Source organism: Hyaena hyaena, unplaced genomic scaffold (genome assembly GCF_003009895.1).
Source record: "Hyaena hyaena isolate Hyena2069 unplaced genomic scaffold, ASM300989v1 scaffold_395, whole genome shotgun sequence".
In the NCBI taxonomy this organism is placed as follows: Eukaryota; Metazoa; Chordata; class Mammalia; order Carnivora; family Hyaenidae; genus Hyaena; species Hyaena hyaena.
The window spans coordinates 691305-763393 of record NW_024081029.1 but is presented as its reverse complement, the minus strand read 5'-3'; the positions used below and the strand labels follow the sequence as shown (position 1 = coordinate 763393).

Genomic DNA, 72089 nt, shown 5'->3' with positions numbered 1-72089 from the left:
ACCTAATCTGACAAAATCTCCTCACCTACCAGTGGGGGAGGCAGTCAATAAACAAGGTGGATAGATAACATGTGTAGTCTGATAAGTGCCAAAGAGAAAGAATTAAGCAGGAAAGGGGCATAGAAATTAGGAGTGTGTGTGTTGAAGTTTAGGTAGGGCGGCCATGGAAGGTCTCAATGTGAAGAGACCATGTGGAAAAGAAATGAGGGGGATGTCCATTCCAGGCAGAGAAACAGCTTGTGCACAGAGAGAATGTTCCAGGTGTGTTTAAAGACTGGTGATGGAGCCCAGTGTGGGTTGGAGAGGACTGAATGAGAAAGAATTGTAAGAGAGGAAATTAGGTAGGATCTCCTAGGTCACTGTAATTGCTCTGACTTTTACTCTGAGTGAAACAGGAAACCAGGGGGAGGTTTTGAGCAGAGGAGGGGTGTGATCCGATGTTGTAATGGGACAATTCTGGCCAGGTTCAATAGACTGAAAGGGGCCAAACGCAGAAGCACAGAGACAGGTTGGAGAGACTGCAACCATCCAGACAAGAGACGGTGGTGGTTTGGGTCAACAATGGTAGCTGTGGAAGTGATGAAACATGGCTAGACTCTGGGTATTTTTCAAGGTAAACCTTATAGAACTTGCTGATAGAGTGTATGTAGGGTATGAGAGCCTTAAAGGGATCAAGCAAAGGGTAGCATAATATTTATCCAGTGGATTTATACCTCACTAGTTCGTGTCACTTATCTTTATTTATTAAAAACATTTATTAATGTTTATTTATTTTTGAGAGACAGAGAGAGAGAGTGCGAATGGGGGGGGGGGCGCGGGGATACAGAATCTGAAGCAGGCTCCAGGCTCTGGGCTGTCAGTGCAAGGTCCATGTGGGGCTCAAACTCACGAGCTGTGAGATCATAACTTCAGCCGAAGCCGGATGCTTAACTGACTGAGCCACCCAGGTACTTCAAGTGTCATTTATCTTTTAATGCAGCTATTTATAGCATATTCAGGAACTCAGAAATAAGCAAAAAAATTCTTCAAAGCCACCCAAACAGAGAGCACATAGGGCTAATGCCCATGTCCTTCCAGAGATTTTTTTTAGTTCCCTTTTTTATTCTAATTTGAGTTACAGTTCAGATATACATCATCATTTTACATTTCCAGATCATAAGAAATTCAGAAGGAATGGAGAGATTATTTCCAGTTTTAGAAACACTTACAGTGACCAGAAATAATAGCTGAGACCAAAAAAGAAAAGAAAATACAAACAAAACAAAAACATAATACACATAGCCTGAGGGCACTTAGTATCATAAATAAACATAAACATAATATATATAAATATATAAATTATATATAATTTAAATTTTAAAATAATATAAATTATATAAATATATAAATATAATAAATAAACAACAACTTGAGGACACAGAATGTAATGTTTCTTAGTGATTGAGAAGCTGCTGTTAAAATAGGATGCACATTTGTAATGAGCATTGTGCCCTTACAATTAGGTCAGGTAAGGTCTAGAGAGGTCAAATTATAGGTGTTTTGCCTCTAAAATAATGGAATGTGTTGAAGTTCTTTATCCTTATCAGTTTTGAGGGCAAGCACAGCAATATTCTGGTAGATAAAAAGAGTTCTGGCCTTGAATTATGATCTCCTTTCCTTCCCTGGAGACCTGGCTTAACAAACCAGAAGAAAATGACGTGACCTTTTTTTACTCTCCCTTCCATTAAAATTGGAACCTAGAGCAAGCATATCGGTGAATTCCCTGTTTTCTTTGTTTTGAGTCCTTTATTGACACATTCTATTTTTTATTTTATTTTATTTTATTTTATTTTATTTTATTTTATTTTATTTTATATTTTGAGAGAGAGAGGGATCACAAGCAGAGGAGAGGGGCAGAAGGAGAGAGAGGGAGAGAGAGAACCTTAAGCAGGCTCTATGCTCAGCTCAGAGACCGATGTGGGGCTCAATCCCACGACTCTGAGATCGTGACCTGAGCCAAAATCATCTGTTGAGTTGGACACTCATCAGACTGAGTCACCGAGGTGCACCCTCTTACTAGCACATTCTGAAGGTTCACACGTGCCCGAGAGATTCCTAAGACCAAATTCTTTAAAATCTTTCAGTTTTAAGTCAATAACTATAGACTAGTAAGCCATAGAAATTTCTAGCTCAAAATACCTCTGATTTCAGCCTGTCCATACTGCTTTGAATTTGAAATGTGGGACTTTGCCCCTTCTTCACATTTCTCCATTTTCTTCTCCATTTTCTAGAACTCATTTATGAATTAGTTGAGGTTAGTAGAGCAGGAAGTGGATTCACTTGCGAATTCACTTATATGGAGTAGTTCATTCTCTGATAAGCCCACGGAATGGAGCATTATGGCTTATATAATGGATATGAAGACTTAGGTTTCACATAATTACTCATTTCAGATTTAATTTTACTTTGAATTACACAGAAGTAAATTTCTGAGAAATGATTTCAAATATTTCTAGGCAGACTTGGCTTATGGTAGCAATTGAGGAATCTTACTGTGATTCTGTATTTCACAGAGTGTATGAAATGTTGGGTCACATCATTAAAATTTTTTCAAAAATTTCCCGACCATAGGAGTCTCAGAGATGAAGAGTTTGGAGAATTTTGCTGAATTTTAGATAGATCGAGGTAATGTTTGGTTGATGTTGGTGAAACTGTAGGCCTCTAAACCACTGACCTGCAAGTGTAAGAACTACTTTTTCCAGAAAGCAGCCAAGATTTCTTATTCAGACAAGACAAAGATCCTGTTGCTCTCCTTCTGTTGTTTCAGCATTTGTGGCTCAAACACAGAAGTGCAGAGGGATACAAAATTGCAAGCAAAAATAATAGAGGAACACACATGATGAATCACAGGCCATTGGCTCCTCAAACCAGCAGGATGTATTTATCCTTGACTGATCATGCTGTGCTTTCCAGGATGTAATAAAATCTAGCACAGAATGAGGGGGGCAGGGGACAACTATCTATTAGATTCTACTTTTACTCTAAGCTTTGTACGTTCCCATATTACTATATTTATTCTTCGCAGGAACCCCAGAAAGCAGGTATTGTTATGATCCTTGCTGTTTGGATATAGAAATAAGCATCAAAGAGCTCATGGCCATGTAGGTAAATTGTAGAATCAAATTTCCAATTTAGTCTGGGTCCAAAGCCCACAGCTCCCCCATTGTAGACATGTAGCTTGACTTAATAGGGTTTGCCTTGATATTTGTTTTTTTTATTTTTTTTAATGTTTTATTTATTTCTAGGAGAGAGAGAGAGAGACAGCATGAGCAGGGGAGGGTCAGAGAGAGAGGGACTCACAGACTGAAACAGGCTCCAGGCTCCGAGCTGGCAGTCAGCACAGAGCCCGACGCAGGGCTCGAACCCACGAACCGCGAGATCATGACCTAAGCGAAAGTCGGACGCTTAACCGACTAAGCCACCCAGGCGCCCTTGATATTTGTTTTTAAAAAAATGACTTAGTGAATAAGTGAACAAATATCCAGCCACTCTGGCCACTGCAGACAGATCTGCCTGAGATGAAGGGATGGGACAAACTTGCATTTACTCAAGGCATACGGGCAAAGATCCGTCACCCTCAGTATTGTGTCTAACTACCTTCAAGTCACCTCTCCTTATATCTTCTCATATCTGTGTGAAACCAGATTGATCCTTGCATCCCCCTGGGAGAAGATGGAGTTGAAACAAGAAAGGAGCATTTTATTAAATGTCTGCTAAGGACAGACAGTGGACAGACACTTTTCTATGTTATTTCATGTAATATTCATATCAACTTTATGAAGTAAGTATTATTGTCCCCATCTTTAGAGATGATAACACAGGCTCGGAGAGGCTAAGGAACTTTCCAAAGATACATATCTGATAAGCATGTCAGAATTTAAACCCTGGTCAGTCTGACTCCCAAATTCATACATGCTATTATTACACTGCTCTTCCATAGGAAACTGGGCATGACGGGTTACATTAATAGAGCTTTAGTTACTTTGAGACTTTAATGTGCTTTGAATGTTGATTCATAATATTAATTCACAATATTAATTCATAGTAGTTGTTAAAACAGGCCTAGACACCTGTCTGAATTATTTTGATTTTGGTAATGGGCTCCTCTACAATTTTTTGAGAAAACAAAACAAAACAAGACAGTTTCTACTGCAATAAGGTGTGGAGTTGTAAGTATTGGTGTAAATGTTCTGCAATGTGTGTGTGTTGTGTTGCCAAACTGCTTTTTTAGGTATTATCTCCTCACTCATTTCTTAGCTGAACTTTGTTATTTTTCCAATCCTTCAAAGGCAAGAAAACTTACTGATTTGCTTTGGAAGGGCGGGTTAGACCGGCAATCTCTGATTAAAGACTTGGAGAAATTCACGCTATGTTCAATCCACATTTATGTCTGATAGGCAATGTCTGAAGGTGTCTCTGGGTGTAATTACCCAGGGAAAATATAGTCTAGGAAAACCAAGAAATGGGTAGGCCATCTTTCCCCAAAAAACCAAAGAAATGAGCATTAACAGAAAGTAAAGCAGTAGAATCAGCGTACCTTAAATTTTAGGGTTTCTTGTGATTTAATGAAAACTGGCGCAGCCTTTTGAAGAGGATGCCCTAAAAATATTTGTGAGATAAATACATATTAAGGAATTAGAAGATGTGAAGTTGCCACGTAGTTTCATTTCTCCAGATGATGCCTATGGAAGTGTGACTGCTGATAATGATTTTAAGTGATTTAAGACAATAATAATGAATATTAATGGGCTTTTGCAATGAGCTAGGTGAGCATGCATTGTTGGAAGTTCTGGCAAATAGGAACTATCCTTATGAATGGTAACTATGACCACAACTGGGGTGCAACAGAGCAAGCATCTCCTTATCTGTCTTACACCTGGCTGGCTTCACTATGTATGTTACCTGCTTGCCTGGGTAGGCCTTGTGGGTTTTGATGTCTGCTCTACATCTTAAGAGCATTTCACTACAGCATGCAGACTAACTGGCTAAGTTGTCTTACTGCTCTCTCACAGAGCTTACAGTGTAAAGTCTGTGGCCTACACTGTTAGAAACCGTAAGGACAAAATATGCTTCTTAATCAATGAAAGCAAAAGAGGAACAGATGCATTTTCAGGGCTCACGGAGATGGGATGTTGTCCTATACCTTGTAATTGCTCTGGTATTGGCTGGCAGCTTCAGGACTTGGAGGGCACTCTAGCCTTCTCTTCTGGTGGCAGTCACCCGTAGGGAGACACAGCTATTGTCTGTGCTGCTGTGAATGAAGCAGCTGTTACTAACTGCTTCTCCTGAGTCTCCAGGGTCAATTTCCTGGGAGGACCTGATCCATCTAGTCCTCTCTCCATATAGGAGGTCTTCACTGGGCAGAGCTTTTGACTCAAGTCACCTTCATAGATTGCTGGTCAGAAAAAGTCCCCATCCCTAGTCCAATAAGTGGTGTCCAAGGAAGCAAGATGAAAGACGTAAAGCATGATTAAGGATGCTTTTAGAAGGGGATATAGGACTGGCAGGGATTTTGAAGCTCCCAGAAGGGGTTATGACTGTCAAAATTAACTTGTGCAGACATTTAGGATTATTTTAAACACTACATAATTTAGTCCCACCAAAACTCTACAAAATACAGTTCCTCTCATATTCAAATAGGTATAAAAATTTTCTAATCTGGGGGTGGATTTTAATCCTTTTCTTTACTTCTATTTTCTTTTAGATTTCTTTCAAAAAATTCTCTTGTAGAGAAAACTTCTGCAGAAGAAAAGATCGAAAATGATGCATGATATCACGACAAAATGGTACTGTGACTCTGAAGGTAAAATTCTGGGAAGCTCCATTCTAGGATTTCCTATATGTCAGTCACCTTAACTGCATTCATTCCCATTCAGTTGTTTCCACATAATCTACAGTTAGTTACACCAGAAACTAACTGTTTCAATTCATGGATTCAATTAAAGCATCATCTGGTCATTCGCAAACACTCACTGGGTGGTTTCTATGAACTAGTCAGTGTGTTCTGATGCTGAGATTACGAAGCTGACTAATCACAGTCCTTTTCTGCAAGGAGCTAACAGTTTGTAAGAGAGTCAAACATAAAAAACCAAATTAGGTTTGATAAGTATTATAGCAGGGGGATGTGCCAAGAGCTATGCTGCCATGTACAGTTTAGAAGTTGGTTTATTTACTCTACCAGAGTTTCAACTTTGTGCTAAATATAGTGCTAGGGGTGTGTAGCACATGGCAAATAATTTTGCCTTCTAGAAGCTAAAAGTCTAGGAGAGATAATAATACACATATGTACACACATCAATGATCAGCAGTGGTAGTTCAAGGCAGTGTGAGATAAAAATCCAATTATTTATAGTAAATAGAGTCATAGTATTTCAGAGAAGAGATCTTCACAGGCAAGAGAAGTTTCAAAAACCTAATTTCAAAGCCTCTTGAATGAGCCCTGATGAGCAGATAGGACCACAGGACAGAGAGGAAGGGATAAGGCATCTAATAAGAGTCGGCGGTGGTAACTAGCATAAATGTGTTGTTCTCTCCAGACTTGAAGCCCTCTTCTTAGAATAAGTATTTCCTTTTCTGAAGTTAAATTCATTCCATAGCCTCATGTACAGGCAATATAAAAATGAAATTACATTAAATATAAATATGATGTTCTTACTGTAATTTAAAGGAGAAAGAAACGTATAATAAGTAGTGTGCATTTCAACACATAATCCTTCAGCACGACTACACAAGTAGCCAAAATGAAGTAGTCAGATGTTTAACCACTTGTAATGACAAAGATACAAGTTCAAGGAAGTACGATTAGAAGCCATGCTGAACAAGAAGTAGAGGAAAATGAAAGAGCAGAGATACAGCGAACATAGAATAAAAACTAGTACCAGGGTGAGTAATGACAGACCCAGACCTGTCTATATGTGATGACAGAAAAAGGGAAATCATCTTAATTCCAGTGCAGATAACAGGTCAGACAAATTATAGATTGTTGGTGTGAGAAAATGAGGAAGTTGGTATTCTTGCAAATGAGCCAGATCTTATTTATAAGTGTGCATCATGATAATTTGCTGCCTTGCATGGGACGGAGACGAGACAGAGTACTGCAGTGAATAAATTGAAAACACGTGTTGAGGGGTACATTCTGTCTTGAATATCCAATGGGACCACAGAGACCATCTGCTTTGATAGCCAACAGGAAATTAGAGATCTACTGAAAAAAGAAATAGCAACTCAAGGGACAATACAGAAGTTTTGTGGCAAATCTCCGGGGGATGAAAGTTGAAAAGAAGGCGAGATTGAAGAATAGCAAGCAATTTCAAGAAAAAGTTTCAAGTTTAATTTTCATCACATATGTAACAAGAAACCATTATTATATATATACATATATATAGATAATTTATACCTCAAATTAAAGTAATATAATTATCAATACAATGTAGTGAGACGTTTACATTTCATGTATCTCAATTAACACTAATATTTGTCACTGTAAAATATTTATAAAGACCAAATAGAGATGGTACAAGCGTGGACCATGGGTTCACATGTTTGCATTTTGGGACAAGATTTTCTACAATGGTTAGCAACTTCTGAAAAAATTTGAACAAAAACAAAATATATTGTTTTTTAAAGCATACTATTTTCATGATTAAGAGGAAGGTGCTGGCCTAAAATGTTCTGTGTATATTAACATTGTGCACAAAATACATTGTGTTATGTATCAAAAAGAGTTGAATCCTAGGCTCAGATATACAAATTATTTCATTTACTTATATGAAAATCGGGTGGGATGTTTGGAAGTTGTGTAGAATGTGAGCGCAATCTTCCTTGTTTGGCACATGCTCATGTATTGTACAACATTTAGCAGGGCTGTCCCCTGACACTGCACATCAATAGTAGTTTCAATCATATGACAGTGAAAAATGCCCGAAAAAATTGCCGAAATACCCCCAGAGTGTTTTCCCTTTTCCATTACCAGATACTGTTACTATACAACAACAAAAGGCTTAGGCCAAGTTAAGTTATACTTAAAACTAAGGCGGTACCATGGGTTTGAAGGAGAATGAGTCCTTCTGTTGGGCAAAGCCAATTGGTAGAGTCTTTTTTTTTTTTTTTTTAATATGTATTTGTTTCTGGGAGAGCACAAGCAGAGAGAGGGGGTCAGAGGATCCGAAGCCGGCTCTGTGCTGACAGACTGACAGCAGCGAGCCTGATGCGGGGCTAGAATTCATGAACCATGAAATCATGACCTGAGCTGAAGTCAGAGGCTTTCAAGCTCAATTGACTGAGCCACCCAGGCGTCCTGGTAGAGACTTTTAAATCCAAAGTGGAAGATTTTGTTCAAAACGTCTTGAGAAGTTACTGGAATTTCTTAAAAATAAAAACATTAGATATTTTTTTCTCACAGTCTTGGAGGCTGGAATGTCTGGATCATGGGGCCAGCATGGTTGCCTTCTCTGACTGACAAGGGTCCTCTTTCTGGTTCATAGCTGGTGCTTTCTCATTGTGTCCTGACAGGTGGGAGAGGCTAGGGAGCTCTCTGGGCCACTCATCCCATTCATAAGGTCACCCTTCTCTTTTATTTATTTTTTATTTTATTTAAATCCAAGTTAGTTAACATATAGTGGAATCATGGTTTCAGGAATAGAACTTAGTAAGTCATCACATATAGCACACAGTGCTGTTGTTATTGAAATGTTTTAATGTCTTCAGTTAATCTAAAATTCATTCATCTATAGTTTTTCATGTTTTTGTAATTGTTATATTATCACAGCTCAAAAGGGTCAAACTCCTTGGATAAAAATAGTGAGTTTACAACTTGTATTAACTCACTAGTAAGTGTTTAAGCAGAGTCTGCCATGGGCATTTGTAGCTAAAACATCAATTGTAAGGAATGCTCATTTCAGGAATCTCGTTCCTGGAATATCATGTCTTCTCACCACATCAAATCAATAACTAGTGGTCATGTAATGAAGGGGGTAAGAATTTTCATTCTGTGAAATTTTTTAGTATTGCAATGATGCAGATCTTTATGTCTAAGTTAGGAAAAAAAGAATGTAGTTTTTCTTGGGACAACTGGCCACATTTTTTGTGAAAAAATTTTTTAATTTTTATTTATTTTTGAGAGAGAAACAGACTGCAAGCTGGGGAGGGGCAGAGAGAGAGGGAAACACAGAATCTGAAGCAGGCTCCAGGCTCTGAGCTGTCAGCCCACAGCCTGATGAAGGGCTTGAACTCATGAACTGTGAGATCATGACCTGAGACAAAGTCAGACACTTAACTAACTCAGCCACCCAGGGGCCCCAGAACTGACCACATTTTTACCCCAAACTTTTTATGGCTTTGTTTCACTTTTTTCCTCTAGTGTCTAGGTCTCTAACTTCATGCTGACTGCTATTATTTAGGGAAATTGAAGTGTAAGTATTTCAGTGTCTTCTAGAGGGTATTGTGGAAGGATTTCCCTTAGTTTTGCAAGATTATAAGTTATTTTCATAGCTCAGCATGAAAATAGGCAGAGAGTGGATGCTTTTTCTTGAGCCTTGACCAAGAAATCTTCTGGGATGGTAATTTCCTAAAGAAAAGTATAGGAAGATTTCAAGGACAGGGATAGTATCTTATTTCTTTGTTTTCCATGCACCTATTCAGTACATAATAAGCATTCAGTAAGTGTGTTTAAAATGAGTGGATGAGGGAGAAATGTGTAGACGTTACTGTACTTTGTGATTTTCCAGGTTTGTTCTCCATTCAGTCTTCTCTGATGCTGTCTGGCCAGCAGAGGGAGTCCAAGATCCATGTCAGCATCAGAATAAAATTGGGAAATGAGAAAATTTCTAGACATAGAAAAGCAATTATCAAAAAAGAGAAAAATGAGTTTGAAATTGTCAAGAAGACTTAATTTAAGTCTTTCAATAAAATAGCACTCTTATAATGCTAAATAATCTTGATCTCAAGCGGATAATATATTAGAGGAAAATGTCTATTTTTGTCTGATTTGAAACATGAAGCTACCAGAACATTTAAAGGAGAAAAAGATTGCTTACAACTAATTTTTACTCACATTTCGCCGTCTCTACTTTTATCTTTATGTACATAATACATAGAATGTAGGATTCTTAAGGAAAAGGATTTTTGTATTATTTACCAAATTATTCCAAGTACCTATTATGGGGCACCTGGGTGGCTTGGTCAGTTAAGCATCTGGGTAATGATTTCAGCTCCAGTCATTATCTTGCAGTTCATGGTTTTAGTCCCCTCGACTGAGTCTCTGTTCTGACAGTGAGGATCCTGCTTGGGATTCTCTCTCTTCCTCTCTCTCTGTCCCTTACCCCCTCACTCTTCCATTCTCTCTCTCTCTCTCTCTCTCTCAAAATAAATAAACAAACATTTAAAAAACCCTTAATTAAAAAAAAATAATAGTGCCTGGCACATATAGTTATTAAATAATGAAGTTATTGAATTAGTTAATAATTAAAAGTATACTATCATACAGTTTGTGTCATTTTTATTTAGCATTATATTGTCCATCAATAAATGGGTGAATAAAGAATATGTGAGATACACACACACACACACTTATATACACAGGTGCGAATATTATTCAGCTATGAGAAATAAGGAGATCCTTCTTTCCTTCTATTGGCAACATAGATGCAAAGGAAGGCATTATGCTAAGTGAAATAAGCCAGACAGAGAAAGACAAATACTGCATGGTATCACTTACATGTGGAGTTTAAAAAAAGTCAAACTCATACAAACAGAGAGTCTAAAAGTAGTTGCCAGGGGCTGGGGATTGGGGAAAATAAGACAGCTTAGTGAAAGTGTTCAAATTTTCAGCTATAAGATGGATAAGACCTGATGATCTAATGTAAAACATGGTGATTATAGTTAATAACACTACATTATATAGTTGAAATTTGCTAAAAGAGTAAAACTTAACCATTCTCAACAAAGAAAGAAAGAAAGAAAGAAAGAAAGAAAGAAAGAAAGAAAGAAAGAAAGAAAGAAAGAAAGAAAAAGAAAGAAAGAAAAAGAAATATGTGAGGTAATGGATGTGTTAATTAACTAGATAGGGGGAATTCTTTCACAATGTATATGTCTAGTAAATCACCACAGTGTACGCTTTAAATATCTTACAATTGTATAGGTTAATTAATCTCCATAAAGATGAAAAAAATCAGCATTATATTGTAAGCATTTTGCTACATTATATTTTAAACACTTCCATATATTTCATTAAATATCCACATAATCACAATTTTGTCTATTCAGTAAAGTATTCATTTTCCTTTGAAAATACTCACTACTAGGCCCCACTCCCAGAGTGCTGATTTAATTAGGCTGGAGTGGGATCTGGACATGGATAGTTTGTAAACTTCACCAAGAAATTTTAATATAGAGCCAGGGCCGGGAAGCATTGCTGTAAGTTTACGCAGCCAAACTACTTTCCAAAAAGGTTGCACTGATTTACAACAGAATCAGTTACAGGTAGCACCAGATATTTTCACCAATACTTATTCTGGTTGGAGAGTGCCTGAGTGTTGGAAGGGTGGTCCCACAGCTTCAGCAACACTGGCGTCACTCGGAGATGATGAGAAATGTAGCCTCTCTGGCTCGTTTTATGCCCTAGTGACTCAGGACCTAAGCTTTAACAAGATCCTCTGGTGATTTGAGCACACATTGAAGTTTGAGATGCATTGATGTAATACCTTTTCTTAATATGATAAGGCAAAAACAGTAGCTTGTTTTTATTTGAACCTGCCGAAGTTCAAGTTTTGAGGTTACACTTTCTTTTATACGTTTATTGTTCATTTCTAGCTTATCTTTTTAAGTTGTCCATTTGTATCCTTCACCTGTTTTAAAATTAGGGCTATTTTCTCAGATGTTTGGGTATATGAAAAAGCTGATAGCTTAATGAGGGACATGAATGAATTATGAAGTAGAAATCTATTGGCATGGAAATTTAAATCTATCCAGAGGAAAAAGACACAAGAGAGAGATAGGGAAGAATGTCGAGCAAGAGAAGAATTCTTACAACTTATTTAAACTTAAAAACTGATTCTTTAAACTGATAAAACTTAAAGAATTCTTTAAACTGATTCTTATTTAAGGCCCTGAAGGTTTGTATCTTTCCTCTTAGCATTCATCAAATAATCATCCATTCATTTAATACATGCTTAGATTGTCTTTATACAGTACACTGGTCCTAGTGCTGTGAGTCTCTGTGGCCCTATGGAAATCTATTTGCTCATCATGGGGCCTTACAGTCTATTTGGTTTGGTTACGTGTGTGAAGTTAATTAACGATAAAAAGTTTTGTTTATTATGGCTGATTGAGTGCCATCTGGATGGCTAAGACATTGGAGTCATCTAGGAATTAAGCAATGGGTAGTGGAAGAGAAGTAACTCATATCCACTGAGTGTTATCCTCTGTTTGTTCTATCTCACTCAGTTCTCATGATAACTCTGTAACATGGTCAGGATATTTGGATCACAAACCATGTGAAGAGTTGAATAATGATTGCTATTGGTGACAAAGCAAATAAAGTTTATTTGGAGGAGAAAAGGAACAACATTCCCTTATGTAAGAATTCCAATTTAAAAATGGAGAAGAAATGAGGGAAATAAAAATTCTCCACTAGAATTCCACAGTGGAATATTACTTGGCCACAAAAAAGAATGAAATCTTACCATTTGCAAAGATAATGGATGAAACTAGACGGTATAATGCCAAGTGAAATAAGTGATTCAGAGAAAGACAAATACCATATGATTTCAGTCATGTGGAGTTTAAGAAACAAAATAAATGAAGAAAAAAAAAGGGCAAACAGAACAACAGACTTAAATTTAGAGAACAAACTGGTGCTTACAAAAGGCGAGGTGGTTTGGAGGGGAGTAAAATAGGTGGAGCGGACTAAGGGTACATTTATAATGATGAGCACTGAGTGTATAGAATTGTTGAATCACTGTATTGTATATCTAAAACTAATATAACACAATATGTTAATTATACTGTAATTTAAAAAATAAATTTAAAAAATTATAGCCTCAATCTAATCACAAGAAAACATCAGAAAAACCCAGCTGAAGGATAGTCTACAAAATACCCACCAATACAGTTCAAGAGGTCATTAAAGATTCCTAAGGAAAGCCTAAGGAATCGCCCCCTATAGGAAGAAGCTAAGGAAATATGACAACTAAATGAAATGTGGGATTTGATTTGGATCCTGAAACAGAAGAATGGTGGTGGAAAAACTGGTAAAACCCAAGTAAAGTCCGTAGCTTAGTTAGTAATATTGTACTAATGTTAATTTCTTAGTTTTTATAAATGGACCATAGGTATGTAAAATGTTATATGAACCTGGTTTTAGAGTCTATGGAAACTCACTCTGTGATTCTTCTATGTCTAAAATCTTTTCCAAAAAAATTTAAAACATAAAAAAACAACTGTTTATAGTGCAAAAGAAAAAGTTTACCTCTGTCTCTTCATCTTGATTCAGTTCTCAACATACGGCTGCAACTGTAACCTTCTTTATAAAAAGGAGGAAATGAAAAAAATAAACGTGATTAGCTTTTCCTTTTGTAAAGAGTAATCTTTCCTACTACAGACAGAGGCCTTGGCTGTTTACTGCCCCTCCTTCATGGTCAGGTCTGTAAAGCATTGCTCCTGCGAAATGAAAATTACACAATATACTGAATTTCTCTTGGCGTAAGCATTTCTGGAACGTCTCTTCACAATCGATAGAGTTTCATCTTGGACATCAGATAGGCCAGCCTGCTTATTTTCATTTTTAGGATGGAAATAATAGTACATGTTTATATATTACTTTATACTTTTAAAAACAATTTTATATTTATATCTAGCTTTATATGCACCACGTATAGTGACAGGGCAATCATAACTGGCATCTCTGTTCTATAGATTTCAAAATATAGGCTCTAGGATGTTCACCAAGTTTTAAGGCCACAGTTAGTTATTGGCTGGCACTCGAATTTCCACCTTCTTGAAACTTTCCTATGCTCTCTGAAAGTGAATGTGGACAGTCAAATTCTCTTTCCCTTGCAGGTCAGGAAACAGGGTAATCCTTATGTAATAATAATAATTAATAATAATAACATCCAGCATTTACTGCATTCCTACAATATGCTAGAGGGTTTGCTGAATGCTTTTAAGTAGACAATCTCATGTAACCTTCTTTATGATTTTACAAGCAGTTGGAAGCAGACATGGAGGTGATTGGCATCTGATTGGATATAATTAGCAAGAGAAGAGGGAAATATAAAGGGTCCTGATGGTAATAAGTTTTGGCAATATGGAATATGGTGGTACCATTAAAAAAAATAGAGAGTGAAGAAAGAATAATATGAAGTAAGATGATTTCTTTTTTTGTATCTGTCATGTGCGTACTCTGAACTTACAGTGTGCCCCTTATTTGACTCCTTTAAAGTACTTAGAATAATTTGTTATGATTTAAAAAATTAACCTGTGCATGCTGTTGTCATGGCTCAGAGACTGAGATTTGATGAGACAAGAGAATGTAAACTCATAACTTCCAGCAGACCCATCTAATAGCCACTTGCCTGGTATGGTGTGAAAGCTTCTCTAAGCATGTTTCTGAGGATCGCATTGGAGAAACTAGCTTCAATTAACATGGGGAGACATTCCTTTGAAAAGCAAATCAGATTGCAATTATAGTGTGTGGGGCAGACGGGGTGTGGAGGGGGTAAATGATTGATAATTAACTAGGAGAAGCTTGCTGACACAAAGTGTGATTTGAGCAATGATAAAGAAACGTGTCTATAGTTATTATAGAATATGAATTTTCTCTCTCTGTAACCCCACAACTACATCCCTCAGAGTGGGAGAGGGTGGGAAGAGACAGTATATTACTGAGCAAACATACATCAGCTGATGAAGCACACACACAGTACCCACAAGGATGCACGGAACAGTCCTTCAGGTCAGAGTCAAGTCCTACAACAAGGGCCCTGGGTACAGTCACTCTATCTGTTACTCACAGATAAGGGTCCCTCCATCTCTCATGGAAATAACTGTTAATGATTTCATATTGCTTTATACTTCGTAGGAGAAAAAAACAAACCTCCCATTTGGACTTACATATTTGCTAAGGCCTCCATGTTCCTTTAGTCTAGGGCTCCACCTTGTTTTGTCTCAAGTTTCCAGAACCAGTTGTTAGTTCCACCTGATTCCTCACTAGATGAGGCTAATTGAGGAGGGTCTCATCCCATGGTGAGGGTCTATGAGCCAGTCAGACCTTTCTTTTTTTTTTTTTTTTTTTTTTTTTTTTTTTTTTNCTTTTTTTTTTTTTTTTTTTTTTTTTTTTTTTTTTTAGTCAGACCTTTCATACTGCCAGAAAGGCCCACATGTTAGTTTGTCTTTCAGTTGATAATATTCCTAAAAACCCTCTCCTCTGTTCCCTTCCTTCTCTTACCAGATCTCCCCTTGTTACCGTTGGTATATATCATGGCACAGCCATGGGGAGGGAAGAAGGAAAAAAATGCCAAATATCATCCCACTGATACCAGTTGTCAGGTGGGGAGAAGGAGGAAAAATGGTCACAGTGATAGGGAATTCCATTTTCACTGTTTATATAGGTAACAGAGAAAATTAAAGCTTTCCTTAAGATGCAAAATCCCTTTAAGAATGTTACCTTTAACATTGATTGCATAAATATGGTTAATTGATAAGGTGAATACAATTTAGACATTAAAAATATGGGAGTTTTTTTGCAAAATACTGACAAGGGAAATATTTATGATATATAGTTAAGGGGAAAGAGCATGTTACATCATAGAATATGTTACTGTGGTGATAACTCAACTTTGTGGGAAAAATACACAAAATATCCACAGAAAAAAGTGACTAGAAAATATTCATGAAAGTCTTAATGGTAGTATTACATGAATGGTAAAATTTGGGTGACTAATTTTCCTGAATTTTCTGCATTTAGAAAATTTTCTGTCTGCTTCTGCTCTAAGGAAAGAAAGTCACAATAATCAGTTGGTGACTGGCTGAAAGTCTCTTTATTGGAAAGTGTACAAGCTCCAAATTATAGTGGATATTTTGACAGTTGTGGTATAATTTTGTTTATTTTTAAAATGAAAATTCATCTACATATTCAAAGTATGCAGAATAACTACTGTAATATTTAGAGTTCGGTTTGTACATATACAAATATACACACCCTCCCTATCAAAGTCTTGTTAGCTTTTTTTTAAATTTAGGATCAGAAGGGACCATTAATGCTTAATATTTGAGATCCCAGATGTATCGTGTTTCTAATGAATAATCACTTCTCATTTGATATCAGATGAAGTACCACGTGGAGTTGTTCCTACTTGATCAGAATTAGCAACTAAACCTCAGATTAGAGCAACAGGGGCTGTGCATAGACATTCTTCCTTTCAGGCTACCATCAGGGATTGGGACCAGCCCCTTCCTTGAGGTGCATACACCTTTTGATTGTTAGTAGATCTCTTCCCGCTCCCTGCCCCCGCCCCCCAGCTCCTCCTGCCAAAGACACTGTGGCGTGGGTTAGGAATAAACACCAGACATGGATTTCTGGTTTCCATAATGATAGATTAAGTCATTTGGACAGATTCTGTCTGTTGGAGAAAACTGAAATGTAAATGATATATTGAAAAAAATTTAAACCATCGATGAGTTAATCTCCTAGTGAAAAAATTACTAGGCTAAGATCCAGGAAGGGAATGGAAACTTAGAGAGGAGAGTCCAGCATTTGGAACCATTTTTGCGCTGGAGCTGGTGGCTAATCGATGTGGCCAACCTGCACCTTCGATAGGTCTCCTAGGCTAGAGGGGCAATAGTCAGAGTCTAGGGCCCACCAAAAGGGGGGGGCTCTAGAGCACCATCTGCTGTTGATAGGGCCCAGTAGAGGTTAGCCAGAAGGAAGTCAGTTCTGGACAGATTGCAGCCCAGGTTTCTATTATCTGAGTAGACCAGAAAAATCTCAAACTCTAAAATTGGATTAAGATGATCCACGTTGATGTTCCCCTGAACTCTTGGCAGAAACAAACAAAAATACTCTCTGGCCTTAATTGTTTTTGCACAGATTTTTAGAAACCACATTTGATATGCTATCAAAGATAACTTCATTCAATAGGGGGCAAGATCTCATGAGTAAGAAAGAGAAGAAAAACAATATATGAGAGACAAAGTAGAATCAAGATAATTAGGTTTATACTTTGGAAAAAACCAAAGCTTGAAAACCCTGTCAGGGAACCAGAAACTATAAATATGATATAGCAGATTTCAAAAGAGCCAAACAGAAATTCTAGAATTGAAAATGTCAGTAAACAAAATTATAAAACAATAGATGGGTTTAACTACAGATTAGATACAGCTGGAAAAAAAAAAAACCCTAAGACGTGAAACATAGGTTAGAAGGTTAGAATGTAGGGTGACGGTAAAAGTTTTTAGAAATACATATTAACAGGGACGGTTGGGTGGCCCAGTCGGTTAAGCATCTGACTTCAGCTCAGGTCATGATCTCGTGGTCCATGAGTTTGAGCCCCACAACAGGCTTTGTGCTGACAGCTCAGAGCCTGGCGTATGCTTCCGATTCTGTGTCTCCCTCTCTCTCTGCCCTTCCCCCACTCACACTCATCTCTTATCTCAAAAATAAATAAACATTAAAAAATGTTTTTTAATAATTAAAATAAAAGAAATACATATTGCCATTCAGAGGTTACCCCCAGGGTACTGAGGGTACAATTTGCAACATGAATGTGTCCACCCAAACCAGTGGTGACTATCCACCTGGATTGGTAGTGGGGAGGGAGCAAGATTATCTGTGCAAGAGGTGATGTGTGTTAGCACACAGAGAGTGTGCTAACTTCCTTCCATGATTGCCTTCTATGCCTTTTCAGATTGTTCTATTCTCCAATGCATAAGGATCCTAAAATAGAATGGTAGGCTCTTTAGGTTGTAAAAATGTTTAGTAGATTCCAGAAAGGATATAAGTACACTACTTGTTGAGATATTCTTATATGTGATGTTTTCTTGTGGTTATAAATTTAACTACTTTTTTTTTTTTAATGTTTTGTTTATTCCTAGGAGAGAGAGAGAGAGACAGCGTGAGCAGGGGAGGGTCAGAGAGAGAGGGAGTCACAGACTGAAACAGGCTCCAGGCTCTGAGCTGGCAGTCAGCACATAGCCCGACGCGGGGCTCGAACCCACGAACCGCGAGATCATGACCTAAGCGAAAGTCGGACGCTTAACCGACTAAGCCACCCAGGCGCCCCTCTTGTGGTTATAAATTTAAAGCAAGTTTAATTCAAACTAGTTGTTCTTTTCTTTTTAAAATAAAAAAAATTTAAGTTTTTATTTCAATTCCAGTTAGTTACCATCCAGGTGATAATAATTAGTGTACAAAATAGTGATTCAACACTTCCATACAATACCCAGTGCTCATCACAAGTGCACCCCTCATCCTTACCACCCATTTAACTCATGCCCCCACCTACCTCCCCTCTGGTAACCATTAGTTTGTTCCTTATAGGTAAGAGTCTGTTTCTTGGTTTGCTTGTCTCAAACTTTACTCTGAAGTGATTAATTGTTGCAATTATATGTCTAATGTGTTGGTCTAAAATCTGTCACATGTTCGTTTCATGCTAGATGTATGGTTTTAGTTTTACAAATTTAAAGTTTTAAGTATGTTAATAATTAAAAGTTCAACTTAATGTTTGCTTAGTTCCACTGAACGTCTTGATTGTGGCTTCTAACGTCTTGGATTAGACGTTTGCTGATGAGGTCTGCCAATATCTCACTGGGAGAATGAGCCTGCATTTTTATGGCTCTTTTAGTGTGATTCCTTTTCCTGACCTGCAGAGGTCTTCCTACCCAAGGGATACTTTGACCGTTGGAGGAGTTACGGAATTTTGCTTCCTCCTTTCCAAATCATTCCCATTGTAGAAGGCATCCATCACTTATTTTGCTCATATGCTCTCTGATTTTCCTTAAATGTTGTCCTTCCTCAAGCTTCTTCCTGGATACACGAGTTCTAAATTGGATTTTATGAATAACTATCAGATTTGAGACTAAATTTATTTCTGAAACTGTTCTGTTCCCCTAAAAGGGTTATTGCTCTCTTTACCTTGGCTTAAGTTGGTTCATTACACTTTTAGTTTTTCTGTCTCTGGACCACCAGGGGAGTTACTTTCTATCTTTTGGTCTGATCATTTCTAGCAAACCATATCAATTACAAATATTGTGGGCTTATATATTTTTTTATTTTGAGAGAGAGAGAGAAAGAGTGCAAGTGAGGCAGAAAGGCAGAGGGAGAGAGAGAATCTAAAGCAGGCTCCATGCCCAGTGAGGAGCCTTATATGGGGCTTGATTTCATGACCCTGGGATCATGACCTAAGGCAAAACCAATTCAGAAGCTTAACCATCTGAACCACCCAGGCACCTCTGGGCTAACATTTTAAAATACCAACAAATGTTTAGGTATCTTTAAAAAAAATTGATAGACCTTTTTTAAAAGAAGTTTTAGATTTACAGAAAATTGAGCAGAATGTATGGAAAGTTCCCATTTATCCTTTTTCCCTATCCCCAACCATTAATCTTATTACTAATATCATACATTGGTGTGGTGCATTTGTTACAATTGATGATCCAATACTGATACATTTTTGTTAACTATTCTTCCATAATGTACATTAGAGTTCACTTTTTATGTTGTAGATTCCATGGGTTTTGATGAACGGATGTCTAAGGACATGTATCTATCATCTCAGTATGATACAGAATAGTTTCATTGTCCTAAAACCCCTCTCTCCCTCTGAATAATCTCTGGCCGCCCCAATCTTTCACTATCATGGTTTTGCCCATTTCAAAATGTCATCTGGAAGGAATCATCTGCGCAGTATGTATTCTGTGCAGATAAGCTTCTTTCACTTAGCAATAGGCACTTAAGTTTCCTTCAAAAGGTGGATTTTTCATGGCTTGATAACTGAATAATATTTCATTGTCTGGTTGTCCCATAGTTTGTTAATTGGTCGTGTACTGAAGGACATCTTAGTTGCTTCCAAGTTTGGCAATTATGAATAAAGTTGCTGTAAACATTTGTATGACAATACTTAAGTTTTCAACTCATTTAGGTAAATGCCAAGGAGTGCAATTGATGGATCTTTGTTTAAGAGTATGTTATGTTTTGGAAGAAACCACTAACGTGTCTTCCAAAGTGGCTATACCATTTTTAACTCCTACCAGCAACAAATAAGAGTTCCTGTTGCTTCACATACTCCCCAGCATTTGGTAGTATCAGTGTTATGGACTTTACCCTTTCTAGCCCGCAAGTAGTGGTATCTAATTGTTTCTTAAATTTGTAATTTCATGCATATGATGTTGAACTTTTTTTCTTTTTCATATATTTATTTGCCATCGATAGATCTTCTTTGGAGAGATATATGTTCAGATTTTTCCAAAAAAATTGGATTGTTGTCTTATTGTTGAATTTTATAAGTAGTTTGTTTATTTTGGATACTAGTCTTTTATCAATTTTGCTACTATTTTCTCTCAGTCTGTGGCTTTTTTTCCCAATCCTCCTAACATTGCCTTTTGCAGAGCAGAAAACTTTAATTTTAATTAAAGGATTATTAATGTTTATTTATTTTTGAGAGGGAGAGTGGGAGCTGGGGAGGGACAGAGAGAGAAGGAGACACAGAATCCGAAGCAGGCATCAGGCTCTGAGCTGTCAGCACAGAGCCCGATGTGGGCCTTGAACCTATGAACCATGAGATCATGACTTGAGCTGAAGTCAGATGCTTAACGGACTGAGTCACCCAAGGGCCCCTTTAATTTAAATTTTAATGGACTTTGAGTTTTCTTTGTGTGTGTGTGTGTGTATTGTATCTAAAAAGTCATCACTATACCCAAGGTCACCTAGATTTTCTGCTTTGTGTATTCTGCAAATTTTATAGTTTTGCATTTTAAATTTAGGTATATGAGTAATTTTGAGTTGACTTTCATGAAAGCTGTAAGATTAGGGTCTAGATTTGTTTTTCTTTTCTATTTTGCTTTCTATTTTTTTTTATTTTTTGCATATGAATATCTAGTTTTTCCAGCACCATTTGTTGAGAGGATCGTCCTTACTTATTTCTGACATTTTTTCGGAGTCTTATATGACAATAATTTTATAGTATATATATATTTTTTTAGAGAGAGAATAGAAAGAAAGAATAGAATAGAAAGATGATTTGGTCTTTCCTTTAGATTATTGATTAAATTTCATTTTTGGAAATTTAAAAAGTTTTCTTTCAACATTATAACTTATTATGCAAACCCAAGTTCAAATGCTAGCTTCTCTGTGACCTTGGACATGTGACTTATACCAAGCTTTAGATTCCCCACAGGTTAAAAAGGAATTTTACTTTTAAAACCCATGGCTCTTCTTAAATCTAGACTTGCATTGTCCAATGTGGTATCCACTCACCATATGAGGCTATTGAGCCATTGAAGCATAACTAGTTTAAATTGCAATATAAATATAAATACTCATCTGATTCCAAAGATTTAGAAACCAAAAAACAAACAAACAAACAAAATGAAAACCAAACCAAAACAAAACAAAAAACCCAAGAGTTTTTTGAGTTTAAAATAGACTATTAATTTTTTTATGTTGCAGGTATGTCAAAATATACTATCATATATATATATTGTGTTAAATGAAATGCATTATCAAAATTAATTTCATCTACTTTTTTTTACCTTTTTGTGTGGTTACTAGAAAGTTTTAAATGACATATATGGCTCATTTTTTATTTTTATTGGATGGCATTTCTTTAGACTTTGGTATCCATTACCATGTCAAGAGTAAATTAGAATTCAGTTTTCTAAAAATATTCTGTACTTCCCAAATAGAATGCCCTAAGTATATATTATTTCCCTTTTCTTTGTGCTCCAAGAAGAATTTGTCACCTAGAATAAAGTAGATATTATTACATTTTGTCTTTTAATAAGGACATAAATATGATTAATGTAAACATAACATAAAACACAGAGAAAGGAAGGGCAAAGTACATGTCTAGATCTGGGTAAAGGTGGGGAGGCAGAGATGGGTTTATAATGGAGATAATCAAGTTCAAGTTCACACTCCAATGCTCTTCACTTGTATGGGTTCCTTCCCAGGCCCTGAGATGAGAGGAGGCTAATAATGTGCTCACGGAATCTTATGTTTTGCAGCTCTTGAAATAGTAAGATATTTCAATCACAACCAGTGAAAACATTTGGCTCTTTCCACCTTGGCTCTCTCTTTTCCTTTCCTCTTACTCCATCTTGTGTCATGGCATTGGGGTGATCACAGGCATTTTGGGCATCTGCCTAAGGAAGGCTGATTTAGGGACACGTTGAACTTGGATTTAGTGGGTATATTTATATGGTTTGTGACTAATTAAGTTGCTCTGGTTGCTTCATTACAGAAATGGCTCTTGGAAGTACTCCACTGCCTCTCCCTCCGCCATGACTCAACTCACCAAATTTTGGGAAACCAAAGTGAAGGCAGTATGAACTTGTCTTATGGTGCTTGGAGGCAGAAGTATGTGGTGACCGAAGAGAAAAAAAAAGTTCTATATGATGTTTAAAGACAAAAACTGGTCTGTGAAAAATGTTACCAATCAGACAGTAAAGTTGCAAGCAGGTTTCAGCTTTCATTGGTGCTTTGTTGAATGGAAAGATCTCAACTGCCGGGAGTAGATTTGATACTGCAGCACATACAATTACATATTTACTAGAGTTTTTTTTTCTTCTTTGATGGGTTTTAATGAAATTGATTATATCAAAATTACTGTGTTCATAGAATAAAAATGAGAAGACCTGTGTGTGAAGTCACACACATGTGACAGATCACCATGTATTTTCAGTATATTCCCAGGGAGAAGGTTAAAAAAGAATTGGTGCTACATTTCTCAAAGGTGTTCTCAAAGTTTGGTGGTGATCCTTGAGGGTCCCTGGTATCTTTTTGGTATATCAGTGAGTTAAACTACTTTTATAGTAATACAAAGATTATATTTTGCCTTTCCATTCTCATTTTCTCAAGAGTATACAGTGGAATTTTGAGCAGCTACATATGTGATATTATGACATATACAGATTGAATGCCGAAGTAGATATGAGAATCCTATCTTTCTTTCCTTCTTTCTTTTAAGTAGGCTCCACACCCAGCATGGGACTTGAACTCTCAACCCCTGGGATTAAGAGTCAGATGCTCTACCGACTGAACCAGCCAGGTGCTCCAAGAATCCTATTTTTTATTAAGCCAGACATGAGAGAAATTTCAAAGATAAATCCACTCTTCTCATTAATTTTTCTCAATTAAATTAGGCTTTCTCATTAAATTTTGTAAAACAGTATTTTTATTATTTTTATTTTTTTAGTTTATTTATTTTAAGAGAGAGAGAGAGGCAAAGAGATGGGGGAAGAGAGAGAATCCCATCTTCACTGTCAGTGTAGAGCCTGATGTGGGGCTCAAACCCACAAACTGTGAGATCATGACCTGAACAAAAGTCAGGTGTTTTGGGCACCCCCAAAACAGTATTTTTAATGTAAAAATATGTTCTCTGTACCTACATGTAATTTATTTATTATTGCTATCTTTAAGTGAATGAATAACTAAACACTTTTAATTTTATACATTCTTAATTTCTACCATCAAGAGCACACTATACTTACTGTATGTTAGCTAACTTGACAATACATTATAAAAAAAGAAAAGATGTAGAGAAATATTGGTAGGAGTATATCCACATGACCATTTTAGAGAATAATCTGCCAATATCTATAAAAATTTTAAACATTAAAAAACATATTCTTTTATCCAATAGTTCACTTTCAGGAATCCATCCTCTAGAAATTCCAGCTTTGGGCACCTGGGTGGCTCAGTTGGTTAAGCATCTGACTCTTGATTTTGGCTCAGGTCATAATCTCACAGTTTGTAAGTTCAAGCCCCATGTTACTCTCTGTGGGGACAGGGTGGAGCCTGCTTGAGATTCTTTCTCTCTCCCTCTCTCTCTGCCTCTCCCCTGCTTGTACACTCTTTCTGCCTCTCATTCTCTCAAAATAAATTTAAAAACTTAAAAAAATGTTTACAATGATCAATTACATGATAACTCCATTGGGAATTTTGTTGAGAGCTAAGAACAAAAAACTACTGAGTTGCCAAAGTTTACTTTCATTCTCAACTCCAGCACCAATATTTGAAATTCTTCATTCGCTTTGTGTCTTGGAGGTGTTCTATGACAGAACAATTTTCCACACTGAGATTGGTGGTAGGTGAGGCATAGGCCTTTTTTTGGGTAATGTGGGAAAAGAGACTACATAAGGAGAGATAGAGAGAAGGAAGAGGAGACATGTTCTTGATCACAGTCAGTCTTTGCAAAACACACATGTGGGAGGTAAGAACGGAGATGGCACCCTCAAAACCATCTGTTTGCCTGTAGCCCTTTGAGAAGTCTTCATGTTTCCGCAGGAGTAGCATGCTCCAGGAAGACACGAGGTCTAGACGGTCTAACTGGTACTGATACAACTAAACTAATAATTAAAGCACAGCCAGGTATAGTATAGGGACAAAGTGTGGGTCTTGAAGGACAGATAGTTTCAGTTGGTTAGAAGGCTACTGAAAGTCAATAAAATGACTTTTTATAGTGGTGTGGAGTTTTCAGAGCACTTTTTTGCACTATCTATTTGTGTGAACCTTGTGGGATACTTATAGCAGGATTTTTTGCTCCCATTTTACAGATGAGAAACATGAGGTTCAGAGAGAACACATGTGTGTATATGTGTGTGTCTGTGTGTGTGTGTGTGTGTGTGAGTTTGATAATGGGTCATCCAGGAAACCATTTGATAGCTCTTTTAATTAGTATCACATGACACTAATGGACAAATATTTTTGGAAAATTCAGTCTTGATTTACTCAATTTGGCCATGAAAACTTTGACAATTTCTAAGTATGTTATTCAGACTCTGCAAATCTGACACTTTGTGGCTAATAAATGGTTAACCCTTAGTAAATCTTTAACCACTCGAAAAGCTTACCATGGCATTCGTTTTGTGGGTGTATATCTGGATTTGTTCCATACTGATGGGGCTGAGTCAAACATAGTGAGAGATGTTATGAAATCTATCCAGGTCTTTCCTTCATGGGGGCTCTACTGTGGTGTCTGTGAATCCTTTCTATTCCCTCCCACTCGGAATGAACTGCAGTGGTCTGAGTTATAAACTTATTCAGACTAAATCCTACCTTTTAGATGCGTGGAGCAAAAGAATCACTTTTAGTGATTACTTCATGTCATTTCTCACTTTTAGATATACCAAAATAAAGCATTAAATGCCAAAATCACTAACTCTGTATGTAAGCAACTTGAGGACAGGCAGTGTGATTTATAATTCTTTGTGTCCACTTCATATTTTAGGAGTGCTTGAAGAAAGTTAAAGCTCTGGCTCTTATGGGAGAGTTGTGAGGAAATCAGAAATTATCCTTACATTGCCGAATATCCACTCCGTGACTATAGTGAGTGCTTCCTACTCCAAAGAAATTCCTCCATTGGGAGCATTATCTAAGTCCTGACGTAATGCAGTTTCTGAAAGGGTCCCACTTTCTTCTCTCCCCAAAGAAGAAAGAGTCAGTTTCAAAATAGGTTTAATATGTATGCTTTCCAAGTCCAAGGTGGCATAACGTTACATTTCAAAGACAAATGTATCCATTTAGTTTTTTTTCAGAAGTCATTGTTTTCCAGGAAGCATATATTTTCTGAAATTTCAAGAAAGTTTGATAAACTAAGAGTTTCTTCTGATATTCTAGTGTGTCTCAGTATCGATTCCAGGATATGATCAGTGAAAAAGACTCGCATGCATCACCACATTTGAGGCGGCTTAGTTGAAAAAAATTGAACCAGCTTACTGATTTCCTGGAAGAAAATAAAACACTTTTTAAATGTAGGTAAAAGCATATTGGATTTAAACATTTTTACTTGAGATTAAAATTTCTTTTCTAGGAGTAGCCAAGCTCAAATCATTCTTTTGTTGTTTCCGAGGACCTTTGGTTCCAGAGATCTGTACGTGTTAAGTGATTATCTCTGCTCGTTGGTACTTAAAGAGCTGAGTTTTGCAATGTTTCTTAAGTCCCATCTCAAGAGAATGGCACATGTGTTCACCTACCGTGCTAAATCTTGTCTATTCCTATAGTAATTACTATAGGAATTCTAAGTAATAGAAATAGTAATTACTATTTCTATAGACGGGAAGTATTACTGCTTACAACACTAGGTTAAGAAGCTTCTGTGGCTCACTCATGATCGATGAGTGGACAAAAGTATCATGATTCATAAACTGTGTCTGCTGTGGGGCTGTGAATGTTTGGGGGTCAGAGGGAGATGAGAAAGGAAGAGCACTGTCTATTTCCAAATACTCCCGGACCTAAGATAGGAAGTATGTTACGCCAGGAACTAAATGTCTCCTTTCTGAGTTGATATTGGTAGGCCAATAAAATAATTCCCTCACAATGTTGAAATCAACTGTGAGTGTTAGGTATAGGGGATCCCTGATTTTATCAGGATCTGTATTTTGTTGAGGCAAGACAGCTCTGTTCCCACTCTGCAGGTGACTTTCATGAGGCATTTTCCTGGCTCGGAGAATTTACCATTTGGCGGCCCTGTGGTGGTTTCCTGGGTAGTGTGCAAGCCTCTTCGGATGCCCGCAGGGGCTGTCACTTCAAAGTCATCATCCTTGTCACTAGGAGTTGGAGAGAAGCCCTCTGGGGTTCCCTGGATGTCAGGGTTCACTCCTGCTTGCCCTGCAGGAAGGATTCCATTCTGCGCATCTGGATTAGCTGGACTGTTCGGCAGGATGGATCCAGGGAAGAGGGGCTGGAAAATGAGGCCTGTGAAGATTTGTGGGGCCATTGGCTGGAACGAGGAAGGGAAAATGTAAAGAAAGTCAAAGGACACATTTTAATGCTGGTCAACCAGCCTTTTCTTTGAGGACTGCAAGGTGGGGCGGAAAAGGCAGAATGGAAAGAGTGGAGTCCGACAAAATAATAAAGACTGGGCATTCCTTAGAGGAAATGCCTCCTTCTTCCGAGCAAGCCTGATGCTGGTTTCTTGACTTCAGTCCCATTTGCCTCAGAAAGGACACATCAGAATCAAGCCAGTCATGGGAAAAGTAATAATGAAAAATGTGTTCATCTCAGGTGTATGTGGAGGTAGAACTAAGGCAGAAAATCATTTATGCTGGGCTCTGTCTCTGCTTTTAACCTAAATTTATAGTCTCTCTTTTGCCCAAACATTTTTAAAGTAATCTAAGGGGAGCCTGGGTGGCTCAGTCGGTTAAGCATCCGACTTCAGCTCCGGTCACGATCGCGGTTCTTGGGTTCGAGCCCCCTGTCGGGCTCTGTGCTGACTGCTAGCTCAGAGCCTGGAGCCTGCTTCAGATTCTGTATCTCCCTCTCTCTCTGACCCTCCCCTGCTCACGCTCTCTCTCTCTCTCTCAGAAATAAATAAAACATTGAAAAAATTAAAAAATAATGTAAGATACTAAACATTAATGGAAATATTAATTCAAGTTGTCAATCAATCTTCATCTCATGGTTTGCATCTCTTCAGGTTTCTTTTGATGAGCTTTTCAGAGACATTACAATATTCAGTCAGAAATACTTCTCTTTTCAATTCAGCCATTTCTTTATGCCTTGAGGTTACTTAATGGAATTCCTCTGAATAGGTCTGTCAATGATTTGCACGCTGAAAATAAATGTTGCTGTCGCCTATATTTATTTATTTTCCCATGGAAAAAAATTACTGTAAGAAATTCCTCTTAAGAAGAAATAATTTAGTATAAACTGGATTTTGAGAGAATTCTGGTAGAGACTTTTTCTCTGAAATCCCTCAGCTCTGATAATGTTGACAGTGAATGAGAAGGGCTGAGGGCTTGAGCTTAATTCTTAATTGTAAATTTGTGTAAGAATGGCCTGAGGGGGCGTTTGGGTGGCTCAATAGGTTAAGCATTCGTCTTTGGCTCAGGTCATGATCTCACAGTTCATGGGTTTTAGCCCTATATTGGTCTCTGTGCTGACAGCTCAGAGCCTAGAGCCTGCTTTGGATTCTGTGTCTCCCTCTCTCTCTGCCCCTCCCCCACTTGTGTTCTACCTCTCTCAAAAATAAACATTAAAAAAAATTTTGAAAAGGACTGGCCTGAGAAATTTATTTAAAAGATAATTCCTAGGCCCCATTGTTAGAGACATTCTGATTGAGCTGTTCTAGGGCACAATCCAGAAATCTGCATATCTTATGAACACCTTGAGTTGTTTGATTTGTAATCCAACGTTAAAGCTTGGGAAACACTGTCTTAGATTTACCAGGTTTTGAAACCAGAATTAGACTTATGCCAGATGAGAGACAGGAATGTAATACAGATGTTTTCAAGCTGGGGGTCATGGCGTCTATAGGTTTGAAATAAAGAAGGCAGTAATGTCCATCATTAGAAAATAAGACAAAAAGAATAGACTATAAATTACCAAGTGCATTCTCTACAGTAAGGGTAAAAATATTATTTCATGAAGAATGTTTGTGTGTGTGCATGTGTGTATGTGTGTGTGTGTTAGCTGCATGAAAAACATAGCTGTTTACCATGAATTTTACTGAAAAAAAGTTTGAAAACCACTGGTATAGTGAATAGAAAAATGGCTTTCGATCCAAATCTACTGTTTCTTGACATTGGAGCCTAAGTTGCTTGAGTTCTCTGAGCCTCAGTTTCTTTACCTATAAAATTGGGTTAAAAAAATCTGTTCTTTGTGGAGCTTCTGGTTGGCTCAGTCCATAGAGCATTCAACTCTTGATCTTGGGGTTGTGAGTTCAAGCTCTGTGTTGGCATAGAGTTTACTTTAAAAACCTGTACTTTGTCACTTGGTGAGGATTAAAGGCAATATATGTAAAAGATCTACCAAGGTGCCTGTTACACAGAATTGGCGTAATAACTGATAGATGTGGATGTTCATATACCATTATTGCAGAACAGCCCCGTTGATTTTATTTGTGAACATTCTAGAAAATCTCTACCTTTTTCATAATAGAAAGATTTAAAAGAAAACCTGTCTTCACAAATACTGCCTCAACTCTTAACTTCAGTGTCATGTTTTTTTTTTCTAAAGTGACTTATCGGGAAATGTATGTATAGAAGTGTCTAATAGTGGTAAGATGAGTTTTATTTAGGTTCAACCCTCTAGTTACTTATGTGTATAGTGAAGAGTTTATCCATCACTATAAGATGCTAGAAAAAGAACATATTTTCATAAAGTTAAAAATTTAAGCCAAGAGAATGAATCTTGCCTGGAATAAATACTAGTATGTATATTATTCTACATTGCATGCCTTTTAATAATTTAGAATCCTAGATTTTAATCTATAAAGTTTAAAAATAGGCATTGGGTTTCCAGGTAAAATTGAATAGATATCAATATAGGGAAAACAGAAGCTAAGTCAAATGAATGGGAAAGTAGCTGGAAAAGGATAGTGAAATCTTCAGGAAGACAAAGGGTAACTTAATGCAAGGACCTATAAAAACGTTCAGTTTACAGCAGCATGCACGAGGGATAGGGGGTGTGGTCAACAGAGACTGTGTAGGGACAGAAGGCAGGATTGTGATAGCAGGGAAAGTAATTTGAAAAGCTAGTAATTTAATAATTATATATTATATATATTTATAATTATATATATTTATTACCAATTCCTCTGAGCTTAAGACAGCACCCTAAAAGGAAATAATAACACAAGTTACTAGACAAATTTTAATATATTTGAAGCAAAATATGTATAACATAACTTAAAAGCTTAAAATGCTTATAAAATTTGTAAAGAGACAATATTTTAGCTGCCTCTATGACTTGTGTCACATAATTCAAGCTGGCATATGATATTGGACTGCTGACACTTATTATCTGAATGATGTGAAGTCTTCTGCATTTAAAAAATTATAAAAGTTTCTATTATTACTTAATAAGTAATACATGCACATTGGAGAAAACTTGGAGAATGCAGAAAGTAACAAAGAAAAAAAGTATTAACAGCCATCGTACAGAGTTGGATGGATTTTATTCCAGATGTTTTTCACGCAAGTCTTTTTTACATAATAGAAGTTATGTCATTTATATAATTTGGGTCTTAATTTATTTTAATACTACACCAATAATCATTTAACCCTACTAGTGACAAAATCAAAAAAATATACTTTTTGAATGGTCACAAAAAATTTTTTTATGTTGCACCATTTACTCAAACATTTCCGTTTTGTTTAAATTGAAATTGCATCCAATGTTTTTCTCTACTACAAATATTATTATTTTGATTAATATGTTTGTAAATAAACCTTTGCTGTATTTCAGATTATTTCATTTGAATGTGTTCCCAGATGTGGAATTAAGAATTGATATGAACCAGGGACTCAGTTAAGCATCTGACTTCAACTCACATCATGATCTCACTGTTCATGAGTTCAAGCCCTACATAGGGCTTTGTGCTGACAGCTCAGAGCTTGGAGCCTGCTTCAGATTCTGTTTCTCCCTCTCTCTCTGGACTTCCCCTGATCCTAGTCTGTCTCTCTCTCTCTCAAAAATAAATAAACATTAAAAAATATTGTCTTTAAAGGTTGTTTTGAATACTGAGATAGTATATAACAAATAACCAGATGCCTAGAACAGTGCCTGGTACATAGTAAATGCTCAATAAGTATTAGCTAATTACTAACAGTGTTACACAGCACAAAGTAAATCGGAAACTTGGTAACTATCTGGTGAATTGAGTCAGGGTGGCATATTTCACACTAAACTGATTTAAAATAAAAATCACATTGCAAAATAATCTTACGTGGGCTCCAAGGTGTGCTACAATAACTGGCAACATCTGAAAAAGAGTGAAAAATTCAATAAAAAATATGTTCAAAGCAAATGATATAAATCTAGAGACTTCCTTAAAAGTATACAATATTCCTTGAACAAATGTTTGTTACCAATGTATGAGCTATAATCATAGAGACCCATAGAGTTGGATGGGAATGGGAACTCATCCAATTTGTAAAAAGCAGATTAGACCCAGAGGGATTTAGAAACTCATCCAAGGCAGTACATTAAGGGGGTAGAAGTTACTAAATTGGATGAGCAAAAAATAATTTTGGTCTTCAAACTGAAAGTTATTACAAGTAAAATAATGATGATAAAATGCCTGTGTTTCTTTTATAGGGCACCTCAGAAGATACATTAAAAATAGGATTCTAAAATGCAAAGATTGACTGAAGAAAATATATTTTGTCTCATAATGGTTACCTGGAAATTTTGCTGCTAAAATAGAGCACTGGTAGAAAATGATGGATGGTAGTGTTCTATCATCTTGATACTGGCAGTTCTTAGAAATGAGTGAGAAATACTTTACTGGTCACTGATAATCACATACATGTTATTGACACGGAAAACAAAGGCAAAAGAAAAGTAGATAAAATTAAGTTTCCTTATAATCTGCAGTCCATTGACAAATACTTGAAGCTGGCAGAGCTTCACACACCTATAGGAACTCCTTGTCTTTTTTTTTTTTTTAATTTTTTTTAATGTTTTATTTATTTCTAGGAGAGAGAGAGAAAGACAGCATGAGCAGGGGAGGGTCAGCAAGAGAGTCACAGACTCTGAAACAGGCTCCAGGCTCTGAGCTGTCAGTCAGCACAGAGTCCGACCCAGGGCTCGAACCCACGAATCGTGAGATCATGACCTAAGCAAAAGTCGGACGCTTAACCGACTAAGCCACCCAGTCGCCCCAGGAGCTCCTTGTCTTAATGTTAATGCTTTGCTAGAGGAAAAAACAACCTTAGCGTGACAATAGCTAGGCCTCCAGGGTCTTGTAAGTCTTTTTTAACATAGGAAAACCTTTTGGAAACTTGCTTCTCTCTGCCCCTCACAACTTAAAAGTTTACAACCAATAGCTACTTAGAGTCCCCAGAACAGCCCTTTCTGCCCTCAGTCCTGTCCCTGTGCTTTAATAAAACCACTTTTTTGTACCGAAAATATCTCAGGAATTCTTTCTTGACCATTCACTCTCCATCAAATCACCCACTTCAAATCACATCATTATGAAGTTTTGGTTGAAAACATTTGGGTGAGGTGTTGGCATTCTCTGGTACTCTAAGAGTTAACCTAGAGTTTGCCCAAGAGACCTAGCATTTTAGGTTTATTTTTATTTCTGTAGATATTCACATAGTGTCATCAAAGTCATCAAAATGGGGATTTTAATACTAACCACACCAAAAGATGTGGAAAATCTTATGAAACAAACTCTTAACTTTGTTTTTCCCAAGATAGTTGGCACAGTAATACCCATAATGCCAAAAGGTACATGCATTTAAGTATATACATTTAGGAAAAAGTTTTCTGTCAATCAGTTTCTTGGTTACTGACTGAAAACCAAACTAATATCCAGAATGGAGATGGGAAAGTGGGTTGAGGGGAGGGGACACTCAGGATTGGAAAAATAGCATAATTAAATTTCTTCTTTAAAGGTCAATTTGAAGGAACAAAAAGATACAAACAGGAAACCAAAGATGTGTAAAAAAAAAAGTTTAATAAAAAGTAACTTTGTTATTAACCAGTGTAAAATAAGGAGAAAAATTTTTTATTAGTTTTTGGTAGAGAAATTGTTTGAAATAAAAATAGCTAACAGTGTTTACTGTGTGGTAGGCACTGTTCTAAGTGTTTTATGTTTGTTTGCTAATTGAATTCTTATAACAGCCCTAGAAGTCGGTTCAACTTTAATTCCTATTTTAAATCATGAGGATTGGGTGCCTGGGTGACTCAGTCGGCTAAATGTCCGACTTCAGCTCAGGTCATGATCTCACATTCATTGGTTCAAGCCCCGCGTTGGGCTCTGTGCTGACAGCTAGCTCAGAGCCTGGAGCCTGCGTTCCATTCTGTGTCTCCCTCTCTCTCTGACCCTACCCTGCTCATGCTGCCTCTCTCTCTCACTCTCTCTCTCAGAAATCAATAAAACATTAAAAAAATTTAAATCATGAGGAAAGTGAGCCACAGAGTGGTGAAGTAACTTGACCACATATGTTGTAACTAGGGCGCTGGAATTTGACCCATATTTTGTGGTTCAGAAGATCACTGTGGTTTTTTTTTTTAATGTTTACTTATTTATTTTGAAAGAGAGAGTGTGCATGCAAGCAGGGAAGGGAAAGAGAGAATCCCAAGCAGGCTCTGCACTGTCAGCATGAAGCCCGATATGGAGCTAGAACCCATGAACCCTAGATCATGACTTGAGCCAAAATCAAGAGTCGGATGTTTAACTGACTGAGCCACCCAGGTGCTCCTTGGAGTTCTTAACCATGTTGGCCTTGGGTTGATAAATGAGAGCTGTGGACATGTGCCCACATGTTTCTGGCAGAGGATATAAGCTACTCTGCATAGGGAGAGGCAAGCTCCAAGGGGCTGGGGCAGCACAGAGTCAGGTATGAGGACCCTTGGTGGTGGCATATCCTGGAGACACTGAAGAATCCCTGTGGAGAATGGGAATCGATTTATATTATTGCATGTTGGGGAGCATGCAATGTCCAACTCACTCTACTGAACCTTCAGTAACATCTGTAGTGCTGACTAATCCTTTTGACTCCAGTGGATGTTCTTTGGTGAATTTGAAGATGTACTAAATTGACTTCAGGGTTGGAGCAGGGCAACGATTAAAACTGAAGCTGGGGAGTTAGCATATGGATTATATCAGGGTCATGTGTTAAAGAGATTCTCATTTAATTTGCCTGTGTCTCTAGTCTTTTCAGTCTTTTTCTAATATATCTGTAGGAAATAAGCACTTACTGATAGACAAGATACATCTAAATATTAAGAAATGTAAAAATTAGTTATGTCACAGAATATGACAAATATGATTAAATGAAGCAGTATAGAGTTTCTTGTGTTATTTTGGACAAATGAAAGTACAGAGAAAGTACTCAGTTGCCTATGATATAAAACTTAAATTGAGCAGCTTAAAATTGTTTTGTCAGTTAAACCTGGCTTTGATTATAATTACTAATTAATTTAAGCTCATTCTTATTAAGACCTGGAGGGGTCCATAGTGGTAGGAAGATGGTTAGAATGTATTGGCCCATTGCTTTATTCATGTTTCATAATTTGGGAATGTGTATTAAAGTCTTACTTATTGGTATGCCTTTGGACCCACAAATTCTATTCCTAAGAATTGGTCCTAAGAAAAGAAACATTGACATGATCAAAGTTAAAAGATATTCACTGTAATATTGTTTATAAAAGCGTTATATTGTTTTTGGGCAAAAAACCACAATTTTTGCAAATGATGGAATGCTAAGCAATCATTAAAAACCATTTTATTAGTGAATATTTCAAAATACAAAGGCTAGTCAAAATATATTAAGTGAAGGAGGCCTAGGTGGCTAGTTGGTTAAGTGTCTGACTCTTGATTTCGGCTCAGGTCACGATATTATGGGTTTGTGGGACTGAGCCCCCTGTCAGGCTCTGCACTGTGTGTGGAGCCTGCTTAAGATTCTCTCTCATCCTCTCTCTCTGTCCCTCTCCACCCCCCCCCAATGGATGAAGAAACTTAAAAAAAAATCCATTAAAAATATATACATATATAAATTAAGTAAAAAATTAGATTGTAGAATATTAGAAATAATAATAACATGTTTTCTTTAAAAATGTACAGTACTTATATTTTCTTTAAAAAAATGTACTTAAATGTGTAGAAAAAGGACTGGAAGTTCATACCCTAGAATACTGACAGTGTTTATTTCTGGCTGATAGGATTGTGAGTGAATATTCTTTTCCTTTTGCTTTGTATATTTTCCTAATTCTGTATAACTAACACCAACTGTGTATGTAATATAGAAAAATGCTTCTACAAAAATGAGACCATTGTGTGGAAATGATGGGGACTGAGTTCATGTGTTACCTATGAACAACTTAGTCTAGCTGTAAAGGGATCATTGTGGTTTTCTCCAGAGTCATTAAGTTATTTAGAGAAGTTTTAAAAAGGCAAAACTTGGGGCTTTGTCTGTAGTTAAAATGCAACACTTCTGATAGGAGTGATGTGCCATGTATGTCATTTATATCTTAATGGGGGAGGGTTTTTCAGGGTTTTTCCTGAAAGCAAGTAATGATGGGAGGGGAAAGGGAACTAGGGAGTCATTGGGTCCTTGCAAGGAAGCATGAAAAAAGGGTACAAACAGAGATTAGATTTGCTGGGAATAAACTTTATCCATCTCTTGACTTTTCCTTGGGATGATTGTGGTCGCTCAGGAAGTTCTCAGCAAGCAAGAAAAGAATGCTGCTACCTCTCAGTATCCCCCCTTATATTCTTTACATTTCAGTCTTCTCCATCTCTTCATAGTTTCCCTGTTTCCCACTAGAAATGTATTCCAGAGAGGGTATGCGGTGGCGGGCTCAGCTTTCCTCATATGTTTTCCTCAAGAACCAAATTGCCAAAGGTGTTCTATGTTCAGTTGGACATTCCTCTGTAAATTTCTGGGTGAAACTTTTTTTAAAAAAAATTCTTTCCTCCCCTTTAGGCTTCTGCCTGATAGAAAATGCTCCCCGATGTTGAAGTGAACTCCTGTTTTGAACTTACTTGGGGTTGCAGTTGCTGTTGTGTGTTCAGTCCACCCAGGGTCAGTGGGATGGTCTGGGTACCAGGTGCTAGTACTGCAGAAGGATGTAGCTGTAGGGCAATGAAAAACATTGTCATTGTGTTGTTTCAGGTTGACCATTCAAATAACCAAAATGTATTTACCAAAGTTAAAATATGTTTAAAGGGAGGATTTGCTATGCAAATATATGCATTTAGTATGCACACATGAAAAATAGTATGCAATGTACTACTGCCTTAGGAAGTAGGTATAGAGATGAAGTTCAAAGACTTATTTAGTCTACTAGTACAGCCATAAGGTCCAGAACTAACCTTTCCCATATTAAGTTTTTCTTTGGCATTTAACCCATTTTCTTGAGGATTACTTAGGTGATTTTATCCTCCTTTCCCCCTTTTGGCTATAATAACAATGGTTCCTGGGATTTTTTGATAGCTCTCTCATAAAAAAATTAATTCCTTTATAGGTATCCCCATAAAAATTGTGAAGGTGACAGTGAAATATCTAGTCTGAATGTGGTTTAATATTGTGTTTAAATCTGCCCACCTTAATCAAAAAAGGAATTTATTATGTTTCCTCTAGGAGAGTAAACCATACAGATAATCCATGAGAACCATGAAGATCTTTCTACCCCTTCTAGTTTTCTCTTGTCAGGGTGATGATAGTGGTCATAGCATTTGCGTGGCTGTGTGAACGTTGTAGGGGGCAGTGAGGAAAAGATGTTAGAGGAATGTGCAGAGGAGCTTGAAGGAGAGATAACAACTAAAGCAGTAAAGACATGAGAATTTGATCCATTCTTTCAGAAACCTTCTTCCAAATAAAACTTTGAATGATGTATTGAATAGCATCTAGAGCTCCTACTTTTTTGTGTTTTCTTTCAACTTATCTACAATGAATGTGTGTGTGTATTTGTGAATACACACACATGTACATTAAACATTAGGTATTGAATTTAACAACGGATATTAAAATGATATAAAAGAGTACTTACCAGCTGCAGATCTGACCCCAGTGTGAGCATCTGTGTCAGTGGTATTAGATTTAAAGAGGGGAAGATCTGGAGGGCATAGAAATTGATGTGAGACCAGAGCTTGTCTGTTTCCACCATGCTGTCAATGGCAGATATACTCAAGTACCTATACTCCCATTACAGGTGTATTTAGGTAGATTTAGGATGAGGGGAAATGGAAGTGTCCCTCAGAGATGCCTTAGCCATGGCACAGTTGGTTAAGTATCTAACTCTGGATTCTCTGGATAAAGCCCTGTCTCAGGCTCTACACTGACAGCGCAGAGCGCTTGGTATTCTCTCTCTGCCTCTTCCATGCTCACACACTCTCTCTCTCTTAAAATAAATAAACATTTAAAAATGTGTAATTTAGTCTTATTTGTTATCTCATAATAAATTATACACTTAGTACTTAATTTCACATAGCTAATTTTGTCTTCTTTTTCTTAAACGGCATCCCCAAATTATATAAGCTTCGGGTTCCTTAGAGAGTGAGATGGGCTCCTGACTTGAGTGTTCTCTAATGTCCATAGACTCAGATGTGAACTGTGGACTTTGGTGTTATTGTACTATTTCACAAAGTTTAGAGGTAGGTAAGGAGGTATCCTTTATTTATTTATTTATTAAAAACATTTTTTAAAAAACATTTATTTTATTTTTGAGAGAGAGAGAGAGCACAAGCAGGGGAGAGGAAGAGAGAGAAGCACAGAGGATCTGTGCTGACAGCACAGATGCGGGATTCAAACTCTTACCCGGTGAGATCATGACCTGAGCCGAAGTCAGTGCCTAACTGAGTGAGTCACCCAGGCACCCTCTTTTTTCCTTCTAACTTGTGAAAAATCACACTTTTTACCAAATTTTCCATTTTTAAAGTGAATTAATGGTGCAGATCCTCATTATATTCAGAATCTTAACCATTCTAGGATCATATGATATAAAAGTTTGGTGCCTAAGTAGAAATGAATCCATGTATTTATTACCCAACTGGAATTTTAATTTTAGTAATTTTTTATAGTATAACAATGCCAACCTTTTATTTTAGCAAAATAAAGGTTAATGGCTTGTGGCTTCAAGGAGGGATCCTTTAGAGAAGAACCAGGGTTGAATTGAGAAGTGGAAGCCAAGAGACAATGCAGTTTTCAAAAATATTTAAATATGTTCTGAAGAAACAGATTTTACAGTAATATCAGCTTATCAGTAACAATGGAACTTAAGAAAACTATAGGAAATATGCAGTTATTTTTATAGATTACCTCTTAATCCCTGCTAGCTCTGGCAGATACCACATATGACATACCAAATATGTCAAGTACTTTCAAGTATTGATGACCAGGCTTTATCAATAGCTGTAGCGATTGCTTTACAGAGTTTACTATTGGTTGCTATACAATAAGACAAAAGAAAAAGAATGAAGATATTTTGCTTTTCCTGCTCAAAATTTTCAAAAAGTATATTAGTCCTTTTTTAATCTTCCCCAAAGAAAGCCTTTCTCTCTTGTTTGGGCATAAGGCTGTAAATCTTGATTTAAAATTCACTAGTCTTAACATGTTTCCTTTGTTGATCTGCAAATGCTCTGCATTATAGGACTCTTACCTGATTTAGCTGCTGTTGGGTTAGAAGAGTTGCCTGATCTGGAGCCAGCTTTGCTGGAGGAAGTCCCGAAGCAAGGTTGAGCTGTGTCTGCAATGAACAAATATGAGAGGAGGTAGAGATGTGTTTGAGGTTTCATATCCATTTATTTCCAGGATGTTACAAGTTGTTCCAAATGCAGAAATGTCTGCCTTTAGGCTCTGTGTGTTTCTGGAGTAGTTTTAATTCTATGGAAAGTTTGGTGTGTGACAGGGGATGGAATTGTAGAGTGGAAAAATGTGAGGCCAGAGGGGTGTGGTGGGGAGGGGTCTACGGTGGGGTCGGGTACATGGATTTCTTGTGGTAGTTCCTAGGCTTCCTTTTCTTTTCTGTGATGGCCTTCCCCATTTTTTAGGCCATGAAATACACAGTATGCACCTTAGCTTTGTAACATTTACTTTTTCCCAATGACTGAAGGTAAGCTGCCATAACTTCTACTACATTTTCATGAAGCTTCCTGCTTCTGTCTTGTGCCTGACAAATCATTTCATGTAATGGAGATTCAGTCTCCTTCTTGGCCTCCTAGTGTATTAAGAATAACCAACTTGTGTTCCTGGGTGACTCAGTCAGTTGGGCTTCTGGCTTCTGGTTTTGGCTCTGGTCATGATCTCATGGTTCATGGGTTTGAGCACTGTATGGAGCTTTGTGCTTGTAGTGCCAAATCTGCTCGGAATTCTCTCTGTCTCCCTCTCTCTCTGCCTCTCCCCTCCTCTCTCTCTCTCAAAAATAAATAAACATTACAAAAAATAACCAACTTGTAGGGGTGAAAATGTCTTTGACATCCACATCACCTAGTTGTATGGTTTTGTTCTGTAGACGAGGAAACTAAGGTCCACAAAAGAAAAGTGACCTACCCAAGGTGACGTGGTGAATAACAGAGCCATCTGGATCCCTGCGAGTTCCCTTAGTCCTTGAAGAAATAAATCCTTTTTCATTAGCTTCTCTGCATTCAGGTAGATGCTCCCTGACCAGGTTGGTTCCAGTTTGCCTATGCTCCCAGCTGCACCCCAGAGGGCAGTGCGGCATGGCCCTCCAGCATTGCGTCAGCCCTTGGGTAACTTGGATATATCTTGAAGCTTCTACTGGTTTCACTCTGGGCTTTTCCCTCAGTTGTAAGAGGTAAGTTTGACATTATCTGTCCTTACAGGTCCCTTTAAGCTTTAAGATTATGTAAGTGTCCTTTTCATCCCCTATAATCTATTGTCAGCCTGGCAGCCAGAATGGTTCTTTGAAAACAGTAGTCTGGTTCTTTCACTTCTCTGTTCAACCTCTGCATTGACTTCTATTTTCACTCAGAATAAAAGCCAGAGACTCTACAGTGTCTGCAAAGTTCTTATGTCCCGGGCCTCCAGTGTCTCTCTGAACTTTCCATCTATCCCATTTCCTTTTGCTCACTCTGTTGCTACTGCCATCCAGATGTTTGCTCTCTTTGGGATGGATAAGATTCACTCCTGCCTTAAAACCTCACCTCCACCTGTTGCCTCTGTCTGGAATGTTCTTAACCCAGACATCGGCTCATTCCCTCACCTGCTTCAAGTCACAGCTTGTGTTCACCTTTTTATTGGTCAGGGTCACTTACCCTGGCCACTCTCCTAAATATGCAACTTGTCCCATTACCAATGTGTACCCTATTCCCAAGCTTTGGATCTACTGAAAACAATCATTAGGCTGTTTGAAATGTCCACATTTAAAAATGGATTCATTTTTATACCTTTATGATAATTTAATACATTCATTTACAAATAATAAAAAATTTCTTGTCCATGTGTCCTGATTTTTCATTTCATAAATATCACTACTATACCTTGTAGACATGTCAGTGTCACCCACATCCCCTGCATCACTCACACTCCAGCTGCTCTCACATCATTGGCTGTTAGTAACCTGCACGCCACTCTTCAGTCAACCTTGCATGATAGCTGTGCTCCCGGAAAGGTTTATTTATCTTGAGTTTTTACAAATAGTATGATAATTTAAATATCCTATAGACACCCTATCTAGAAGAAGTTTTTGGTAAATTTATTTAAAGTGAAAAATCCATGTTTTTCAAAAGAATTACTAATTTACCTTGTTTCAAGTTAATCTTTTGTGGACAACTTTAAAGAGGGACATAGGTATATTTGGAGTGAGAAAGGGAGATTGATTCTATCCTTTTCCATAAGATCACCCTGTTCATCTTCTTCATGGAAGTAGTCATAGTTATAATTTATAATTTAACATTTCCTTAAAAATATTTAATATCTACAATCCTTGTGAACACCACGGAGGGTCATGTCTTCCCCTCCACCCCCCACCATTGTATCTTCAGCAGGTAGCAGAGCATCGGGTACATAGAGAGTTTTCACTAAGTATTTGTTGATTGTATAGGTGACTATTGATGCGTCCAGTGAGCTCAACTCAAAAATTTTTTTTTCAGTTCTTCTATTTCACGGAAGATTTCTTCTAATTTTTTCTCAGTGTACATGCTCAAGCAGCTCAAATGGTCAAAGGTAAGTCCCTCTAGAGATCCAAACCCTCCCATGTATGTCTATAAAATATTGGAGGACAATTGATGTATGTGTTCGAACTCTGCTGCTCCTTTACTTTCAACAACTCGTTAAATGTGAATGTATTTTTTGATGAAATGTTCTAAGTAAAAAACGTTGGCCACTTTTTAATATTCCCTTGATGTTGTGCAATTTTAAAACCTTTTTAGAGTTTATATACTTGCACAATTTGGTAGCCTTTTCAGAGTTTACATAGTCTACATGTTTCATGCTTCCAATTAAGAAAGTCAGAAAATGTAGTTTACCTCTTTAGTCATGAGAAAATAATTGATCACGAAGAAAGTCTCAAATTCTTTTTGGAAAGCAAAATAATTATCCACTTTGAGTAGGTATAATTTAAGGCATTCCTCTCCCCCCGCCCCTTAGTTTCTACCCTATTGTTACGTTTAAATGTAATTAAAGTTCTACCATGTTAGAGTGAATGCATTTTTAATATCTAAGTATCTGAAATATGCACTAACACCATATTTATCATTATTCACTTTGAGAAAATAAAAACAGAAAACGAAGGGAAGGGATCACAGGACAGAGAAATTTTGATGGAATGCAGGAAGAAAGATAGGTCTACAAGCGGAGGGTGCTGCTGAGGCTGGTTGGTAATAAAATAAAGATTCTGCACTTACTGGTAATGACTGAGTTGATCCTAGAAGATAAAGCAGTAGAATCACCGTCTTCATGTTTCAAAATGCTGCCTATAATAACAAAATAGTGTCACTCTTTCACTCTATTTTTCCCCCTTTTCAGAGAAGATCCTTAAAAAAAGTTCTATTTGAAATATGATCAGTTGATGTTACCTTTCTCTCCACTTGGGAAAATGTACAGGTGAAACAATATTCAAAGTCCATTTGATTTCTTCAGTTTCTTTGGTGACTAATTTTACCCTTGGATGACTTGTAAATTTGTAGAAGGAATTTAAACTCAATTCCAGGAGGCTGGCAACTGAGAGACCAATCAGGACCTAGCTGTCCATGAAATCATTTGGTTTCTTTCATTTCCCAACACTTCATTAGGTGAGTTATTAGCTGCAGACATCATATTACCCAATGTCTACAGTTTGAATAGAGGGTATTTCAGGAAGACATACCTTGTGCAATTAAAAAAAGTGCAGACAATAAAAAAAATTACAATCTTCTTTCACTTTCATCTCCCTCCCAAATGACTTTCCAGATGTATATGTTTTGTCGTGTTTATATGAGCATATAAATCAATCATCAGAATATTTGTACATAGTTTAAAAAATGAGGCCCATTATGTATTGCTTTGCAACTTTATTAACTTAACAAATAATGGGTGACTTCACATGTCAATACATAGAGATTTATTTCATTTATTTAATGGTCATGTTATATAATATTTCTTTTTGATGGACATTTAATCTACTTCCATCGTATTTTGTAATTATAAAAGCAGTACAATGAATATCCTTAGAAAACTTATCTCACATGTGGGAGTATTTCTGTAGGTCTTAGTCTCCGAAGCGCTGAATTAAAATGTATCTATGTTTTAAATGTCAATAGATGAGGCCAAATTGCCATCCAGAAATGTTCAATGGTATGCGTTATTTAAATGAGAAAAAAGATACTGAAACTTAAGCAAAACACAGGTGTCCACTGAGGTGTGTTTAACAGAAAACGAACAAGTAAGTGTTCACCACAGGTTTTCAGGGCTACACGGGGAGTTTTTGAGATGTGTTACCTCTTTAACAATATTGTTATGGAGGTTGGTTGGGTCTATTCAACAACTTCTAAGTGCGAATCAATGATGAATCTGTGTTAATGCCAGGATTTCACATGGAAGGCCATCTTAGATTTGGTTTGTTTTAAGGTCCAGAATGTCTGTTAATGGAATATTGTCTGAGACAATGAGGCATTCCAAAGAGATTTTCTGTAACTACTCGATTCATTACACAATCAATTTTTGTTGTTGTCAGATAGGGATGAGAATACTGTCTGGGAGGGAAACATGAAGGTTAACAGGTGTATGCTTGGTAAGTGCAATAATAGGAACAATCACAGGTATGAACGACAGCAGGATTAATTTTGTTGGGGACAGAAAAGCAGAAAAATCTTAATAAGGAGGTGATCCTCAGCTCAACTGGGTTTTGAAGGATAAAAAAACGATTAAGAACTCAAGCAGAGGAGCTAGACAGACCAAGTGTCTAGATACGGAGGAATGATGTTATTGTTTTCTAGCATTGGAACAAAATGGACTGAGGGTAGCAGTGAATACAGGGTTGGATAGATGTCTAATTTTAACCTTGCATAGCATTTCGTTTACTTCTAGTATTCATTTTGGCCCTTGGTTAGACATTATCTTATCAGGCTCCTTCATTATTTCCTAATTGTATGTTTCTCTTGAATTGGATGGAGAGTCCTAGGACCTTGTCTTATATTTGTTTAGTGTCTTCTCTGTTAATAACATTGCAAAGCACCAGCCAGTCACCACATGTCAACAAATAAATGGTGGATGTATATGCTATAGGGATTTGGAGCCAGGTTGAGGTGAAAGAAAACTTCAGGGAAGAGAGGGGGTTTTAAATGGATTTGAAGAAGAAATATAATTGGTGAGACAGAGAATAGCCTGGAAAGAGGGCGAGATTGAAAGGAGCAATGGAATAGAAGTGCTGACAGATGTAAAAGGGAAGCAACTTTATTTATGGTCTCACAGGCTTTCATAGATCCAGTCACTCATTTCTTGGTCCAGTCAACTCATTCTTTGAACCCATATTTCAGCCTGTATTTACTCAGTGTTCTTCTAGCATCATTTCAGTCCCTGGAAATGAAAGTGAATGGAAGGGACAAAAATCCCTGCCCTCATGGAGCTTACATTTTGGTGGGGGAAACATTAAATATTCAAGCAGCCTCACTGTGTGGGAGGGAGCCCACAACACTAGGGAACCCACTTAACCTGGGCACTATTTTCAATGAATGTATAGGCGGTACGGCTTCCTTATTTTTATTATTTTTTTCTTTTTGGTGAAGGCAGAGTTGAATTCTATGGCACTGTTGTTTCTTGGCTTAAGTGAGGAGCCTAGTGCTTTATCTCCAGCTAGAGTATAATGCCAGTGAATAGCTCAGTGGAACTGAATCACTGTGACTGTCTGGACATCAGGTGATTCAGGGGACTGACCGTGCATCCAGTGTCTACTGCAGACATGCCTCAACCCCAAGTGGGAATGGGACACGCCCTAGCTCGAAAACGGAGCAGTCTGAGCAAACTAAGATTTGACCAAAATAAAGAAGGGAAACTCAGAAGGCTGAGTAATTTCTTAGACAAGAAATTTTAAGTCTGAAAGTAGATAACTTACAATAATATAATTATGGAGTTGAGTATCAAGAAATATGTACTATAAAGGGAAATAAATTCCTAAAGCATGATAAAACTGAGAGACATCAGCAAAAAGAGTGAGGTAATTTATTTTTCCAAAAAGACTTAGGCTATCAGGGTTCATTAAAGTGTTTTATGAACTGAGGATGACACGTTTTAGACATGTAGGTCTAGACATTTCTTGATCTTTCTAATTGGTTTTAATTTTGTTTCTTTGGGTTATGGACCTCTTTGAGAATTTGATTGAATCTATGCACCATCTTCTCAGAAAATGTGCACATTTGCTCATGAACATGATGTATATCAGAGAGCTTTAGAAGTTTCGTGGGTCTCCTTGTAGCCTAAGTTAAGAGTATCTGGTTTAAAGGCATCTTTGTGGAAACATCTAGTAATTATGTGATCCTTGAACTTTCTAGGCTTTCTCAAGTCAAGTAATCCATTGGATGTGGGGATATCTGGCATTACCCATACCCAGGGTTCTCTTTGTGAATCCCAGTCTAAGAAGAGCCTGTTTGGCAATGAAAGGATAAAGCAGATTGGAAAACTTTTCTCTCCCCACCACTTGATAATTCATCCACAGTGTTTCAAGACACATGGTGATTATTAACTATATCAATAGCTTGACTGAATAAATCAAATAAATGAATAATTGAAAACTGCAGTCAGTATCCTGTGATGCAAGGTAATTCTGATGATAACCTATTAAACATAAACCTAAATTGTGCTGGACCAGGCATTATACTTGATGTTAGGACACAAGAGTAAGTAAGACAGAATCCCTCCTTGAATTTTTGTGGGAAATACTGCAAGTATCTGTTTTCAGTCTAATGTGCAGGTAAAATGGAAGTGTGCAGTAGAGGTCAGAAGACAGCCTGAGAGCATTTTCATCTTGTGTCTCTACATTTGTTCTTGGTATTCCCCCTCTCTGGGATCTCACTTTTCATCTCGGCTCTCAATGTTCTCTTCATCCTTAAAGATCCCTCTTTATGCTACAATCTCCATTAAGTTTTTCTTTCTTTCCCTAATTTGGAGTCAGTCTTTCCCTTTCCTAACAACTTTTGGGAATTTGTAGCTTTCTTATTTATTTTATTCTACTTTGGCTGATGCTATTGCTATTTGTGCTTATGTTTTGAGATATTAAATTTCAAGGAAGATGTTGTGTTTTGCTCACTGTAGCACCCACCAAAGTATCTTGCATGTGGTATAACAATTAATATAACTTAAATTGAATTAGCACTTGTTTGACTTTGTAAATTTACAAAGTTGTTTATAACTGTTGACCAGTCTGTACTATCCCAGAAGAAATTAGGGCATATACTTGGAAATCTGCAGTAGAGCCACTTTTAAATGGAGTATTTTGTTGAATGTCAGAGCAACCACTAAATTAAGTATACCTAAAATTCTACTTAATAGAATATAACTAAATAAATTTTTACTATTCTTTTGAAATTCTGTTCGGATTAGAAAATCCGAACCTCGGAAAATATGTCCAGACTTCTTGGCAAAGTGGATTGTCCTTTGTCAGAGGTAATAAAGTTCAGTATAGAATGCTATTAGAAGTGCTGGATATATTATATAAATCCCTATATTCTATAAGGTTGAGCTCAATAGATTGTGGTAACATTGTACTCTGTTTATGTAGAAGGATTTCAACTCAACATTAAAAGTACATACTTAAGAATTTAAAAAATGTAAGCTTGATTGTAGAGGATTTTCCAAAATGGAAAAGAATGTTCTGCAAATGGCAACAAGTGAGAATGCTGAGGGGAGGGATAAGAGATACAGGACTAGTGTAATGGAATAATTCATAATTTCAGAGTTTGGATTATGGCTTGATGGGTTAGATAAGGTTCTGGGATGATATTGGGAATTTATGTCGTTTAAGAATCCATACAATACTGCCAGTTGGGTATTACTTTCAGTTTTGTCAAAGTAATCAGGAAAATACATAGTTTCAAAGTCAAATTGAAGGTTAGTATATGATTCTGTGGTTCCATACGGAGATTTCAAAGTTAGATGCAGAGTCAGTGTAAGATCACAGGGAGATGTTTTTGGTTTGCTTTATGGTTATAGAAGATGTTAATGTGGGACTTACAGTTGGAGCTGAGTTGTACATGTGGTGTTGAAGGTGGAAGTTGCTTTAGAAGTAGTGATAGCAGGGGCAATGAAAGTTATAGTAGTGATTTGTGTTTGAGTGTGAGAGATTGAAAATGAAAATATTAGATCTGGATGTGGAGTTGTGTAGAGGATCACAGAAGGGAAAATTTCATTTTGATAAGGTTGAGTTTGTCCAAGTCCCTTGCTGAATTGTGAATTTGGACAAAGCTTGGTGAGATCAGATATTTCTTAAGATGGCCTTGGATAAGATTGAGATTTATGGGATTTCTTTGCAAATAACAAATTTTTGAAAATATTTTGATAGATGAGATTTTGATTGTCTATAGGGCTTTGTATGAGTTTTTGCAGAACAAACAATTGACTAAATAGTTGGTGTAAGAAAAACTTTGGACAAGACAATTCTCTGCTTAATAGCTGTTTTTGGAAGACAATATGGAAAGCTACACCTGATTAAGCAACTGCTTTGGATGCATTTTAATGGGTTGGCTCTTTGTTTATTATTCTTCAGTGGATTTGTGTACATCCAGGTCTTAACTCAACAGCTGTTTTTGGACCAGCTGTGGATAAGGAAATGTTTTTCTGATAAGTTAGTTTTAGATGAATTTGTTTAGAGGCAGCTTTTAAAAAAATTAACATTTTAAAAAATGTTTATTTTTGAGAAAGAGAAGGGGAAGAGAGGGGACAGAGAGAGAGAGAGAGAGAGAGAGTCACAGAATCTGAAGCAGGCTCCAGGCTCTGAGCTGTCAGCACAGAGCCTGAGGCAAGGCTCAAACTCACAAGCTGTCAGATCATGATCTGAGCTAAAGTTGGACACTTAACTGACTGGGCCACCCAGGTGCCCCTAAGAGGCAGCTGTTTTTGGATGAGTTTTTGAATGGTACGGCTCTTTGTATATTAACTTGTTTCAAATACATTTGTTTGAAGTGGCTCCTTGCTTAATAACTTCCTTGGACAAGAGAATTCTTTGCAGGCCAGCTTTTCTTAGATAAATCTTTGTTGGTTCAGGTGTGGGCTAAACAGCTTCCTTTGGATGAGGTTTGGACAAGAAACCCTTTTCTGTCAAGTTGATTTCAGATGAGTTTGTGTAGAACTAGGTCTTGAATGAATAGCCGGGGATGAATTTTGGATGGTGTGGTTCTCCGTTGATAAGCTGGTCTCCAACAAATTTGTATAGAGCCAAGTCTTGGCTGACCAACAATTTCTGGATGAGTTTAGGATGGAGCTATTTTCTTTTCATCAGCTGGTTTGGGGAAAATCTGAATTTGATATGACTTGCATTGAGATGAAGTTGGACTGAATGCAGGTGAACCAGATCATACTCTTTGTTTGGTTCTAGCTTTTCTTTTTTAAAAAATACTTTTTAATGTTTATTCATTTTTGAGAGAGAGAAAGCAGGGGAGGAGTAGAGAGAGTACAAATGGAGGGACTGGTCTTTGACTAGGTCATTGTAACAGGAATAAAGGAGAAGAAGATGGGAACAGACATAGATTGATTTGTAGATATGATGGCAGTAAATTAAGGGAATTGATTTGATGGGTTGTTTTTGCTCTGTGAAATAGTAGGCAAGTTCTTTTATTAAGAATTGAGAGAGAAAGAATGAGACTGAGGTTTTAGGCCAGAGAATACATAGCATAATCTTTTGGAGTATGAGTGAGCATGCTGACAAGAGACTAGTGGTCTGGGGCAGGCATTTCCAAGAATTCCTATCATTCTTCTGTGTGATCATTTCCAGTAACTGTTAATGTCTTGGTTACAGTGGTGAGATTCAGAGGGTTGTTTCCAATGGGATGCCTGCATTACTGTGGGCACTTAACCTTGGTGCTGAGGACAGTCATGGCCTCAGGGCAAGTATGGAACTAGCTAGGGGTCCTCACTTGGGATTTTCTCACTTGGGATTTTTTTCCTCTTCCCCACTTCTTCTGGATGACAACCTCACCTTCCTCAATGGAAAAAACACGGAGAAAATAAAAGCCATATTTGAAGAACTCTCTTATTCTTCTCAACATAGTTGCAGCTGGACTCATTTTCTTTTTGTTACGATGGAAGAAGTATCCATACTCCTACTAATAGACAACTTCTCTACTTTTGTTCTGGATCCCATTCTGTTTTTACTTTCTTAAAGACTTCCTTTTTCAGTTATCTTCCCATCTCTTTTTCTTGGATCATTTGTATCAGTGTACCAACATGGTCCACATTAAGAAATAACAAACCTCTCTTGACTCTACATCTTCATCCAACACTTGCCTTATTTCTTGACTCTCTTTCACAGGAGTTGTTTGCATTCTCTCTATTTCTTTACCTCCCATTGACTTATTTTCCAATGGCTTCTGCCCCACACTTCACTGAAACTGCTCTCCCTTGGGGCCCCTAGTGACCTTCATGTTGCCAATGCTAAGGGACAGTATTTGGTCTTCGTCTTATTCAGCCTTTGGGTAGCATTTGTATCCTTAACCACTGCCTCTTTCTTGAAGCATTTTCCTTTCCTCTCTTGGCTTTCATGATACTACTTTACTAGTGTTGCTGTTACCTCCCTGATGGCTTCTTCTAGTTTTCTTTATTGTCTTTAGAAAAGTCAGAGCACCTCAAGGTTTAGTGCTAAGTGGTCTTCCCTTGTCTTCTCTTTCACAGTCTCCCTTTCTCTTTCCTTTTCATCTCTTCTTCCACCTCTCTCTTCATGTGATCTCACTCAATTCTATGTCTTTGAATACAATTCAAATGCTGATAACTCTCAATTTTATATTTGTGCCTAGATTTTTCCCATGGGTTCAGATCCGTGTACCTAGAGGCCTACTTGAGATCTGTATCTGGATATCTAATAATTATCTTGAACGTAATATGTTTCAAACTGACTACTTGAGTGTGCTCTTTATTCCTCACCAGCTACTTCCTCCCCCCTCAAATTGTTACCATCTTGGAAATGGTACCATCACCTACCCAGTTTTCCAGGTCAAGCACCTAGGATTCATACTTTATTTAACCTACTTTGTCATTTACAGTCAGTACTACTTCTAAAATCCCAAACGTCTTGATTTTTCTCCAATTCTCTTCTTCCCCCCAAGTCTCATCTAGTTCTAGGTGTTTCGACTTTGGCATCGGCATCATGGATTAGATCATTCTTTTTTTGCAGGAGATAATCCTGTGCGTTGTAGGATGTTTGGCAGCATTCTTGACCTCTACCCACTAGGTGTCAGTAGCATCCTTCCAGTTGTGAAACAAAAAATGTCTCTAGATGTTGCTAAGTGTCTCCTGGTGGGGGGGGGGGCACTATTGCACCCAGTTAAGAACTACTGTTCTAGTCTAAGACACCGTTATCACTAACATGAATTGTTGTGGTAACCTGCAAACTAATCTCTTGACCCTTACCCCTGCCTCCTGGTCTCAGGTACCATTATCTGTGCACGGACTACAACTGACTTCTTCCAGTCGGTTCCCTCTACAGTTCTCTGTCTGTATGCAGCTATTATAGAACATGTTGATCTTCATGCAGCTACTATAGAACATGCTGGATATGCCTTGCCTTATTTAAACTCCTCAATGGCTTTTCATCCAATTTCGAGTAATGTATAAACTTGTTAATATGGTCTATAATCTGTTTTTTTTTTTCTGAGAACCTCTCAAGAGACTAGAGTTTAATGGAATATATAAAAATTTTTAAAAGACCAAGGTCTTTCATAAATCTGTCAGCTGAAGTTCCTGGAAGGAAGAAATAAATCAAAGAAATAGGTTTCCACTAGGTGACAACTGATGTGTTCACTGAACACTCTGCTGTGAGAATCTTTTTTTCTTTCTTTTTTTACAAATAGTTTATTGTCAAGTTGGTTTAATATGGTCTGTAATCTTTTTAAATGTTTAAGTATTTTAAATTAGAAAAAGTATTTATTTAAAAATTTTTTAAAGTTTTTTTTCTTTTAATGTTTTATTTATTTCCGAGAGAGAGAGAGAGAGAGAGAGACAGCATGAGCAAGAGAGAGTCAGAGAGAGAGGGAGACACAGAATCTGAAACAGGTTCCAGGCTCTGAGCTAGCTGTCAGCACGGAGCCCTACATGGGGCTTGAACCAATGAACCATGAGATCATGACCTGAGCCGAAATCAGACGCTTAACTGACTGAGCCACCCAGGTGCCCCTAAAAAAAATTTTTTAATATCCATTTATTTTTGAGAGAGAGAGAAAGAGACAGAGCATGAGTGGGAAAGGGGCCAAGAAAGAGGGAGAGAGACAGAGAGAGAGAGAGAGAGACAGACAGACAGACAGAATCCCAAGCAGCCTCCAGGCTCTGAGCTGTCTGTACAGAGCCTGTGGTGGGGCTCAAACTCACAGACTGTGAGATCATGACCTGAGCTGAAGTCAGACGCTTAACCGACTGAGCCACCCAGGTGCCCCCAAAAAAGTCTTTATTATTATTTTTTAAATTTTTAAATGTTTTTTAAAATTTATTTCTGAGAGAGAGACAGCACGAGCAGGGGAGGGTCAGAGAGAAAAGGAGACACAGAATCTGAAACAAGCTCCAGGCTCTGAGGTAGCTGTCAGCACAGAGCCCCAATGCAGGGCTCAAACCCACAAACCGTGAGATCATGACCTGAGCTGAAGTCGGATGCTCAACCAACTGAGCCACCCAGGTGCCCCCAAAAAGTCTTTAAATAATTTAGTTTTTTGTTAACTTCATCAGGTACTCATCTTCTTATAGTTCATTACGTCCTTGCCACTTTGGACTCCTTTTTGTTTTCCAGAAGCATTTCAGAGCCTTTCCCTTTGCTTTTCCATCTCAAATCCTTGATCTCTAGTTGTTTGCCTGGCTGGTTCCTTTAGCTCTTGGATTACACATCTTCTCAGAGAGGCCTTTTCCTGAACACTCTAGTGCCTAAGGAAGTGCTCTCCATCCCCTCCCATCACACCACTTTGCTTGTTTTCTTCACAGCATTAACCACCACTTCTAATGACTTTGTTTATGTATTATTTACCTGAATATTTTCCCAGCTAGAATGCAAGTTTCATGAAAACAAGGACACTGTTTTTGTCCACTGCTATGTTGGTGCCGGGCACATAATAGGCACCTGATAGATATGTATTGCATGAATGAATGAGGTAATTTGGTATAGTGGAAAGGGCAACTGTGTATTAAGATCAGACACATTTGTGTTTGAATCCTGACTTTAGTGCTTGCTGGTTGGATACCCTCAGGCAAATTAAGGAATATTGCTAATCCTTAAATTCTTTGTGTCTAAAGTAAGGATTTTTATTTTCTCCTGAGAGTTAAAGGTTTTTATGGCTCTGAACATCTAGTATTATGTTTGGCATATAGTAAATCCTTTTTTTTTTTTTTTTGGTATATAGTAAATCCTTAATATTTATTTTCTGTTTAGGGTCTGAGACCCAAGGCTAAGCTGATAGCAGATAGGCATCTGTGGGAAGGACATGTTCACTGGGTCCCTTTATTCCTGGCTTTAAAGCAATAACAGGTCACTTCCTCATAAAGGTGAAGAACTCCTCTCCCTCCATCCCCTACCCCTGGTTCTCCACGTCTGGATTGCAGGTGTCTGTGTTCTAAGCATGTTTGGGTTATAGACTGTCAGTATCACCAGTAAATTATACAGGGGACTCCTTGCAGTGCCTGGGGCTGCAAAATTCGCCAGAGGACATACACAGATTAGATGGTACTGGGAATAGTTTAGATAACCTATCTCCGGGACCCACCCTCTCTCTTTTGCAGACTAGTAGCAGAAGATTTGATGTTCCTGAGATATTAATATGGAGAGTTATTTTTCCCTCTCTTTGTTCACATCTCACTATACAGATTAGCTCTCAATTCTATCTTTGCAAAACCGAAAGAGTGTTAAAAGAGGAGAAAGTTCTTTCTTAACCGACTGATCCACCCAGGTGCCCCAAAAAAGTCTTTATTTATCATTATTTTTTAAATTTTTAAATGTTTTAAAAATTTATTTCTGAGAGAGAAAGCATGAGCAAGGGAGGGTCAGAGAGAAAGGGAGACACAGAATCTGAAACAAGCTCCAGGCTCTGAGGTAGCTGTCAGCACAGAGCCCAATGCAGGGCTCGAACCCACGAACCGTGAGATCTTTCTCTAAAGAGAAAGAAGTTCTTTCTCTAAAAGGAATGCTACTTCCTTTAAGGCTCAACGCTGTAGCTGGATTTGAAAGTAACGTATCTTTCTCCTTCTACATTTGCAATTCAGTGAAGAGACAAAATTAACCAGTCAGTAATGAGTACTGTTCCTAATATGTGCCAGACACTAACATAAGTTAGAGAAAACAGGAAGAAAACCAGTAAAATATCTACATGTTCTCCAGGACTGTCTCGGAAGCTATCTGACAAAGTTGTGGCATCTGTGAGGATGTTTCTGATTGGCTCTTGTTCAACATATTTACCCCTAGTTGGTTCCTAGGGTCGATCTGTTTGTCTTGGAAGATTATTTGTGATCTTCTCTCATTCTGGAAAAAAGAACCCTGTTTTTCTTCTAGTTGATCTTCAGAAACCACGTCTGGACGATGTCTTTTTATTTTGTTTAAGCCTCTGTTGGTGACATCTACACTCTTCTATATTCTTTGTAGGTGCTACTGTACATTAGTAACATAGTTAGCAAGTCAAAGAATGAGATGGAAGTACATCCTTTGTCACAGCTACTTAAGATATGATTAAGCATGTTGTTTGCTTCACTTCTAAACTGCAGGTTTCTAGAATTTTTATTTTTGTACCTTTTTATTTTTGTACTTTTTTATTTTTGAGAGAGAGAGTGTGAGCAGGGGAGTGACAGAAAGAGAGGGGACAGAGGATTCAAAGCAGGCTCTGTGTTGACAACAGTGAGCCTGATGTGGGGCTTGAATTCACAAACCTTGAGGTCATGACCTGAGCCAAAGTCAGACATTCAACCAGCTGAGCCACCCAGGCACCCTTAGATTGTACCTTTTAAAGAGACACAGTGACCCTTCAAATAGCAAATAAAGTAACAAAGCAAATGAACCAGTGAGCAAACAAAAACCAAACACCAAAGCCAGAATCTGCACTTCAGGAGGGCTGCCAGCAGAGGGCGCCTCTGCAAAGGCCATGTTTTGTAAGAGGCCGGCAGTGCTGTTTTTCTAAAGCCTTGAATACCAACCAGTTCCCTTCTTGTCAATTGTCAGAAATAAAACTCTCTATAAAAAGTTCTGAAATGAAAACAATAGTAAATAATTTTGTAACTTGTAAATAAAAACCTATTTGTAAATAAAAACAATGCTGAACAGAAATAACTTTAATGGAAAGTTATCTGGTCACCAATTTTTAAAAAATAATTTTGCTTTTTTTTCCCCAAAATTTTATTTAAGTTCCAGTTAGTTAACATACAGTACAATTTTGCTTTCAGGAGTAGAATTCAGCGATTCATCACTTATGTACAGCACCCAGTGCTCATCACAAGTCCCCTCCTTAATATCCATCACCTATCTAGCCCCCATCCCCCACCCACCTCCTCCATCCACACTCAGTTCGATCTCTATCTTATGGTTTGTGTCTCCTTCTTATTTCCCCCCCTTCCATATGTTCATCTGTTTTATCTCTTAAATTCCCTATATGAGTGAAATCATAAAGTATTTGACTTTCTCTGACTGTTTTCTTTCACTCTGCATAATATGCTCTAGATCCATCCACATCATCGCAAATGACAAGATTTCATTCTTTTTGATGGCTAATATTCCATCACATATATATGAGTGTGTGTATATATGTGATGTATATATATATACACACACATATATATGTACATATATATACATATACATATGTATGTATGTATATACATGTACATATATATATTCACACACACATATATATATACCACATTTTCTTTATCCATTTATTAATGGATGGACATTTGGTTTCTTTCCATAGTTTGGCTATTGTTGATAATGCTAGTATAAACATTGGGGTGAGAAAGGGGAATCCTCTTGCACTGCAGATGGGAATGCAAACTGGTGCAGTCACTCTGGAAAACAGTATGGAGGTTCCTCAAAAAGTTAAAAATAGAACTACCCTACGATCCAACAATTACACTACTAGGCATTTACCCAAAGGATACGAAAATACAGGTTGGTCGTCCCAATATTCTATAAAGGTTTCTGACCCCAAATCAAATTTTCTGGAACTCCTTGACTAGAAGTTTATTATTTTAAACTTATTTCTCTGTTATTTTTAATCCTATTAGTGAACTGACTTGACTCTAAAAGCCCAAATCAGGGGCGCCTAGGTGGCTCAGTGGGTTGAGCAGCCGACTTTGTTTCAGGTCATGATCTCACGGTTAGTGGGTTCGAGCCCCCGTTGGGCTCTGTGCTGACAGCCAGCTCAGAGCCTGGAGGCTGCTTCAGATTCTGTATCTCCCTCTCTCTCTGACCCTCCCCTGCTCACTCTCTCTCTCTCTCTCTCTCAAAAATAAATAAAACATTAAAAAAATAAAAGCCCAAACCAGATAATTTACTGAAAAAGTAAGAATAGTTTACTCTTGCATATTTTAGGATAACTCATTTGTTTAGAGACTTTCAATTACAAATTACTCTGGTTTTTTTTTTATCTCAAAAGCCACAAAAGCAGCCTCCTTAATTTTATTTTTCAGTGTCTCAAAACATAGCTAAAGTTCCTCATGGTTGCAGACCATAACTTTAAATGCCCATTACAGTGCTAGTCTCATGGAAAGTGTGCAATGAATGGACTGTAATAGTTTTCCTACTTCGATCATTAGTTGCTCTTTCCACAGGATGCTCCATAAAAAAGGGATCCATGGTCAAAATGAGTCCTGGAGTGGCCACATACTGCAAGGCTTCCTGGAGATTCACAGTGCTCCAGAGTGTGGTCAAGAGTTTCAGAAGTCCTAGAATAGATGGATATGTTTCTTTTAACATACTTCAAACTTATTTGATTGGAAAATTTATTTTCAGGCAACTACTCTTCTATGAAATACATTTTGAGGAGCACAAAGCACATATATCACTTGAAATTTACTTTTTTGTAGATCTGAATGATCCATTTCTAGCTTAAACTGGCTTTCTAGGAGGTTTTAAGAAGGACCGAAACATGAGTTTCACAGTTTTAATGAATAACATTTTTAAACGCCAACAAACTCATAGCTCTTTTGCATGGATTGCATAAAATATATAGGCTGATTTACACATATTGGACTTTTCCTGAATGTTACTTTTCCTGGATTACATTTTTTGGAAAGTTAAGATTCAACACAGGAATTGTGTGAATCAAGCAGTATTTTGTACAGGAGGAAGTCAGCACAATCAGGATTGTCAGCAGAGAGAGCCGCAGCTTCCTGTGAGAGAGGCATGAACTTCTTGGTTGTCAAAAAAGAATACACTGGATAGAGTTAAACAGGCAGGGACAGGTTTATTGAAAACTATTGTAATAGGAGGAGAGATTGAGCTAATTTCACTGCAACAGGGTTTTTAAGCCCTGAGGTGAAGCAGTGGAAAGATATTGGAGGACACTGAAGCAGGGGTGGGTTGGTCAATGTGATTAGTCCATCCGTATTTGTTAATTGGCATTAGGTAGTCAGACTTGTAGGCTCCTACTTACCCACAGAGACTAGGAGATAGGGATACTCCCTTTCTGGATGATTTCATTTCAAAGAGATGCTTTTTAGGTGCTAGAGAATGACATTATCTGGGCTGTAAAACTGGCAAACGGCTGCGAGATCATTTATCTAGTTTTCAAAGTGACAGGAGAAGAATTGGCAATTTTAAATGTTCTAAAGTAAATGCTCCATGTAAAGGGAGGTCAAGGGTCTATAGTCAGGAAAACGCTTGTCTAAAGTTTAATGAAGTTGGGGGTAATATTGCGTCCATCCTGGTCACCACTCAGAGCTTCATAGCAGGAACAGAATGTGCCAGTGATGATATATTGGTGAATGAGAATTGTGTCCACCTTCTGGGAATGTATACAAATGTTTCTAGGTCTAGATGTATATACACACATATAAAATGTTGAACTGTCTTTCATATAGTTAACATGGATAAAATGTTGGGGACTGTCTTACTTGTACCAAGTACATGGTTCAGCATAGTCTAAATTATACATTCCTCAATATCATGGCTAACGTATAATATAAAGACCCTCAGTACATTTTAAGGTTATTTGCCCTTGAACTCAAACAAGGGTTAATTTTCCAGATGTATCGAGAAGTCATGGATAACAAACTCACTGAGCAGTTGAGGAGTCTATCCACTGAAAAGGTGAAATGGTAAAGATAATAATATTTACAGGTTTTCTGATAGTTTAATATTATCATCATCATAATCATCATTTTCTTTATCACTATTAAAGATAATTATTAATGATTTACAGTACATAGGAGCTCATGTCATGCACAGGATAGACAAAACGTGTAAAAAAATCTAGAGCCTCTAAGGGTATAGATCAAAGATAGAATTATTTATTTTTCCTCTTCTCTGAAGATGGCTCACCTAGTTGATGGCTTAGTTTCTTCTAAAGAAGTGATCTTTGCCAAAGATAGGAAAATGCAGTTTGTTGAACTTCAACAAGGAACTTATTATAATGTAGAAAATTTCTTGGGCGGGATAAAATTGAAAGTAGAAGATTGAATGGTTTTTCTAGAAAAAGGCAAGCTTAACTGGAAGCTTGGCTTTTGTGAATCTACACATGGTTTCTTTTGACCATAGATGGATGAACAAACAAGGAATCTCCTTAAAATGCTTTTATTTTTAAATATATCTCTATTATTAATTTTTCTTTAAAATTTTTAATGTTTATGTATTTTTGAGAGGGAGGAGGGGCGGGGAGCAAGGGAAACAGAATCTGAGGCAGGCTTCAGGCTCTGAGCTGTCAGCACAGAGTCTGATGTGGGGCTCGAACTCAGGAACTGTGAGATCATGACCTGAGCTGAAGTAGGATGTTCAACCTACTGAGCCACCCAGGAGCCCTTATTATTAATTTTCTAATCATATAAATAGCACATGCTCATAGTTAATGTTTTTAAAACAATCTAGATATTAGAGAACTACATAATGTAGATAGTTGAAGTCCTCCATAAATACCTCTGCCTCTCAGAATAATTTTTAAAACTTTGATGAATATTTGTACATATTTTTATTTTATTTATTTAAAAAAATAACTCGGCATAGTTTCTGTGGCATTCTTTTTTTTTTTAATGTTTATTTATTTATTTTGAGAAAGAGGCAGAAAGAGAGAGAGAGCGAATTCCAAGAAGGCTCTGTGCTGTCAACGCAGAGCCCGATGCAGGGCTTGAACTCATGAATTGGAAGATCATGACCTGAGCAGAAATCAAGGGTCAGATGCTTAACTGACTGAGCCCCCCAGGCATCCCCTGGACCTTTCCTATTTAAATACATATTATGAATAGCCTAATTAAGAAGTTCAAGATAATGTGCTGGTAATTCCTGTGTAGGTAAGATTTATGGTTACTGATTTGCTAGGATAACCCAGTAATCTGACCTCTCCTTGGAGTATCTTAACTGTGGGATGGAGAAGGATTCCCAAATTATTATGGTAATTGAAAACTAAAAAGATATATACAATTACTGATTTTCCTTAATGTGTAAAGGAAGGTCAACCCTTATCTTCAACAAAGAAGGGCTAATGGACTGACAATTAACAATGCTGTCATTTCAGTCATCTTTGGTGATCATGTTAATAAGAAAGTTAGATAAATGCACATGCTTATGGTAAATGGCTCATTTGTGATTTTCAGTCTTTTTAGTATGTTAACCTTTCAACCGACATTAATCTACTTTTGTGTCAGAAAGGAGATCTGAATTTTATTTGTCCATGTAGGTTCTTTGGGATAAGGTGGTGAAGGTCAAAGACAAATTGTTCCTGATTTAAACCTATAACCATGTCATTTCCTTCTTGCTTTTACAACAATGACATAATTTTAAAGTCAAGTGTCACATACGCTATTGAACTAGTTTTGGTTCTCAACCTTGGAACTTCCTGGGTGAAATCTGAAATTGGTCCTCCTGCAAGGAGGATAGGAGAGACCAAAGAAAGAGACAGGACACTCCAGACAGGTCGTGGCAGGTTTAATAAGGGAGCTTACATACAGGCTGATCTTGAGCGGCTACCAGACAAGGAGATTGCCACGCCAGCCTGCCTGAATCTTTTTTTTTTTTACAAATAGTTTATTGTCAAATTGGTTTCCATATAACACCCAGTGCTCACCCCCACAAGTGCCCTCCTCCATGCTCATCACTCCCCTTCCCCTCCCCCCATACCCATCAATCCGCAATTTGTTCTCGATATTCAAGAGTCTGTCATGGTTTGCCTCCCTCCCTCTCCCTCCCTATTTTCCCCATTCTTCTTCCCCACGGTCCTCCATTAAGTTCCTCCTAATCCTCCTATACAGGCAAACATATGGTATCTGTCCTTCTCTGCCTGACTTATTTCACTTAGCGTAGCACCTCAAGGTCCATACATGTTGCTACACATGTCCAGTTGTCATTCTTTCTCATTGCCATGTAGTATTCCATTGTATAGATAAACCACATCTTCTTGATCCATTCGTCCGTTGATGGACACTTAGGCTCTTTCCATGTTTTGGCTATTGTTGAGAGTGCTGCTATGAACATTGGAGTACATGTGCATCAGCACTCCTGTATCCCTTGGGTAAATTCCTAGCAGTGCTAATGCTGGGTCATAGGGGAGTTCTATTGTTAATTTTTTGAGGAACCTCCACACTGTTTTCCAGAGGGGCTGCACCAGTTTACATTCCCACCAACAGTGAAGGAGGGTGCCTGTTTCTCCACATACTTGCCAGCATCTAGAGTTCTCTGATTTGCTTATTGTAGCCACTCTGACTGGCATGAGGTGGTATCTCAGTGTGGTTTTGATGTGTATTTCCCTGATGAGGAGGGATGCTGAGCATCATTTCATGTGTCTGTTGGCCATCTGGATGTCCTCTTTGCAGAAGTGTCTGTTCATATCTTCTGCCCATTTCTTCACTGGATTGTTTGTTTTTCAGGTGTGAAGTTTGGTGAGTTCCTTACAGATTTTGGATACTAGCCCTTTATCTGATCTCATTTGCAACTATCTTTTCCCATTCTGTCGGTTGTCTATTAGTTTTATGGATTGTTTTCTTTGCCTTGCAGAAGCTTTTAATCTTGATGAGGTCCCAATAGATCATTTTTGCTCTTGATTCCCTTGCCTTAGGGGATGTGTCAAGTAAGAAATTGCTGCGGTGGAGGTCAAGGAGGTTGTTTCCTGCTTTCTCCTCTAGGGTTTGGATGGTTTCCTGTCTCACATTCAGGTCCTTTATCCATTTTGAGTTTATTTTTGTATATGGTGTGAGAAAATGATCTAGCTTCATTCTTCTGCATGTTGCTGTCCAGTTCTCCCAGCACCGTCTGTTAAAGAGGCTGTCTTTTTTCCATTGGATACTCTTTCCTGCTTTGTCAAAGATTAGTTGGCTGTACATTTGTGGGTCTAATTCTGAGTTCTCTTTTGTGGTTCTATACAAATTTTAGGCTAGTTTGTTCTAGTTTTGAGAAGAATGCTGGTGCAATTTTGATTGGGATTGCATTGAATATGTAGATTGCTTTGGGTAGTAATGACATTTTAATAATATTTATTTTTCCAGTCCATGAGCATGGAATGTTTTCCCATTTCTTTGCATGTTCTTCAATTTCTTTCACAAGTTTTCTATAGTTTCATCATACAGATCTCTTATATCTTTGGTTAGGTTTATTCCTAGGTATTTCATGGGTTTTTTGGTGCAATTGTGAATGGGATCAGATTCTTGATTTCTCTTTCTGTTGCTTCATTGTTGGTGTATAAAAATGCAACCGATTTCTGTACGTTGATTTTGTACCCTGCAACTTGGCTGAATTCTTGGATCAGTTCTAGTAGACTTCTGGTGGAGTCTGCCGGGTTTTCTATGTAGAGTATCATGTCTAGATGATTTTTTTTTTTTACTGAAAAGGAAGTTTAATTTAGGATAAACTGGTTATATTACTTCAAAACAGTTCAATATTCTAGAAACTCTTATTTACATGTCTCAATAAAAAAAAATTGCTGCTGATAGTTTTGAACCTTCACAAGTAACTGATACATGTTACTGTAGTAATCCACAATTCTTCATTCAAACCTTTTAAAAATTTCAACAATCTCAGTCTCGCTCATTTGTTAAAAAAAATTGAAAGTGAAAATTGTTTTGATTGGGTTAAGGATGAAAAGCAAGAATAGAAAAAGCTTTTTGTTTTAAAGACTAGTGTTTATACCCCTTTGCAAACTCATTAAAAAAATCACTTCAGAGTGACATCAAGCCAAATAGAATTAAATTAAGTTTAGAAAAGAAAGCCATAAACATCTTTGACAGTATTTCTAACAACTTTTTAAATATTCAATAGTTGAGAAAAATTAATGTAAAATTTTAATGTAGTTAAGAAAGCAGTAAGACTTTACTCACATCATGGGTATTTAAGAAAGAAATACAGATACTTGCAGGATAAATGAAGTGAAAGGAGGAAGGAAAAGGATGAGTTCATCTCATTCTACACACTTTTCTGAGTAACCTTTTCAATCATTTGTCAATCAATGCTTGTGGTATGTTAATGAACAAAACAAATAAATTGCTGGCCTTTTAGAGTTTGTATTTTAGTGAGCAGACACATAGAATAAACAAAATAAGAGAGAAAATTATATACTATTCTGTGAAATAATAAATGCTGTGGTGAAAAATAAGGATGATAAGGGGGTACTAGTGCTGGGATGGGGCAATTTCCTATTGAAATTGGGTAGCTGGGAAGGGATGCACCACCAATCTTTTGAGCAAAGACTTAAAGGAGGCGAGAAGAAGCTGTATAAATTCTTAGCATAATGTATTCCAGGCAAAGGGAACAGCAAGTGCAAAAGTTCCAAGGCAGGAAATAACTGAGCAACAACAATGGATCAGTGTGACTGAAATGAACAGTCATGGGGAGAAAAGTAAGAAATGAGAGGTAATGGGCAATGGGGAAGCAATCATGTAGGCCTTTGCAGGATACTGTAAACACCATGATTTATATTCAGAGTGTGGCAGGAGAGTTTGATCAGAATAGTAATGTAATGTAACGTGGCTGTGTTGAGCAGAGACTGTGGAGCAAGGATGAAAGCAAGGACACCAGCGAAAAGACGCATGAAATAGGCCAGGTGCCAGCAGATCGTGGTACAGATCAGGATGGCAGAAGTAGAGGTGGTGAGGTGTTGATTCTGGATAGCTCCCATGAGATTTCCTGACAAAGATGAGGAGTACAAAAGAACAAGTGGAATCAGATAATTCCGTGATTTTTGACCTGTGCAGCTGGAAGATGCAGTTCCATAAATAGAGATGGGAAAAAAGGTAGGAGGAACTGGCTGAACATGTGGAATAGTGAGGAGCCCAGTTTTGGTTAGAAGTTAAAGAAGCTTAGTATAGGTGGACATCCAAGTATAGGGGCTGACTGGGAGGTTAGTTATAACTTCTTCTTTTTTTTAAGTTTAATATTTATTTTGAGGGAGAGAAAGAGAGTGAGCTAGCATGAGTGGGAGAGGGGCAGAGGGAGAGGGAGCGAGAGACCCCCCCAAGCAGGCTCCATGCTGTCAGCACAGATTTTGATGTGGGGCTTGAACTCACAAACCGTGAGATCATGACCTGAGCTGAGATCAAGAGTTGGACACTTAACCGACTGAGTCACCTGGGTGATCAAAGACATCCTGACATTTAAAAGGTGAAGCAGATAAGGAGGAACCCAGGAGAAGGGGAAGCAGAGGGGAAGGGGAAGGAATCGACAGTGGTTTTGTGGAAGCCAAGGGAAGAATGGGATTCAAGTAGGAGAAAGCAACCAACTTTGCCAAATGCAACCGCGGCGGTGGTAGAGCTAAAGGCTGGTTGGAGTGAGTTTAAGAGGAAATTGGAGGAGAAAAACACTTGAGTGTAGATACCTTTTCACAGATGGAGAAGAAGCTGGGGGAGGCATGAGGGGAGTTGATAGAGGTTTTCTTTGTTTTGTAAGAGAAGAACAAACGTTTATGTTGTTGAGTATAATCTAGTTGAGAGTGAGATAAGTGATGCTAGGGAAGAGAAAGGGGTGGTTGGGGTGATGTCCTTGAGTAAACCAAAGGCACAAGGTCTAGACCAAGTGCAAAGACTGGTCTCAGCAAGGAGTTTGGACTCTTCAGAATATATAGGTATGGTTGAGAGCAGGGTGAAAGGAACTTGTGAAGGTTCATTTTTCATTGTTCTATTTTCCTGGTGATATGGGGAGGAAGTCACCAGCTGAGAAGAGGATGGAGGGAGAGGTGTTGGAAGTGGGAGAGGAGAGGGGAAGGTGCTAGTTATCCAGAAGAGTGAAGAAGGGTATGGGTGAGAGGAGAAGCAAGCAGGTGCTAATACTGGTTGGGCAGGAACTCTAATTTGGCTAAGGGGAAGAGCGAGAGCGCCAGGGAAGTTAGGGACCACAAAACGGGCTTAAAGGTTTTAAAGCACAAGAGGGAGAAGCCTGGAAAGACTGAAAGGTTGGTTGAGTGGATGATAAGAGCTTTCGAGGCAGCAGAGGATCAGCACCTGAGGGGATAGAGTTTTGGAAGGATTTTCTATGTGGACACTGGAGTTACCGAGAACGAAGACAGGAGCAGCATCAGAGAGTGATAATGAGTCAGGTGCTGAAACCTTTGAGGAATAAGGACCGGCAACCTGGGTCAATGGATTACTGAAGCAGGACAGGCTGGTAATAGATGTGACGGATGATGGCAAATTCCAAGTTAGTGGTTGTCAAGAGTGTGGAAGGAGAGAACGGGCTGGAAGCAGTGATCAAAAGCCATCAAAGCTCCAAGCTTAGCAGAGTGAAGGAAGAGGGGAGAAATCAGCCCCCACCTGAGAGAGGCACTGGGGAAGCCAGAGCCTGATTGCCGTTAGAGTGAGAAAGGATTGGGAACATTTAGAGAAGATGCTTGGGATGTGGAGTCTATCATACTCAGCTTCTATTGGGATTTCTAGCCCCTGCGCTACAGGCTTTAAAACCTGAACCCCTCACCCACTCAGGCCGAAGTGATGTAATGAGGATAGTTGGAAATTAAAAAAAAAAAAGAAAAACACTTAGATGCTTTTTCAGTAAATAATTATACCCATATATATCTAACTGAAATTCTGCTTTAAAGGAGTACCTTGATGAGGTGCCTAGCTGGCTGAGTCAATAGAGCACTCAACTCTTAATCTCAGGGTCATGAGTTCAAGCTCCATGATGGGCGTGGAGCTTACTTAAAAAAAAAAAAAAAGTAATCACTTGATACTTTACATTCCTGATTCAATAATGCTATTGTTCCAAAGTAATGTTTGGAGCCTCTCCCCCCCCCCCCTTTTTTTTTTTTTTTTTTTTGCTATTTGGGCTATTTGCCTTCGTGGCTAATTTATCAAACACATGTGAAAGTATGTATCGTTTTTTCCTTTAAAGTAGCCAGTGTGGAGCCCAATCCAAGGTTTGAACTCAGGATTCTGAGATCAAGATCTGAGCTAAGATCAAGAGTTGGATGCTTGACTGACTGAGGCACTCAGGTGCCCCTGTATCTTTTTCTTAATCATCATATTGACTACGCATCACTTTACTATAGTCTTTGGAGTCAAAGATAAACTACGGCAAAAAAATTTAAAAGATTGCAAGTCATTGTCCATGACCAGAATTAGATAAGGATGGGGAATCATTGTGGTCAACAGGACTTACCAAGAAGCATATGCTCAGAACCCAAAGAATTTGGAATACAATTTTCATGCTTAATTATTATACTCTGAAAAAGCCAAAATGATTATTCTGTTAGTCACACTCTTGTAATATTGGAGCAAATTTTTCATTTATTTAACAAGCATGGTTTGGAAAAGTCTCAGTATTTATGATAGAAATAAATCTTTTGATGGTGAAGATGAAGGATATTTATAATATAAATCATATACAAAGATCACTTTTTTCTTTTTCAAGACTCATGAAATAAAATCTCAAATAATTCAAATATTGATATTTTTGGAAAGAGCCTTCCCCCCCCCCGAAATTATTATGCAACATCTGTAGGGCATTCAGGAACAAGAAATGTAACAGAATCCCCTCTGTGTACAATATGCTTTTTCAAACTCTGTCTATAAACTAAAACTCTTTTTATCTTTGAAGATACCTGTATGTTTGCAAAGAAGTATCCTCCAGACAAAGTTAGAGGATACTTGTGCAATATACCCCACACATCTCTAAATAACCAAAAAAAAATCTTTACAGGAAGTGTTTAAAAACCTGGAAGACCATTACAAGTATTGATTTTACTATGTGTATGTGATATAACTTTAAATTATACATAACATTTCTGTTATGCACCAAACATTTCCAGGAAGATTATGGCTATATACCACATAAACAAGGACATGCATCATCATTTTCTTTTTTCCTCATCATTTTCTTATTTGGGTTCAAAACAAAAATTCATCCCTAAAGACTGATACTGGAGTAAGAATTTTGGAAATATATTATATGCAAATTTACCTCCCTACGTTTCGATTAGTTTAGATTACCTTCTTAGTTTAGATTTTTACCCATGTAAAAGACAATTTAGTGTAGCTAATTTTAGACAGAAAGGAGTAGACATTGAAATACTTACTTTTTTTAAAAAAAGAATTATTTATTTATTTTAAGTTATCTCTACACCAACGTGGGACTTGAACTCATGATCCCGAGATCAAAAGTTGCAGGCTCTTCTGACTGAGCCAGCCAGGTGCTCCTGCTCACTCACTTTTAAAACTTAGACACAATGTATATAAAATTCTTGGGGTGCTTGGGTGGCTTAGTCGTTAAGCATATGACTTATGCTCAGGTCATGATCTCATAGTAGTTGAATTCAAGTTCCACATCCAGTGAGCTTGAGCCCCCCCATCGGATGAGTATGAGTCCCCCCCCCCACACTGGGTGAGCCTGAGCCCTGCATAGGGTGAGCATGAGCCCTGCTTGAGCTCGAGCCCCACTTCAGGTGAAAAAACACGCCTCGGTAAGCGTCACTTCTCTCTCTCTCTCTCCTTCTCTCCTCTCTTTCTCTCTCTCTATCCCTCGCTCAATTGAGCCTTCTCTCGAAAAAAAAATCTTACATGTTTAAGAAAATAATTAAAACAAAATTTATTAAAACAAAATTCCTTATAGTGAGATATTATCTAAGGGATACAGAGAGATGGATGTTGCAATAAGAGGCTGGAAAAAGTGTAAGGGAAAGCAGAACAGCAGTAAAAGAAAAAGGAGAGAAAGAGAATGGAAAGAGAAAATAGCACATTCAGGAAGGTCCTGTCTTCTCATGGTTTGTGTCTCCGTTGACCAATCTCATCTGGCTTGAACTGCCAGCTATATGCTGTTGTCTCCCAAATCTCCAACCATACAACAGGTTTCACTCAGAGCCCAAAAGCTATATATCCTATATCCCTTGATTTTCCCTTTGCATTTCCAACAGGAACTTCAAACTGATATCTGCAAAACTAAACCAGGAACGTGTGGATTTCACCTCACCCCATGCCCTTCGACGGCCCCTTCTGAATAATACTACCATTCACATGCTTGTTGAAAGGAAAAATATGGAAGTGATTTTTGACTCTTGTCCAAACTCGTCTTCATTTCACACTCCCACTTCACATCCCAACAGGATTCACCACATGGTTAACAGTGACCAAATCCTCTCTATTCAGTTCATTAGATTTGCTGATCTTATCCTTTTGGCTTATTCCATGTTCCCATCTGTAGTGCAGTGTGGGGGAAAGGCCTCAGAATCCCCTGGGCTTATACCAATGGGTTAACAAGACATAGAGAAATAAAAAGCCATAGGAGGCTCACACTCGAGTTTGGGTAAACATGATTAGCACCCCAAGAATAGTAGGGTGCTGAGCCCCCAAAATAGAGAGGGACGGGCAAAGGCCCAAAATAGGAATCGGCACAAAGGCTCTCAATGCAACGGTGTATGAGGTAAGCACGATTAGGCATGCACAGCAAAAATGCCCCCCCCCCCGCCCAATTTTGTACTATAGCAGAGAAGCTGCTTTCACAGGAGAATAGGGCCAAGTTAGGCAAAATGAGTAAACTGAAGTATAGACTGCTGTGCTGTAGGTGAAGCAGCCCAGAGCAGAGACTGTTAAGAAAAGGTGTCTTGCTAACCCCGAGTCCATTTCCCCTATCTCTCTTCTCCCCTAGGCTAGCTAAGATAAACCGACGCTGCCCCTCCTATCTGCCTGGTGTCTGGATTTTGTTTTATATTGTATATAAAATCTGTATATCTGTATATCTTCCAAAACCCCCTTTCCCTCATGCCCACAAGTTGATGTTCACAGTTTCTTTGTCTCTTTGTGCACACCCATCACGTTTGTAAGCCTTCTGATTTTAATAAATACGGGGCAAGGACCCTTATTCGGGGCTCTTATCTTTTTCCGGACCTTAGCCATCTCTCTCTCCTATTTTTTAATCCTGTGTCCTGCTCTCCTGCTAAGACAAGAGAGAACTTTAGACTCAGAGTCTATGACAGTGTAGTATTTCCCAATTTCTGAATGTATTATGTAATTGCTTCCAAACTGAAGCCCTCTTTTACCTTCCACCCTTCCTTCAACTTCTTTCCCTTTGTAACCAGAGTGTCCTTTCAAAAATGCAAATGTCTTTTTGGTGCTCCCCTGCTTAAAATCCTTTGCTTCTACTTTCCACAGCTTCAGGATGACATCCAAACTCTTTAGGAGTGCAAGATCCTTCCATTCTGTCTAATATTTTTTAAACCAGCTATACTGGCAGTTTTCTTTTTCTTTTTTTCTTTCGTAGTTTATTGTCAAGTTGGTTTCCATATAACACACAGTGTTCATCTCAACAAGTGTCCTCCTCCATGCCCATCACCCCCCTACCCCTCTGCCCCACCCCCATCAGCCCTCAGTTTGTTCTCAGTATTCAAGAGTCTCTCATGGTTTGCCTCCCTCCCTCTCCCCAACTATTTTCCCCTTCTCCTCCCTCATGGTCCTCTGTTAAGTTTCTCCCGATCCATGCAAAATAATAAAATTAGATCACTTTCTCACACCATAAACAAAAATAAACTCAAAATGGATAAAGGACTTGAATGTGAGACAGGAAACCATCTAAACCCTAGAGGAGAAAGCAGGAAACAACCTCCTTGACCTCAACTGCAGCAATTTTTTACTTTACACTTCCTCTAAGTCAAGTTAATCAAGAGTAAAATTGAATTATTGTGACCTCATCTAGATTAAAATCTTCTGCATTGTAAAGGAAACAATCAATAAAACTAATAGGCAACTGACCAAATGGGAAAAGATAGTTGCAAATGACATATCAGATAAAGGGCTAGTACACTGGCAGTTTTCTAAACATACCATGCTCTCACTGCCTCTCTCGCTCTTACCTGGAATCTGCCTTGGCTTCTCTGTCTCCCCTTGCTCCCATGAATAGATCACTTCTACTTATTCTTCTAAGACTTTGTTTGTCTATGGCCACTAAGCCTTCCCATGTCCTCACTTTATGCCCAAAGCTGTCCCCTGAGCTCTACTGTATTATCTACTCTTCTCCCCAGACCACCCTTACTTAACATCCTACATACATTTCTTCCTAAGATCGGAACTTAGTGCCTGGCAAAGTACCTTGCATTAATAAAAGTTTCCTCACTAAGTACAGTTTGGGAGTGAGGAGGATTGGTAGCTTATAAAGCAAATGTTTCAAATCTCTTCTACTGTTTATATGAATAATGTGCACTACTCTTTGAGATAAGGTTCAACTATAGACTAAACCTTAGGTTTTTTTGTTTTTAGTTTTACACTTAAGATACCCATTATCTCATTTTAAAGCTGAATTTTTAAAAACAAAGTGAGTGTTTTGTTTTGTTTTAAATTGAATCTTGAAGATTTTGCACCCAGAAAGAAATGACTGGGGTCTTTTACATGACTTTCTAACTTCGGATATGTCAGTTCAGTTAGGTAGTTTGAAATAACATTTATTTTTTGAGAGAGATAAAGGCTGCCCGAAGATTACATTTACATGGGTGTATAATTATTCCAAGTGTTTGGTTAAGTAATTTCAATTTTTGATCTTGTAGGCATAATAAATCATGGGAATAAAAAAAAAATCACAGTAAAAAGCACCAAAGGGAAGAAGATGCGTTCCTGTTCACTGCATATTTGGCACAGATAAAAGAAGCCACAGGACATGTCGGAAGTTTCTCTCAATGACACTTACTTTGACAAGCACTGTGTGACTGGAGGGTACTGGTCAAAAGGAAGAGTGGTTGAGATAAAGCTGGAGAAAAGTCAGCAGTAAGATAACACAGGGTTTTTAAACACAGTGAGGTCTTGGATTTTGCATTTCATCTTAGTTGGAAGAGTTGTTCCAAAAGAACTGTTTCCAAATATAACAAAAGCTCCTAGCCACATTCAGTTGCTGAAAACTTTAAATCTTAAAAAAAGTTATGTCCACCTCTTTCTCTCAGGACACGGCTGAGTTTTGGGATTAGCTGCAATTAAGATCTCCTAGCATTTCTTACATGTACCTTTGATTAAAGACTCTATTGTAAACTGAAAAATTTTAGGTAAGTTCCAAATGGAATGGATATTTCCAAATATTTACACATTTACCCTGTTAGGAGCTCCTTCTTTTCAGGTTGATTCTTATCAGCTGCTGTGTATGAGTATCCTCTTGATAGTAGCTATCAATTAAAAAGAAGATTAAGAAGGAGAATTTGTAGAGAAATGTTGGTGTTTATACAGATCCTTCTGCTGAATTTCTTTTGGTGATAAAAAACAGTTTGACAAGCTTTTTTCTAGTCTGATGATTTCTTCTTAAACAATGAGTAGTTGTTGAGTAGATATTGGCAGGCATCTTTTTGCATACATTCTTTTCTTAGACAAACACAGACTCATATTCTAGTGAACAGACTGTCAGTCAGTTTTGAAAAGTCTCTCAACTCTTGAATCCCTGGGGTGTGTCTATAGGAAGACCTTTATTTAATGGAAACTTGTTGTCATTGGTGTCTTTTAATATTATTTTATATAGTATCTAACATGCTTTCAGGGGGAACTATCAGGAGAATTTAAGAATTGTCCATTCTCTGGAAATGACATCAAGGGGCTAGAGTTAATTGATATTTAATATCAGCAAGGATAGTGAATACAAATAGGAGCTACTTACCGCTCTAAGATCTGCATCGTTACTTCACGCTGAATTCCACGGATAGTATGATGTCTTATGCACTGTGATGCAGGGTCTTGACTCTCTACTGAAATATTTGAACATCCAGTACTTGTGAAAAATTAAAGTGAAATGAACTTAAATACGTAGATTGCTTACAACATTATGCTTATAATATTAAATGACTAAATTTGTTGAGACTGTCATGTGGGAGAGTTAAATTCAGATAGATTTTACATTAACACAAGTTATGTCTTCCAGTTTAAAAAAAAGTATGATTCTTAAGTATAACTTTTAGTATATTTTTAAGTTCTTTTTCTCTATGTGTATGTGTATTTCCAGCAGTGTAATAAAATTTAAAGAGGATAAATAAAATCAGCTATCCATATAATTTATGTAGGATCAATTATTTTGAGAAAAGAGCAAAATCTTTAATTTTTTTTGTTTTTAATGTTTTATTTATTTCTGATAGAGAGACAGCATGAGCAGGGGAGGGTCAGAGAGAGAGGGAGACACAGAGTCTGAAACAGTCTCCAGGCTCTGAGCTAGCTACCAGCACAGAGCCTGACACGGGGCTCGAACCCATGAACTATGAGATCATGACCTGGGCTGAAGTCAGATGCTTAACCGACTGAGCCACCCAGGTGCCCCAAGAGCAATATCTTTAAAATAAGCCAGACTATTCTCTATACCGGGGACTTTGTTCATGGAGACATTGACACTTAAGGGTAAATTGTAAGGAATATCACAATAGTTTCTATTCAATTTTCCATGATAGTGTGATAATAGAAAGGTTAGACAAACAATTTGCACTTTGGAGTAGGTTCATTGGCATTTTCAATTTTCCCTATTTAGACAAGCATCTTAGTTATTGATTGATGCTAATATGTTTTTGTGTCCAATGACTCTTGAACCTGGTGAAGCTGTTAGCAAAACTTTGCACATTATGCACTAAATTTAACCTTCACATTGGCATTGCCTTTTTCTTCTTTGTACAACTCCAAACCTAGGAATTCTAAAGTTCAAACAGGCTGCCCTTCATGTTGGAGGTTGTTTTAATATTTGTGCTCAATATTTCCTTATTTGTTTCATCCTTCTACGCTCAGGTGAGGAAGAAGTTTCTGACATTAAGCAGAGATCTCAGAGAAGATCGTGACACTAAGTGCTCCTTCTTAAAATTTCCAGGGTGGAGTGCTCCCACCTGGACATATGTGTAAGATGATTAAATGAATGTGGAAAGAAAATTCCAGAGCTTATTTAGTTTCTAATTAAAAATAAAATAAGCTTTACTGGTGTCTAATGTAGGTACTGATAGGTCCAAATATCAAACATTCACATGTCATGTTTCTGGCTGAGGAACATTCCTTTTTGCTGGTATAGCTATAGAGTTAGAATAATAGGGGTCAGGTCACAATGTTTTGTTTTATTTGGTAGCATGGATAAGGAGGGTGTATGTTGAGAAAAGAATGGGAGTTTCATAACATGAAGTGACGAATTTACTTTCAGTGTATTGCAATTCAATACTGATTAGGTGTGTTTGATGTAGAAATTTACCAATTATATTGTTTTGTTTACTATTATTATTATTTTAAAATGTTTATTTATTTTTGAGAGAGAGGGCAAGTGGGGATTGAGCATAGAGAAGGTGGGGACAGATGATCTGGAGCAGGCTCTGAGTGGACAGCACAGAGCCTGATGTGGGGCTTGAATTCACAAACCATGAGATCACAACCTGAGCCAAAGTCAGATGCTCAACAGACCGAGCCACCCAGGTGCCCCACCAATTATATTGTTTTAAATAGCAAAATCTTTAAAAAACTTTTGTATGACATAGAGTGACAATGAAAATCTTTTATATAGCACAGAGTTTTGATAGTAAAGTATTAAAAAAGGCTGTAAAACTTAAAGATGCATTATGCATTATCTTTGACTAAAGGTTTTATGTTTTCTAAACTATTTGAAAACCTTCCAAAGGAAGAGTTTCAGTGGGTTTTGAAACAGACCATCTTACTAGTTTAAGAGAAAAATTGATTGATATTAGGATAAGGGATATAATAAAACATTTATAGACTTGGTGAATAGGATGGAAAACAGGGGTCATGATTCAGCAGTCATAGCCAAAGCAACCTGGGTATGATAAGTTAGTAAGCACAGCCCAAATGTCCTGTTTCGATCTACATTTCCATGTGAGGCTGTGTTTGCAGTTGTAACTCCTATGCTAATTGTTAAAGGAAACTAAACACAACAGCCAACTTTGGAATTTCTGTGTCGTATAGTATTAAATACATATTTAAAAAAGTAATAGAATGGAGTTAATTTCATCACTCCCAGTAAAACAAACTTCTTAAACTTATTAATGTATTTATGAAAAGTATTTGCTATAACTAACAAATAAAATAAAAATTTAAAGCATTGGCTTCCCCTCCCCCAGCAGATCTTCATCTCATTTGTCTTTAATTTCTTCTTGTCTCATTCTCAAAGGAGAATATTACCTTTATCTGCCTGGTTCCTGGACTTTTAAAATTCAGAATCAGGAGGCTTGTTAGAAACAGTACTGATAGATCAGAAAAAGGAATGAGGGGAGCTCAAAATGAAGGGTTGCCTGGGC

At 37.6% G+C, this 72089-nt stretch overlaps 1 protein-coding gene across 2 annotated transcripts; it reads right to left on the bottom strand.

Annotated features, from left to right (window-relative positions):
* Positions 1–25862: 25862 nt before the first annotated feature.
* AMTN (amelotin) lies at positions 25863–41783 on the bottom strand. 2 transcript variants are annotated; one of them, XM_039251790.1, is made up of 9 exons: positions 41679–41783; positions 41508–41576; positions 38303–38389; positions 36695–36760; positions 35688–35777; positions 30918–30953; positions 29779–29805; positions 26705–26969; positions 25863–25973 (listed from the first exon to the last, which is right to left on the bottom strand). In XM_039251790.1, exons 2-9 carry the CDS (start codon positions 41559–41561, stop codon positions 25963–25965), a joined length of 636 nt encoding a protein of 211 aa, XP_039107721.1. In that variant the 5' UTR covers positions 41562–41576; positions 41679–41783; the 3' UTR covers positions 25863–25962. The 2 variants fall into 2 exon arrangements, with proteins under 2 accessions (XP_039107721.1, XP_039107722.1); XM_039251791.1 differs by lacking the exon at positions 30918–30953.
* Between the last annotated feature and the right edge of the window lie 30306 nt (positions 41784–72089).

What these genes read in the sequence shown, in the direction of transcription:
- AMTN (XM_039251790.1), bottom strand. Translation starts at nt 41,561, where the DNA reads ATGAAGACGGTGATTCTACTGCTTTATCTTCTAGGATCAACTCAGTCA. An exon ending in AACAGCAACTGCAACCCCAA is followed by an intron (nt 30,954 to 35,687) that starts GTAAGTTCAAAA and finishes ACTCTTTTTCAG; the next exon opens with ATGTTGCCAGTTATTGTAGC. An exon ending in TCTTAAGCTCAGAGGAATTG is followed by an intron (nt 26,970 to 29,778) that starts GTAATAAATATA and finishes TCCTCGTTCCAG; the next exon opens with CCAATGGCCCCACAAATCTT.